The sequence below is a fragment of the Prunus avium genome, chromosome 8 (assembly GCF_965620075.1).
Source record: "Prunus avium chromosome 8, drPruAviu1.hap1.1, whole genome shotgun sequence".
NCBI lineage: Eukaryota > Viridiplantae > Streptophyta > Magnoliopsida > Rosales > Rosaceae > Prunus > Prunus avium.
In genome coordinates, this window is record NC_142291.1 from 28,877,087 (window position 1) to 28,938,034 (window position 60,948).

At 37.7% G+C, this 60,948-nt stretch overlaps 5 protein-coding genes, 2 long non-coding RNA genes and 2 pseudogenes across 9 annotated transcripts; 4 read left to right on the forward strand and 5 right to left on the reverse strand.

Annotated features, from left to right (window-relative positions):
- The first annotated feature begins 514 nt into the window (after nt 1-514).
- On the forward strand, nt 515-904 carry LOC148292480 (uncharacterized). The gene has a single exon (XM_088245838.1). It carries the CDS (start codon nt 515-517, stop codon nt 902-904), a length of 390 nt encoding a protein of 129 aa, XP_088101964.1.
- A 6,999-nt stretch (nt 905-7,903) lies between these two features.
- On the forward strand, nt 7,904-12,034 carry LOC110756315 (cytochrome c biogenesis protein family). The gene is made up of 8 exons (XM_088245504.1): nt 7,904-8,431; nt 8,805-9,024; nt 9,117-9,228; nt 9,703-9,975; nt 10,242-10,507; nt 10,777-10,933; nt 11,027-11,110; nt 11,452-12,034. Exons 1-8 carry the CDS (start codon nt 7,990-7,992, stop codon nt 11,605-11,607), a joined length of 1,710 nt encoding a protein of 569 aa, XP_088101630.1. The 5' UTR covers nt 7,904-7,989; the 3' UTR covers nt 11,608-12,034.
- A 285-nt stretch (nt 12,035-12,319) lies between these two features.
- Nucleotides 12,320-15,120, reverse strand: LOC110756332 (4-hydroxy-3-methylbut-2-enyl diphosphate reductase, chloroplastic). The gene is made up of 10 exons (XM_021957748.2): nt 14,730-15,120; nt 14,423-14,619; nt 14,158-14,337; nt 13,935-14,066; nt 13,777-13,851; nt 13,571-13,676; nt 13,386-13,480; nt 12,901-13,086; nt 12,684-12,770; nt 12,320-12,548 (listed from the first exon to the last, which is right to left on the reverse strand). The coding sequence occupies exons 1-10, from the start codon at nt 14,989-14,991 to the stop codon at nt 12,483-12,485; spliced, it is 1,386 nt and encodes a 461-aa protein (XP_021813440.1). The 5' UTR covers nt 14,992-15,120; the 3' UTR covers nt 12,320-12,482.
- A 1,741-nt stretch (nt 15,121-16,861) lies between these two features.
- On the reverse strand, nt 16,862-18,124 carry LOC110756333 (4-hydroxy-3-methylbut-2-enyl diphosphate reductase, chloroplastic-like; annotated as a pseudogene). Its single transcript, XR_015826582.1, has 4 exons — nt 17,752-18,124; nt 17,482-17,673; nt 17,222-17,392; nt 16,862-17,145 (listed from the first exon to the last, which is right to left on the reverse strand). The product of XR_015826582.1 is annotated as a 4-hydroxy-3-methylbut-2-enyl diphosphate reductase, chloroplastic-like (transcript).
- An 8,547-nt stretch (nt 18,125-26,671) lies between these two features.
- On the forward strand, nt 26,672-27,776 carry LOC148292481 (uncharacterized). Its single transcript, XM_088245234.1, has 2 exons — nt 26,672-27,378; nt 27,489-27,776. Exons 1-2 carry the CDS (start codon nt 26,775-26,777, stop codon nt 27,521-27,523), a joined length of 639 nt encoding a protein of 212 aa, XP_088101360.1. The 5' UTR covers nt 26,672-26,774; the 3' UTR covers nt 27,524-27,776.
- Nucleotides 27,777-31,555: 3,779 nt separating this feature from the next.
- Nucleotides 31,556-33,873, reverse strand: LOC148292482 (uncharacterized; annotated as a pseudogene).
- Nucleotides 33,874-33,999: 126 nt separating this feature from the next.
- Nucleotides 34,000-35,952, reverse strand: LOC110745664 (uncharacterized). Its single transcript, XR_015826198.1, has 2 exons — nt 35,816-35,952; nt 34,000-35,660 (listed from the first exon to the last, which is right to left on the reverse strand). It is a non-coding gene; the product is annotated as an uncharacterized LOC110745664 (long non-coding RNA).
- On the forward strand, nt 34,091-36,615 carry LOC148292483 (uncharacterized). The gene is made up of 2 exons (XR_015826197.1): nt 34,091-34,950; nt 35,569-36,615. It is a non-coding gene; the product is annotated as an uncharacterized LOC148292483 (long non-coding RNA).
- A 13,858-nt stretch (nt 36,616-50,473) lies between these two features.
- On the reverse strand, nt 50,474-58,740 carry LOC110756328 (uncharacterized). Of its 2 annotated transcripts, XR_015826388.1 has the most exons (10): nt 58,565-58,740; nt 58,261-58,404; nt 57,524-58,042; nt 57,060-57,415; nt 56,364-56,912; nt 54,841-56,044; nt 54,168-54,521; nt 53,742-53,979; nt 51,481-53,582; nt 50,474-51,372 (listed from the first exon to the last, which is right to left on the reverse strand). XR_015826388.1 is itself a non-coding variant. In XM_088245933.1 (9 exons), exons 2-9 carry the CDS (start codon nt 58,345-58,347, stop codon nt 51,619-51,621), a joined length of 5,271 nt encoding a protein of 1,756 aa, XP_088102059.1. In that variant the 5' UTR covers nt 58,348-58,404; nt 58,565-58,740; the 3' UTR covers nt 51,413-51,618. The 2 variants fall into 2 exon arrangements, 1 of the variants encoding a protein (XP_088102059.1); XM_088245933.1 differs by lacking the exon at nt 50,474-51,372 and having other exon boundaries at nt 51,413-53,582.
- Between the last annotated feature and the right edge of the window lie 2,208 nt (nt 58,741-60,948).

Below are 60,948 nucleotides of genomic sequence, written 5' to 3' on the forward strand. Positions count from 1 at the left end.
TAATCAGGTGATTTACTTCCTTATTTTTATATAGTTCACAATCCTTGTATAATTAGGATATATTCTCCTAATTAATTATTGTATCTATTTCCTTGTAAAGCACCCTTGTAAACTCCTATATATGCCTCCTTATAGAGAAGAATACAATTAAACTAAAGTATTCAAACCTTATTCATATTTTAGCACGGTATCAAAGCAATTGGTCCTAGGTTGTCTCTAAGCCCTCAAATCATACCCTCAAATTCAAACACAAACCCTAAATCCAATTCCTTAAATCAAAATCCCTCAAATCCAAATCTTAAACTCTCAAATCAAATCCTCTTATCAAACTCCCTAAACACATACCTTTATCTTACCCTCAAATCATTCCACTGCAATGGGAGACATATCGCTTCTGCTCACTGGAGGATCTTCCACTTCCACTCCTCAAATCGTTACTATTTAGAGTGACAACTCCCCGCTCCTTGCCGGCGTCACCCTGACTGAGACCAATTATGTCTTATGGTCTCAAGTCATGGAGATCATGCACATTGTTGTGCGTGAAAATTTAGGTTACCTAACCAGTGACACTCCAAAGCCTTCTGAGCTCTCCCCCACTTACAACAAACGGTGTACCGAGAACTTTCAAGTCAAAGGGTGGTTAATCGACTCCATGTCCCCCGACTTGATAAGTCGTTTCATCCGGTTAAGTACCGCCAAAGAAATCTGGGCTGCCCTCAAGAAGACCTACTATGATGGTGGCGATGAAACTTATCCTTTTGATCTCAACAAACGGGTGTTCACTATCAAACAAAATAGTGCACCTGTTCATAAATACTACAGCCAGTTGCAGGGCATCTTTCAGGAAATTGACCATCGGAGTCCCATCAACATGCATTGCGTCGCCGACGTGACTAAGCGCTAGACAGAACTTGAACGTCTGAGCGTTCACCTTTTTCTTGCCGATCTTGACCCTAAGTTTGATCAGGTCCGAGGGAAAATCCTACGCAAGGATCCTAAATTATACATTGATCAAACCTTTGCCTATGTTCGTCGCGAAGCTCAACAAAGAATGACCATGATTGGTGCTCAGGAAGCTTCTGTCATGGTGACTCAACGTCAAAAGAGGCCCCAAGCTTCTACAGGTGGCTCTTCTCAAAATAAGGCCTCAGGATCTCGTCTGAAGAAGAAGTGCACCCACAGTGAAGGAGACAAACATACCCGTGATGGCTGTTATGAGTTGATTGGGTACCCTGATTGGTGGAACCATTCCAAAGCTCCACACAAAAATAGGAGCAAATCACTCAATACATCTTCAGACACAAATCCTGTAAGTCTTACTGTTTCGGCTACACCGGCTCTAGTATTTGCCTCTATAGCACAACAAGTACTAAAGGTTATGTTTTAAATACTACATCCAAGATAAACACATGGATCATTGACTCAGGAATAACTGACCATATGACATTTGATCCTGGCCAAATTACCTCTCATACACCGTCTTCTCAGTCGGTGGTGTATAATGCTAATGGTACCCATTCCACCGTGATTGGGGAGGGTTCTCTCTCTCTAACTCCCTCAATTTGGATTTTGTGTTGATTGTTCCATCATTGCACCATAATCTATTGTTTGTTGCCCAAATTACTACGGCTTTGGATTGTATTGTAACCTTTGGCTAACTCATTGTGTTTTTCAGGACATTTTCAGCAACAAGACGGGCAAACTCAACTACCTGGACTTGACTCCTGACAGTGAAGCCAGAGTTGGTCAAGCTTTCAAGATTGGGGGAGCTAATGTTGAGAAGCAAACTGACGAAGTATGGTTATGATATAGACGTCTTAGACATGCTTCGTTTGGTTATTTACAGAAGTTATTTCCATCTTTATTCACCAGTTTATATATTTCAAGTTTTAAGTGTGACATTTGTGAACTGGCCAAGAGCCATCATGTTCCTTTCCCCTTAAGTTCAAATAAAAGTTTGGTTCTGTTTTCCCTTATTCATTCTTATGTTTAGGGACCTGCTAAAATTTCAACTCCGACAAAAGCTAGATGGTTTGTCACCTTCATAGATGATTGTACACGCATGACTTGGGTTTCCCTTCTCAAAACCAAAGGGGAAGTCAGTTTAAAGTTTCAACAATTCCATAAAATGGTGGAGACTCAGTTTCATGCTCAAATCCAGGTTTCTCCATTTTGACAATGACGGAGAATTTCTCAACCATGATCTTAACAAGTTCTTACACGGTCATGGCATTATACATCAATGCTCGTGCCCATACAATCCCCAACAAAAAGGGGTGGTTGAGCGAAAGAACAGACATTTATTGGAAGTAGTTCGTGTCTCCAGTATCTTGAATTTCCAAACACCATTTCAAATACTTCACCACCATATCCAAATACCTCCCACCCAAAACCTTGAACCACGGATTTTCGGTTGTGTCATATTTGTACACTTATATGATCACCAATGAAGCAAATTGGATCCCCGAGCATAAAAATATGTTTTCATTGGCTATGCATCTCAAAAGGTATATACGTCCATGGATGTAGTGTTACGGGAACATGACCTGTATTTTTCAACAGCACAGGAGAAGAATCTCAAACCAAACACCTCGGAATTTATGGATTCTTTTCACAATGGACGCATCTTAGAGTTTAAGCGAGCAGTCACCTTTCTCACATGATCGGTTGCCTCCCCTCATTCGTACACCAGATGTGCCTCTGCCTCAAAATGACCGGTTGCCCCCACCCTGATTTGCACATCCTACGCCTCTACTTCAAAACCAGTGCCAAACGACTGGTCACCTCCACGTTGCAAAACTCAGGATGAGGAAGTTGACTTTTTTTCTGTGCACGCTCCGGACCCGTCTTCAACTATAGTACCACATCAATCGCCTGCCGAGGAAGTCATTCAGGTAACATCTCCCCCTGAAATTGATAACACTAATGTAATATACCATGGTGATGTGATTTCAGAAAGCCTTAAGGATGTAGATAATCCTATATACCAACTTCCAAATAAGAAGAACTGTGGTAAACCTCTAGTACAGTACGAAGCAGATCCTAAAACCAAGGGAAAATACTCAATCAACATTTATATATCTCTAAGCAGATTATCAGAGTCACATGTACACTTTGTGAAGCAGTTGGCCGATATATGTGTCCCAAATAACGTGAATGAAGTACTAGAAGACTCAAAATGGAAAGAAGCCATGAATGAAGAAATGAGAGCTCTCATGAAGAATGCCACATGAGAGCCCATGCATTTACCTCACGGAAAGAAGTCGGTGGAATGCAGGTGAATCTATATTGTGAAACTCAAAGCAGATGGATCTATCGAAAGATATAAAGCCAAATTGGTGGCAAAAGGGTATACACAAAGGTATGGGGTGGACTACCAAAAGACCTTTGCCCCAATAGCCAAAATCAACATTATCATAGTCCTACTATCTCTAGCAGCAAATTTAGATTGGCAACTACATCAGTTCGATGTTAAAAATTCCTTCTTACATGGAGACTTGGAAGAATAGGTATATATGGATTTACCATCAGGATGTAACTTAGCTCATGACAAGAAAAATCAAGTTTGCAAGCTCAGAAAGTCATTAAATGGGTTAAAATAGTCTCCCAGGGCGTGATTTCGAAGATTTTCTAAGTCCACGGAGAATTTTGGATACATTCAGAGTAATTCAAATCATACCCTGTTCTTGAATCATGATAGAAAAAAAAAATCATTATATTAATCGTTTATGTGGATGACATAGTCGTAACTAAAAACGACACATGAGAGCAACAGAAGCTACAAAAGTATTTGTCTCAGGAATTTGAGATGAAAATTTAGGTGCTCTGAAATACTTCCTCGGAATTGAAGTAGCTAGGTCAAAAACTAGTAGTTTTCTGTCTCAAAGGAAGTATGTGAAAATCTACTCACTGAAACAGGAGTGCTAGGATGTAAGCCGGCTGACACACCCATCAAGATGAATCACAAGTTATGTGAAGATATGGACCAAGAGTCAACCAATAAAGAATGTAGTATGCGGTGAGTGTGGTTAGTCAAATCATACTGTGAATGTGGTTAGTCAGTTTATGCATTCACCCAGTGTTTCTCATAAGAATGCAATTGATCTAATCTTAACATCTCATAAGAATGTAATTGATCTAATCTTAACATACTTAAAGTCAACCCCTGGGAAGGGATTAAAGTTCTCAAAGAATGGAAATCTCGAAGTTGTTGGATATACTGATGCTAATTGGGTAGGTTCCATTACAGATAGATGCTCTACATCAGGTTACTTTACATTCGTTGGAGGTAATCTAGTCACTTGGTGAAGTAAAAAACAAAATGTGGTTGCTTGGTCTAGTGCAAAAGCAAAGTATCGAGGTATGGCTCAAGGAGTTTGTGAATTATTGTGGATTAGAGGGCTCTTGATAAAATTAGGTTTTAAACCACAGAAGCTCATGCAATTACATTGTGATAACAAGTCAGCGATTGATATTGCTCATAATCTAGTTCAGCTTGATCGAACAAAACATGTTGAAGTGGATCGACATTTCATCAAAGAAAAAATTGAGGAATAAAATCATCTGCCTATCCTTTGTAAAATCAGAAAATCAGTTAGCGGATGTCTTGATGAAAGCTATCTGTGGAAGAGTATTTTATGACTCAACTGCCAAATGGGGCATTGGTGACGTGTATGCACCAACTTGAGGAGAAGTATTGACATGAGTTAACCTAACAAATAAAGGAGATTTATTTCCTAAGTTAATTAGGTGATTTATTTCCTTATTTTCATATAGTTGACAATCCTTTTATAATTAGGAGATATTCTCCTGATTAATTACTATATCTATTTCCTTGTGAATCACCCTTGTAAACTCCTATATATACCTCCTTATAGAGAAAAATACAATTAACCTAAAGTATTCAAACCATATTCATATTTTAGCAATTTTTTCCTTCCTATGTTAAGGAATGCTATACAATGTGCGTGTCAAGTCTTCTTACATGGGAATTGACTCTATAAATAATGCCTTTAAAAAAATGTCACTATACAATATGTGTGTGCAGAAGCTAGGTTTTTTTTTTTTTTTTTTTTCAAGAAAAGCAGAAGCTAGTCCTTTTATTATGTAAGAAGCGAAAATAATTATTTATCGAAAAAAGAAGTGACAACAGCTAATAAGGAAATATTTTTGTTCACCACTTTAACCTAAGGCGTTCACCCTTTTCAACACTTGACACGTGTGTATGAGCCTAATCATAGTTAACTATTTGTTTTGTATTTGTGGAATTATGATTATACTCATGGACACGTGTCAAGTGTTGAGAAGGGTGGTGATGATACACCTTGCATTAAAGTGGAAGCAATTTTACTCACCACTTTAACCCAATGTGTATCCTCACTATCTATTTTTAAATTTAACACATGTCACTTAACTCGTTCTTTTAAAATATTTAAAACAAACAAATAAAGTAAATGATAATAAAATAACATTAAAAAAAAAACTCTCCCTCCTTCTCTTGCCCCTTCCCAACCCACACCATGAGTTTAAAAGAAGCAAAAAGGTTTATGAGTGTTTTTTTCCTTTAAAAAAGAGTTTCTGTTAAAAACAGGTACTAAATGGTTGCTGTCTTTTAGTTTCTCTGATCATCAGGAAAAGGGATGGTATACCAAACTAGACTTCTGTTTTTGAAACAAAAACTATAAACTGTTTTTGTTTTGTTAAAACCTGAAAATGTTACCGAAGGGGTCTTAAGAACATGAATCTCCTGCAACACCTGAACATCCTACCTCTCTCTCTCTCTCTCTCTCTCTCTCTCTCATTGCCAGCACCACCAGAATAGTCGAGGGACGTCACACGAGTCGGGATATCTCAGGAATCAGAAGCAGTCCTAGCCTTTGAAAATTGAGGTGAGTTTAACACTCTTATTATCCTATAGAAAATCCTAATTAATTCATTTCAATAATGCTGTTCTCTCTCAAATGGGGTTAAGAAGTCAATTGCTTGGCCATGGTTCTTCTCTGATAATTTGTTGCACTTTTCTTTTCTCCTTTTCCTATAAATTAATTTGGTGTAGTTTCATTTATATGTCTCTCTTGCTATTTTACAAAGTTTAATTCGTTCTACTTTAATCATTGCATGTTTATGGCTGCCTTGAACACACTTCATTTTCTATGTATAAGATTGGTATTATAAGCTTTTTAATTTTGTTGATTTAAAATGTTTTAGGATTATTTTGAAGCTCTCATGGATGGAGGTGATGATACTTGTGGTTTTGAATGCAATATCTGCCTGGCCTTAGCTCAAGACCCGGTCATAACACCCTGTGGCCACCTATACTGCTGGTCTTGTTTGATGAAATGGATTTTCAAGTCACATTCCAATAATGAGTGCCCAGTTTGCAGAGCTGAAATAGAGCTCAGCCAATTGATCTTCTCCAATGCAAAACTGAAATCGCCTTCAGATTCAAGATCTGGGTTTGAATGCAACATTTGCTCTCAGCTAGCTCAAGACCCAATTGTCACTCTTTGTGGCCACCTTTACTGCTGGACTTGTTTGAACAAATGGCTTCACAAATGGAACTCAAATTCCACATGTTGGGTTTGCAAGGATGTTATAGAGGAGAACAAGGTGGTGCCTCTTTATGGAAAAGGGACCAAATCACACAATGTTTCGGGTCCCGGATCTTGGTCGGTACCCGCGGGTATTGCCTGCACTGCTTTGAGTCTCAGAGTGAGCCGTTTTGTTCAGCTTGTGTTTGCTTACATTGGAGCTTTGTTTTGGTTTGGTAGACGAACCATGGAGATTTTCATGACAAGGGTTTTGCCAGTTATTGGAATTCTTGTGATTTTACATCCCTCTTTGCCAAGGGAGAGAAAAAATGACTTGGTGGAGAAGGTTTTGGTTTTCAGTTTGTGCTCTTGGGTCACTCTGGTCATTTGGGATGTCCTAAAAGGGAACATTAAACGACATCAAAAACTGGTACATTAAACCCTAGCTTGGAATTGGGATTTGCATTCGTACATCATGTGTCTGCCTCTTGATACTATATCAAGAAAAATAATTATCTCAAAAGAATTTAGTGTTTGATATATGAAAAATACTAGACTTATCACATTTTTATACCACATTGTGTACAACTTCTTTAATATTGGTGGTCTCCACCTCTATTAAAAAGGTGATACACAATATGGTATAAAAATGTAGCAAGCCTAGTATTACCGAAGATTTGAAGGATATATCTGTTATCTCAAGTATGTTCTTAGATCATTATGTGATGGAGTTGATTATTCGGTTGTGTAGTGAGCTGTATGAGATCTTATTGTATGGAAGGAGGATATTCCTCTTTTGTTGGAGCCTTATCTCCAAGATGACTTGGATACATGTCTTTGCTTAGTTGTTAAATGAAATTACGTAAAGATGTGTTTTTCTAATGGTGTTAAATGGAATTACGTAAAGACACAGTTGATCCATATTCACCATTGAATTTTGAATATTTCAATGTGATAATCGCGCATCCACATGGTGTTTCCAATTTAGTTATGTTATAACTAGCACGTGTATGTATAAATTAATACTCTACATTAGGTTCATGATATACAACCGAGACGTCCACCTATATCATAGTACTTATGTAATAGTGTGACCCTCATACCCAAAAATCTTTATTATAATAATATAATTTGTGTTTTGAATGCAATAATGTACGTAGTAGTACGCATAAGAAGTGCTCCATGCTCCTATTTTATTTTTCATTTTTGGCAAAGTAGGCACAGTTTTCTTTTTCTTTAAAAAAAAAAAAATCGTTATTAAATAAATCAATTGAGTATAGGGGATTATGACCAAAAAAAATTGAGTATAGGGGATTTGGAATAATGTTACAATAAAATAATAAAAATATCTCCTTTCCGGATAAACTAACAAAACTACGGGTCGTTACACCTCACAGTCCCTCAACTGACACAGTTGCTTTGGAGCTGATAACACTCCAGCTCTCACAAGTCTCCAACAATGGAGGCTCTAAATCTAAACCCCACCACAACCCCCAAATCATGTCTACCCAAAACCTATTTCCTCAAAGCCCCTCTCCTCCCCTGCACCTTCAAACCCACATTTTCTCCCCACAATTGTCCAATTCACAGACGTTCATTCAAGAAGACACCTTTCTCACTCACCACCGCTTGTAAGCTGAAGACCCCTCAAGATAACAAGAAGAACAACACCAAAAGCAACAAAATTGCCAAGCAGATTATACTCTCTGAAGGAGGGCCGCCGCCGTTGGCGGAGGAGAGTGGCGGCGCCGGCGGAAGCGAGGAAGCTCCGGCGAAATTAGGAAATGGGAGTGGAGTAATGGGTTTGGTGAAGAGGCTGCCCAGAAGGGTTTTGTCAGTTTTGTCTTATCTGCCTTTGGCTATTGGAGAAATGTTCGCCATTGCTGGTCTTATGGCTCTGGGTATGTTTTGAGTTTTGGGTTTGCTATCTTTATTTACATAAGCATTTAATTATTTTTTGTTATTGTTTTGTTAATCTGGATTACTTGCTGATGCTTAATGCTTGTTAGTAGTTGCTTTTAATTTGTTTAAGTAAATGACAGTTGAGAGTTTCTTCAAGGTAGCTTGTTTCCTAGGCTCATTACTTTATATTTTCTTAACAAATATAGCTTTAAGCAATGCTTTTTTTCTTAATGCACCTAATGATACTCATGTTCCAGAAAATAATTTATCATGTTTTCATGACATTATGTCTTGTTGATGAGTTATTATAAAGATAGATTTTTTTTATCTTCGGACAAAATTGTAAGTAGGCGTTCTGGCAATGCAATGCAGGAACTTTCATTGACCAAGGCGAGGCCCCGGATTTCTATTTCGATAAGTACCCTGAAAGTAATCCGGTGTTGGGAATTTTCACTTGGAGATGGGTTCTCACCCTTGGATTTGACCACATGTTCACATCCCCCATTTTCCTTGCACTATTGGCTCTCCTCGGTGCATCACTAATGGCCTGCACTTACACTACACAAATACCCCTTGTCAAGGTCGCAAGAAGGTTTGATTTCTTTTTTAGTTTACTTCATAACCCCTAAATGAAAATGAGTTGGGCACCACCCTATTAACCAATGATTTAATTGGTAAAAACAGATGGAACTTTTTGCAATCTTCTGAGGCCATCAATAAGCAGGAATTTTCAGAGTCTTTGCCCAGAGCATCAATTCAAGATTTGGGTGTTGTTCTTATGGGAGCTGGATATGAGGTTATATACTTTCATATTCTTCATCTATTTCTTCCTTTTTCTTTTCTCTTTCTTTCTTTCTCTTTTTTTAAGTTCCTTTTATTTTTCTTTTTATTCTTATGAATTTTTAACATCTTTAACTTTCTAGTTTCTACGATTAGGTTACACAAACTAGGAAATATTATAATCTGAAAACAATGTGACAGACAAGGTTACAGGCAATACAGTCCTGTATGAATGAAGTAACATGTCTTGAAGATGTTCTTTTTAACTTTACTGGTAGCTGGACAAATTGACTCTTTTCTGTCTATTCTAAGCAAAATGGATTATAAGTGTATCCCTATGTGTTTTGTGTTTCTCATTTACTGATAATAGTTTAATCTAAATTGGCATTAGATATCAGCTTGCATATGTTAATACTCCCTTCTGAATTTTAGTTCCTTATATTTATTATTTATTGCTACCTGTTCATTATGGATGGCTTCATCCTTTCAGGTATTCTTGAAGGGGCCTTCTTTATATGCTTTCAGGGGGTTGGCTGGTCGGTTTGCCCCTATTGGAGTACATTTAGCAATGCTGCTAATAATGGTAGGTGGAACTCTTAGCGCAACTGGGAGCTTCAAAGGAACAGTCACAGTTCCACAGGGTTTAAATTTTGTTATAGGAGATGTGATGGGCCCAATCGGGTTTCTCTCTAAGCCAACTGAGGCTTTCAATACAGAGGTTCATGTCAACAGATTCTACATGACCTACTACGACAGTGGCGAGGTGAATGTTTATGTTTACGTCTATGTTTGTTAGTGGAAATATATATAAAGAGTGGAAACCTTTGGCTACAAATGTATTTTCTGTTTTGGAAATTGATCAAGAGGCTTCCTGAAGATGTGCTCCATTTTATTTCCTTTGTGCCATCTTAACTCTGGCATGTTCTTATGATGATCTTTATAATGACATAATCACCTCCCAGCTGTGCTTTCTCGGTACTGCTAAATGCTTAGGTGGTTTATCTTCTCACGCCCTTGTTTATGTCACAGGTATCACAATTTTACACTGATCTTTCACTACTGGACCTTGAGGGTAAGGAGGTGCTAAGGAAAACAATCAGTGTAAATAACCCTTTAAGGTATGGAGGGATCACCATATACCAGACAGATTGGAGTATTTCAGCGCTACAAGTACTTAAGGATAATGAAGGACCTTTTAATTTGGCGGTGGCACCTCTTAAGATCAATGGAGACAAGAAGCTTTATGGAACCTTCTTACCCGTTGGAGATGTTAATTCTCCTGATGTTAAGGGAATGTATGTGATTGTCTTACAGCTATATTTTCTTGTACCAAAGTAGATAGCTTAACTCCGAATTGTTTTCTTATTGGTGTTTTGAAAAATTACCCAAGGCTGAATTGGGATGGAGAGCCTTTAAAACTCTTTTTACAGATTGATTTATTTCCCCTGCCCCTTCATTCTTATAGAAAGGAGGGGGAGTGAGGGGAGAAGGAATAGTGCCCCTTCATTCCGGCAGATTATTGTTTCTGGCTGTTGCTTATCTACACTCTTTTCTGTAATTTCAGATCAATGCTTGCCCGTGATCTACAATCAATTGTCCTGTATGATCTAGAAGGGAAATTTGCTGGAATTCGACGACCAAGTTCCAAGCTTCCAATTGAAATTGATGGCACCAAAGTTGTTATTGTAGATGCAATTGGGAGTAGCGGTCTTGACTTAAAGGTGACAATTAGACATTTTTAAATACGAAAAGGAATATGCAAATTTCTTCACCTGCATCCATTCAGCGTTGAAACTAAACCTTGTTCTTATCAGACTGACCCGGGAGTGCCGGTGGTATATGCTGGATTTGGTGCTCTAATGCTCACTACTTGCATCAGTTTTCTGTCTCATTCACAGGTCAGTGTTGTGTGTTTATAAACCAGAAAACATGTAGCCCTCTTTTCATGACGATTCAAATGCTTTATATTTGTCTTCATCAAGCAGGTTACATGTAATTTGGTGTCATCAAGTGTGCACTATCTCTATTATAGTGGAAATTTTTTATTGTAGGATCTTATAGAATCTTATGGACTTTACATTGTGGTCGATACCTACTATGATTAATGAAGACCTATCATAGTTGGTTTGGGTGCCTATATGTTACGTTGATATTGCTTATTGTTACCATTATTGGAAGTGTTCCCCCAGATTATTCTTATATGCTATGTTCTTTGTTTTCTCCTCTGCTCAAACAAAAGATATGGGCCATACAAGATGGAACAGCAGTGATCGTAGGAGGAAAAACTAACCGAGCAAAGGGTGAATTTCCAGAGGAGATGAACTGCTTACTTGATCGGGTTCCAGAATTAGTTAACTCGTCTCTTTCCAGGCAATCAGATAGCATTGTTGGCTAGTTTCTGGGGCATCTCGATGGAATGGAAGAGCAGGATTAGATGCTGCTCTTCTGGCTACTTTAGTAAAAAGCCAGATATTGCTCCCATCTAAAATGATTTTCCAGTTCAAACGAAAAGCGAGAGAATTCATTACTCATTTATGTAGCACAATTTGACAGATCGGTGGAGCAGTTCATATACTTTCTTCGTCCAAAAATTATTTTTCGAGGCACAATTCAACACATAGAGTGACCAGTTGAATTTACTTTTGAATGTATACATACCAGCACTATACATGATTCGTATTGTGGTTTCCAGGCAAAGTCCAAGCTTTAAAATTGTACGTATCTATATTTGTATAGTTGCTTCTCCTACAAGTATTGAACTTAGTATACATATTGTAACAGTTCAGCATTTATTGGATTTGAAAAGGGTACCATTCTTTACACAGACTTGGCTTTCATCCTTTCATTTTGTTTTTCAGCTCTTTCATCCTTTCGTTAGTGAAACCAAGTGTTGCAAATATATTGCTTTTGTTTGTCAAGATGATTGTACAATTTCCTTTCACAGAATTCGCTTTTTAGTTGCAAATTAGCCTAATTTCGAAGAGGAGATTAGTTAGTTCACTTTTTTTTCCTTTTCTTGAACATATTATTGGTAGGGACTTAATATGTTCCACACGATCTTCTCAGCAATGACAAATAGTTGCTCTGCATATCAGGAAGACGTTCCAGAAATAAAACATTGACCTCTATATCATATAAGATACAGCAATTACATTTCTAGGGTCCTGGAGCCTTACAACATAAAGATACAGTAAGGACTTTCATCTTGATTATACAATTATAAAGCTGTGATGAACCGGGCTACTGTGTAGTGATGATGCCAAACTTAGATTACACTAGTTGAAGGGCTTCTTCACGCTTGAGGTCGAAAACCCTGATAAGAGTGTCTTCAACGACCTGGGAAAAACCCAAATGGAATTTGATCAACTATCAAGCTAAGACGTGAAAACTTAGGCAGATAATATGAATGCACATAGCTTGCAACAAAAGCTGTTCAATGGTTCAAATAACATTCACAGAGATGAGAATTACCTTATCTGGAGTAGAGGCACCAGATGTCACACCAATAGTGATAGGACCTCGAGGAAGCCAGTTCTCTTTCTCAACCAACTCGCCGTGCTATAAAAAATACATGATAGACAGTTATGGTAGGTATAAAAGCCATACCGAAATAAAAACAATAACTGAATGTAAAATAATCTTGTAAAGCACAACAATCTAAATTGGAATTCTGTCTTTACAGACTCACATTGAGTTTATAAGCTATTCTGTTTCCAGGGCCTATTCTCTTCTCGCTGTCAACCCAATATGAGGGAATTCCACGCTCTTCTGCAATCTCTTGTAGGTGAGAGGTGTTACTCGAGTTCCACCCACCAATGACTAACAAAAGATCTAGCTTTTCCTCAACAAGCTTGTACATTGCATCTTGTCGCTCCTGTTAAAGGAACAGACAGATCACCTTTAAGTCTCACTAAATATTCAAAAAAATGTATACATGACTATACCGGTCAGCAAGTGTAATAACATGCTCATTGGCGAACTAGCTTCACAAGGGTGTGCACATGGCTGCTGCTATGGAGTATTAGAATAAGCATTTCTTTTTCTTTTTTGGTTATTTTTATAAGCACAATCTTACAAGAGGATGAAAGGCAAGATATGGTACACAATGCTCTACAACATACCAACTTTCTAGATGTCTAGCAAGAAAAACCATGAACTGAGGAAACAACTTACTTGAGTCGCATCACATATTGTGTTGAAGCTGACAAAGTGGTCATTGATATTTTCCACTCCGTGCTTACGCATCATGGTCTTCTCAACTAATTTTCCTGTTAGATTGATCGATGCAGTCAATAATCTACACCTACTAATCTATTTGCCAAACGATAGACCAACATAGCATAACAGAAAAAACTAACCAATATCTTCTGTCTCCCCCTTAAGCATCGTAGTCTGATTCGCAATGCCAACTTTTACTAGGTCTCTGTCCGGATCAAACCCCGGGGAAATTGCCTTTTTAAATTTCTGCATTCAAAGCAAATCAAAAACACTTTAACACTGCATGATGTACAAAATATGAACAGAGCCATTTGAATTCATACAAGCAACAAAAAGAAAAATTCACCTCTAGAAACGCCTCTCTAGTTGAGCTAGACCCATTAAGTTCACCACCAAGAATATAGTCACACACATATGTTGCCTGAAATAATATTGAAACCAATAGCATCACTAGCTGAAAACTTGAAGAATGCCAACAAATGACAAAGTACAAAACTTGTATACCTCATCCATGTTTTTCACTATAATGTACTTCCCAGCAAAAGAAGCAGTGGCTACAGTTTCCTCATGAGCATATTTACCATGAATTATTGATGTGTAGTCTCCTTTCTTGTGCTTCTCCACAGTATTCCAAACCTTCACACCATAAGACCCACACTACGTATTAGACCCAATTTTTATTTTTTTCAATTTCTGGGAAAACTTCAAATAAAATAAAACGCCAAACCTTGGAAACCCATGGGCAAGTAGTGTCAACAATTTGAACATCTCTGTTACTCAAGTTGAGCATCTCATCCACTCCAGCTCCAAAAGCAGGCAAAATGACCACATCACCCTTGTTCACCACCTCAAATTGCTTCTGCCCTTCCTCTATTGGGATGTTCTCCACCTTCATCTCTTCCAATCGCTGCCCAGATTCATCTTAACTTAATTAACTAAATTAGCTACTGTAAACAAACTGAATATGAAAAAAATAAAAATAAAAAGAGGACCTTATTGACCGTTGGATTGTGGATGATCTCGTTTGTAATCCAAATCTTTTCATCAGGAAACTGCTTTCTGGCCTCGTAAGCAATCTGGACGGCTCTCTCAACGCCCCAACAGAAGCCGTACGCCTCGGCGAGCTTCACCGTCACATTTCCCCACGTGTACTCGAACTCGTTCTCCTTCAACGTCTTTATAATATCACCTGAAAAATAAAAAATTCAAAAACTCAATTAATTCAGACAAAAAAAAACGTAATTAATTAATTAATTACAGGTTCTGAGGAGATATAGCTAAAAGCTAACTATAGCTTACTGGTGTACTCGCGATTCATGAGCTCGAGGGTCGCTTCTTTGTGGCCGAAGCCTCTGCGATTGTAGTTCTTGCTTCGAGTGAGGTTCTTCCGGAAGACCTTTGCGTCGAAATCGGACTCGACCGCAGCCGAAGAGGAGGAGTCACCGGAGCATCGGACGGAGATGAGTTTCCGGCGACTCGGAGAGACCTTTCCGGCGAGGCTTTCGGAGAAGAAGAGATCGGTGCGATATGGAAGGCGGCAGAGGTGGAGAGTGATCGCCATAGCACAGAGAGAGAGAGAGAGAGAGAGAGAGAGAGAGAGAGAGAGAGAGAAGGAAAGGCGCGTGGAGAGAGAGAGAGACTGGTGGGATTGGCACTCGTGGTGTTCGTTTTATCTACAGACCAACAATGTGCTTGTGCTCCATGAATATTTCGTGTTTTTATATAATTATTTGTTTATTATGTGTTTTTTTCTATTTTGGAAGCTTGTCGTTTTATGGAGAGGATCGGATTTAAGGGTCGTCGTTTCGATTCTGAACGGCATTCGCGTACATGTCAAATTACTGAAAAGGCCAGGTGATAGGAACCTTGCTTTTGGAATGCACTATCAATTAATGGCTCTTACCATTTAAACGAAATGGGACAGAAAAAAATTTGTGGATTTGGAAATTTATCTAACAATTCGTTCGCTCCTAGACAAAAAGGAAAGATGTAGAAGTATTTGGTTAGGTCTTTTATGGAAGAAACGATATAATTTATTATTTTTAAAAAGGAAGACAATTACAATTTTCAAAAAGGTCATGTAAAAGTTGCACAATTACAATTTTCAGAGGAATTAAGTAATTTTTTTGGAGTAATTGTAGGTGTATTGAGGTAGACCACGTGGTGTATCATGAGCTCGGGTCGCTTTTTTAGAGGTAATTGTAGTGGAAAATATCATCCATGTCGTTAACTCAACACATGTCAATGGATATAACCAAGATCTTAAATATCGTTGATTTCAGAAATATCGATAGTTCAAAAACCTGGAAATAATCTATTATTCATAATATTTAACAACATTAATATTTTACATTTTATATATTGCATTCATTTGAAATTCTGGCTTCAATTCATCTTCGATGCTAGTTTCAGGCATTCTTGATGACGCTTGATGTCGAACACCCTAATAAGAATGTCTTCAATGACCTGGCCAAAACCCAAATGGAAAATATGAAAGATGAAGCTAATTAAGACGATAAACAATTTAGGTATATGGAAACTACCTCATCTGGAGTAGAGGCACCAATAGTAAAAGGACCTTGAGGCAGAAATTTCTATTTTCCTTAACCATCTTGTACATTGCATCTTGTCGCTCTTGTAAAAGGAAGAGAGACAAATCACACCTTTCAGTCTCAAAAAATGTATGGCTTTGCACGGTGTAACGATGTCCTTATTTAAGAAAGATAAGAGAGAAATATAATCTAATGATCGTAAGGGTTTACTTTTGGGTTTTCTTCTAAGGATGTAAAAGGTATCTTAAATTATTTAGCAATTTGATTAATTATTCCTATTTTCGTTTCGGTCAATCCAACAAACTATACTTTGTTTTTTTGTTCGTTTTTCACATTTTAAATGACATCATGGATGCCCCTTTGAAAATGACTACATATTGTTTTGATTGTTGACTTGTATTGTGAGTAGGTCCAACCAAGGATGCGCGCACTTTTTTTTAAATAAAAACATTATTAACATAGAAAACTTCCTTAACTATACTGGTAATCAAAGAGTAATAAAGCAGCAGATATGGGTTAGGTTAGTTGGTCAGATATAGGTATAGCATGATTATATCATTAATCACATATCAAAATAGAACGTAATATTGTTTCATGATCCTAATATAATTTTGAATAAAAATAAATGTTATGATTATAATATATATAAAAAATACACTCATGGTCATGGATGCACTTCTAATTTATTAACTATATATACCAAGATTTATTTAAAAATATATAATTTTAAATTGTTCCTCGGAATTTTGTTTTCTTTACAAAATTTGAATTAGCAAGCAATTTTAATTGTTTTTTCAATTAATTATATGATACTTCAAGAAAGTTTGTAACCGTATAAGACTCATAAAATTGTATTAAGTTTACAAAAGATTTGGACAATGCAAATGACAAGTCTGTCATATGTTGTCGAATTCTCCTTTAATGGTGGGTTGAGTTGAGTTACTTCCAAATAGTATTCTATTATTTTCTTTATACAATCGATATCGGGACGAGGAGGAGGATTCGAACACAAATGCAAAACACTTGTATACATCGTCCACATTTTGCACCACAACGTGCTTCCTAGCAAAAGAAGCAATGGCTACAGTTTCCTCATGACCATATACACCATGAATGATTGAAGTGTAGTGTCCTTTCTTGTGCTTCTCCACAGTGTTTCAGACCTTCACACAAACAGACACATATTTTAATTTTTCTTCAAAAATGGAATGAAATATAATAAATAAATAAATAACCAACCTTGGTAACCCAGGGGCAAGTAGTGTCAACAATTTGAACATCTTTGTTAGTCAAGGTCATCCACTCCTGCTCCAAAAGCAGGCAAAATGACCACATCGCCCTTGCGCACCATCTCAAATTGCCTCAGCCGCCCTTCCTCTCTCGGAATTCTCTCTACCTTTCCTCCAATCGCTGCCCATATTCAAATTAATAATTTAATTAACTAAATAACTAATCAATTACCTAATAAATGAAATAATAATAATAATAATAAAGAGGACCTTATTGACCGTTGGATTATGGATGATCTCGTTGGTGATCCAAATCTTTTCATTAGGAAACTGCTTTCTTGCCTCGTAAGCAATCTAGACGGCTTTCTCGACAACAGAACCCGTGCGCCTCTGCGAGTTTCACCGTCACATTTCCCCATGTGTATTCCAACTCGTTCGCTTTCAATGTCTTTAAAATATCACCTGAAAAAATCAAAAAATAAAAATTAATTAAATTAATCCATTAATTAAGTGATTAGTTCCCAATTCTAAGGAGCTTACCAGTATAATCGCGGTTCATGAGCTTGAGGGTCACTTCTTTGTGGCCGAAGCCTCTGTGATTGTAGTTCTTGCTTCGAGTGAGGTTCTTGCGAAACACCTTGGCGTCGAATTTGGGCTCGATGGCCGCCATAGAGGAGGAGTCGTCGAAGCATGGGATGGACAGAAGTTTCCGGTGATGTAGAGAGGCGTTTCCGGCAATGCTATTGGAGAAGAAGAGATCGGGTCAGGTTTGCGGTGGCAGAGGTGGAGAATGATTGCTAGTGCAGAGCAAGAGAGTGGGAGAGGCGCGTATGTTATGGCTGAGCGCGTGAAGAGGTACTGGTGCGGAATTAGCTGTGGTTTTTAATTGACATGACGACATTCATTAATTGACTTGGCATGACACATAAATTGCACATAAGGTGGTCAACTAAAGTGGTCAAGGTTGTGTGTCTAAATAACATTACTCTTATTTTTATCCATAAATAGTAAGTTGTCCTTTTATTTGTTTAGTATTTTCTGGGAAGTTTGGCCTAAAATGTAGAGAATCAAATTTCTAGAAAGGTTGGCACCTTGTTTTATGAAAGTCTTTCTCGTTTAGGAGAGAGTTCAGCGCTTTAACCCTATCAAACTTCCGATAGGCCAAAATTGCTTACCAAACTTTTAGGTGGGTTTTGTTGGCTATGGAACTTTTACCGGCACACTTCTTTGTTTTTTTCCTTTCCAAGTTGAATAAGGTCTATTTTGGTTTTAAAATATTTTCTCCCTTTTTTTTTTGCCCAAAATACTCTTATGTTTTTCTTATAAAGTGTTATTCTAAATTATTTTAATGTACGGCGAGAGAGATCAAACTGGCCCAATTCACGAGAAATTATAAAATAGTACCGTACTACCACCTCAACTTATGATACTTCCATTATGTCATTTAAGAATAATAATTTTAATTTTTTTTACAGCTGGATTTGGAATCTAATTATTATCTTTTGAATAAAACTAAGAAAATTTATAAATAAAAATTAAAAAAAAGAGCCACCACCCACGCCCACCCGTCGTCCACCTCGTGCTGCCTTCCTGGCCGATGCCCACTCTCTCTCTCTCTCTCTCTCTCTCTCTCTCTCTCTCTCTCTCTCTCTCTCTCTCTATGTGGTCCTTCTCACGCACTTCAACCGCTTAATCATTGTTCAATCCTCTTACCCTTTCAGTGGCTACCCCAAGACTAGCTTCTTTTTTTTTTTTCCTTTTTCTCACTAATTTGTTAACTTCTAATTTTCAAATTGCCATCAGATGTGAAGAAAGTTGGCGGGTTCAAGAGATCTTGCAGTTTTAGAGAGAGAGAGAGAGAGAGAGAGAGAGAGAGAGAGAGAGGAGGAGGAGGAGGAGGAAGAAGAAGAAGATAGGGGAGGCAGTGCAGTGGCGTTGTAGGAAGATTGGGTTGGGGTGGGAGGTGGATTCTGTCGTCTTCTATGTTCTTTTCTTTTCTTTTAGTTTTTTTTTCTTTTTAAGTTTATTCTAAATGGTATACATTATTTTAAATCCAGCTGTAAAAAAAGTTCAAATGTTTTATAAAACCATGACACATGACATATTTTTAATAGAAGTATCATAAGCTGAGGTGGTAGTATAGTACTATTCTATAATTTCTCCCAATCTATATCTGCTAAAATACTCATTTGTTTAAAAACTTTATTTTTTAGGTATGTTCCACATTTTTGTTTAGGCACATATTTTGGGTTGATTATGTGCGACTTCTTCTAATGATGCAAGATAATTTCATCTATAAAGGAGAATACACCAAAACAGAAAGCAATCGAGATAACCACAGTACCTAATGGAAGGTGGCTAAATAAATATAAATATACTTTAATCCAAGTACCTAATTAATCGAATGCAGCTAATGGAAAGCGAAGATCTCAATTACAAAAACGAATATAAATAAGTATATAATATACCTCAATCATAGTGCCTAATCGAATATAAATAATACCATCTAACTAAAAACACCACATCATTGTACCTAATTATTAGTTAGAAATATACCAAAGACACGAAACCACCACATATCTCTCACAAACACCATGACATAACCAACCAAAAACACGAAACCAAATGAGAATACCATGGAATTCTCAAATCCATATGCCATACAACACTCAGATCATACTGGACTTATCCTAGCTTCCAAACCACTTGATGGGAACATGATTGTTATGGGAGCTAGGATAAGTCCAGTATGATCTGAGTGGTGCATGGCATATGGATCTGAGAATTTCATGGTATTCTCATCTCGTCGATGCTCTGATACCAACTTGAATTGAGAATTTGTATATTGTATTGATATAAATATTGGTACACAAGGTAAGATTTTATACAGAACCTATGTGCTATTCTAAGTAAACAAATCCTAAAATAAAGCTAATTACATTTACATCCTATAATTACTCCATCCCAAAAGTTGACAATTTCAAAAGCTACAATCACTCTCAATCAGATCGTGTAATTGCTTTTCCTTTAACAGAGACTACACCTAAAACTAATGGCTTGGCCTTGGAAAGAATCACCACCTCGATTCTAACCTAAAACATCACCATATCAAACCGACAAATATAAGCAAACCCAACACCAAACCCAGCAATATTTCATAGATCAAAATCACAAGTTATAGGTCCCTCAAAACGAAGGAGAGAGAGAGAGAGAGAGAGAGAGAAGCAGGATTTGCGAATAAATAAATGCAAACTATTTATGAATTTTAAATGAGATCAGTTAACATCAATTTCATCATAAGCTTGAAAGTTAGGATAAGTGGATGCCTAAAAAAACCCGTGTAATGATTACAAGAGTAACATAGGAAGACTATAATTAATTATTTCTTAAATAAATAAATAAACAACCTTAAAATATTAAAATTTGTTATATGCTGACGTGGAGGAAGGAGAGGGCTGTTTTTGCTGCTTATAATTATATATTCGTATATTAATTTTGTGTGTGAATCATTGGCTGATTTCTTGTAATCGTGAATAGAGTTAGAATCCTCTCTTCTATCTGCCTTCTTTTGTAACGAAAAACAAAGTGAAAAGCAGAAAAGAAATCCCAAGGAAAAAAGGAGAAAAATATTTTCGAAACTTGACTTGCAAGAAATTAGACTCTTTTGACTAAAACAAGGAGAAGAAGTTGATTTCCGACTTTTCCCTACTCCACACGGATTTAAAACCCTCTATAAATACTAGTTTAATGTCACTACTATCGGATCTATCTTGGACTTAAAACTTCTCTCTTTTGAGTTTTGACATCACAATGCATGCATATCACTACATCAATGAGGACTTCAAATATGGCGTCCAGCCCCTTGAGCTAGACTACCAGCCTGATCATTGTGATCATGATGATAAATCTTCGTTTTCATCACAAAGGTTATTAATCCATATCGACTTCGCATTATTCGTGCGCAACAAATACTACGTGATCGATGTCTCGAAAGGCGGAAATACCAAAAGTACTCCTGTATACCAATGTGAAGATGTAGAATCTGTGAAAGAAGCAACACGCAAACTTAACGTGAGTTGTGTAGAAACTATGCACAGCAACGTCAAATTTGTTCTTTATCACACGCTTCGTTCTGCATTTAGAATAGAAGAGGGTTCGCAAGATGCAATAGTGGAAGAGATTATAGACGCCGTGAGCAACATAATTGGCAATTCAGGTTCAAAAAAGGGTTCCAATACAATGCTTGGCTTGAAGGTTATTATGAGAAGAGACCGTATCTTGTGGCGATGTGAGAGGTGCACAAAGGAGTTTTTGATCAGGAAGATGATGAAGACGGTTAAGGTGGTGGCTGATGATAATGGAAAAGAGTGTGATGGTGATGAGGGGGAGGGTCGAGAAAGAAAAAGAAGATGTGTAGTGGGAGAAAGTGAGCTTTGCCCTATTTGTATGGAAGAGTTTGTTGTTGGATCAGAAGATGTTACTTGCATGCCTTGCTCACACGTGTTTCATGAAACATGCATAGGAGTATGGCTAGATGGGGATAAACCTAATTGCCCTGTTTGTCGCTTTGAGATGCCTGTTGTTGATTAATGATCACGATGAAAAATTGTGGTTTTATTAATTTTCTGTAATGAGTTGTTTTAATGAATTAAATTTTCTATTTATTTCATGTTTCTATTTAGTATATGATTACGTAGTCCTTAATGACCGGCTTAAGAGATAGATTCAGTAGTGTAGCTAATAGGTTCCTTAAAGAACTAAAGAAAGAAGAAGATACATAAACTTAACAATTTCAGAAATTGAGAACCTCATGAGTCATGACTAAAGTAGATAATTGCCAGTGTTATATATATATATATATATATATATGTCATGCTCTCGATTTTGCCAGATAATTAATCAATTTTTTCGGCTCCATTTCCTCCAAATTAACTATAGTGGATGTGCTCTCCATTCAGTACCCAAGTTTGAATCTCCTGCACGTAGTTTACTATAAATGTTTGTATAATCCTTTGCATAAAACCCTAGCCCTTTATTCCTGTGTGAGTCCCAAAGGAAGGGTATGTTGTGCTTTGTCACCTTCGATAAACTGAAATTCAGAAATACACACTCCACAACACAAACCACAGTTGAACAAATAATATAAATAAGGAATAAAATAGTGCACAAGAGATTTGACGAGGTTCAGCAAACTCTTGCCTACGTCCCCGGAGAGATAATTTCTTCAGTATGAGAATAACACCAGTACAAGATACATTTGAGTTAAATCAACATAACCCAAGACCCAGCTACCCTTGTACTCACTCACAGTATTTCCCAAGAATCTCTCTCTCACCCACAAAGATCACTCTCTGTTCTTCCTCCCACACCCGTGTATCAACCTTGCATCTTCTACCAAAACAATGGCCCAGCTTCTGCCCTTTTAATAACCACTAAAAGTAATGGAGCTGGATGCATGTGCTATCTCCACTAGCTGCGTGAGAACCAAGGAGGCAAGTTGCCCTCGAGCCTCACAATATCCTTTGAACATGCCTACAACACTTATTAGTCAACAACTGACCAAGAAACATGCTGCACTATCTTTTATGGGTTTAATACTATAATATTTTTCACCAACTTTTAACAGGGTAGGAGGAAGAAGCGTCATGCCCCTCCTTCCCCTCCTCTTTGATTCCATAGTACGGCAACATCCAGTTGTTTCTTGGAGTGGACCCGTTTGCTTTGTTTGAACACAGTCGGAGTTGTATCCCCACTCCAACTGAATGAATGAATGAATAAAATCAAATCAAAACAATTGCTCTGCTCTATCTCATCAGAGAGAGAGAGACGAGGGAGGGAGGAGAGAGGGAGAGACACACAAAGTGTAGAGTGTTTGGTGCTCATACTCTTACAAAATGACGTCGTGTTTGGACCTCAACTCTCTAGAGACAGAGACAAAAACATAGGCAGAGAGAGAGAGAGATAGAATGGCGCTTCCCATGGAAATTGGCGTAGCGATCGCGGTGTTTTTTATGGCGGTGGCGATGGAATCGAACGGTCGAGAGCTGAGGTCGTCGGATCATGGTCTCCTGAAGTTCTTTAGGAATAGTTTATCATCGTAAATTCCCTCAACCCGTCGGATCATGGTCTCCTAAAGTTTTTTAGGAATAGTTTATCATCGTATTGTTGAAGAAAAATGTGAACCTCCCAACATAATTTCACCACCACTAATTAACTAATGAGGTTTTATTATTTTAGGTTCGACCCATTCAAGACGCAAGTCTCTTAATTACAATCCCTTGCTTCAAGGGAAAACCCTTTGATTTCATCATAAAGAAACAGAACGTGTGTGTTTAGTTTTGTGGCTGGCCCTAAGTCGAAACCTCAAGGTGCCTACGTATCCCTTGCGAGAATCAAGCCACTCATAGTTCAAAGAACTGCAATGAATAAATGACTCATTACCAACAACAACAAAAAAAACAAGGAATTTGAATGAATTTGATTGAAAAAAGCGTTTGAGTGAATTTAGCTTAATAAACCAGGGATTCGATTTTGATGTGTGTTTGGGGTGAATTTGGTTAAAAATGAACCAGGGATTCAATTTGGATTTGAGATTTAGGCAGTTGCATCTAGATTGAGTCTCTAGATAGCCTACGTACCTTTTCGAAGGGATCAAACCAACGTAGCTCGGAATTGATTTGAAAATTAATGGGTAAGTGTGGCCCACTAATTAAGAATTTGTGTCTTTGAGACAGTTTGGAGATTTTGAGATTTTCATAGGTAAATAACCCATGAGAAAAATTGGAAATTAATGGGTAAGTGTGGTCCACTAATTGAGAATTTGTGTTTGAGAGATTTGAATTTAATCTCATTGAAATTTGCATGGGTAGATGACCCATGGGAAAAATTGGAAATTAATTGGTGGTTTTGTACCATTTTTCTTATTGTCAATATCCGAGAAAAATAATGAGTAATTTTAATTATCCCATTGATTTTTCATAAAATTGACATTTGCACTTGGAAAAGTGTTTTGGCGAATTTGGTTAGAATAAACCAAGGATTCAAATTTAGTTGCGGTTGCGTCTATTGGTATGGTAGACTGCCTACGTACCCTTGACGGGATCAAACTGGCGTAGTTCCAACATGATTTGTGTGGAGATAGATATTTGATTTGTGGGAATTTGGTTGATGTAACCAGTGATTCAAATTTGGTTGCAGTTGCGTCTATTAGGATGCTAGACTGCCTACGTACCCTTGATGGGATCAAACCGGCGTAGTTCAAAATGATTGGAAATTAATGCGTAAGTGTGGCACACTAATTGAGAATTTGTGTTTGAGATATTTGAATTTAATCTCATTGAAAAATTGGATAGTTTTGTACCATTTCCCTTTTTGTCAATGTCTAAGAAAAAATAATAATGAGCAATTTTGATTAACCCACTAATTTTCGACAATTGACATTTGCATCTGGAATTTGGTGTGGTTTTGTACCACTTGGGTCCTCACTTGGCGATTTGGGAATTAATGAGATCCTTTTTATTTAAGCCCATTAATCCATAATTTGTGAATTTGAGACTTTGTACCAATTATTCACTAATTGGAATTTTTTAATGACCAAGCCCGTTGTATTTGAGACCGTCGAATCTTGGAATGTCAACTTGAGACTTGAGATGTGAGACGAGCCCCGTGAGTACGAGACCATTATGTCATGGGCCATCGAATCTTGTAATTTCGTGTTGGGCCTATTGCTGTCAACGATTTGGTAATGAGCTTGAACCTTCGCAAGTCTTTAGCTTTCTTGATCACGTTTTCTAAGCTCGAGGCAACAACCCACATGGTCTTTCCACTTGCAAACTGAGGTCTTTTGTGACCTTTGGCTTTTGTTTGCTTTTTATTTATTTATTTATTTATCTTGAGTCTCATTTTTGTGCAGGTGGCGTTGGAACAAAAGGGAATAAAACCACTTTCTTCTTATTTTCACGAGGAGGGTTCACCTCCACAGGCTTTTATTCTTTTATTCTTTTGGTTACATTCAGCAAAACATAGTAAATCGAAGGCCTTGCTTTGCTCCAGCTGGACGCCTCACAGATCGGTGCCATTAACAAGTGTCTTTTAATTTGATTAAGACACCCAAAGATAAGAATCCTTGTCCAAGTAGAGCCTGAATTAAGCTCCTTGTTGATTTGGAACTCCTGAATCATCCAGTAAAGTAAACTTCTTGTCCATATAGGATTAGGCTATATGTGTTTTTCTTATAAAAAAAAACACATGAGCACCAGCAAACAGCAACAAAACGAAAGACTTAATATTATTCTTCGTTTGCTTCTCCAGACCAGCACATAGCTTTGGTCAAGCCACCTGTTGCACCATAAAAAAAAAGAAACAAATTGTTTCTTCTCCTCTGAGATTTCACGTGGTAACCCACATGCTATTGTAAGACAATAACTTGTCTTACGTAAATGTGGTCTTCTAATCCTATAAGGATTTGGCAATTCACACTGATCTAGGAGTGCAAACTTAAACATTATCTGCGGTTCTTTTTCTAGAGAGTGTTTTAATAAGAAAAGAACTTAGAGAATTCCTAATTCTATATGGATTGAAACACACTATCCTAATGCAATCTGGATTGCTTAAGTATTTCTTAATGGGCAGGAAACTTAAGTAAATGCATATAAATAGAGGTCCCTTCTCTATCAGTCGATACACATACTCATACAGAAATCTCACCCCATAAGAGAAAGAGCTTAAGGACTGCATAGAAGAAGAAGATCTCTATCCTACCTACTGAAGCCATGTCTGATCAAGGTTAGTATTATTGAATAAAGGCTTGAAATAACTTACATGTGGTATCAGAGCACTAGGTCTTGTTCTATAATCTAATCTTTCGAATTTTATAAAATCTGCATCACGTTTAAAGCTTCATAAAGCATGTATTTAAAACTAATTGCATATCTATCAAGTTTTGATTAAGAGCATCAAGTTTTCTGCTCGATCATGCTTATAAGACTTTTGATCAAAGACTGAAATTACAGCTGCAACAGTTGAACGAGCCACAGCAGTTTAATTGTTACAACAGCAGTTTCAATCAATAGATTGATCAAGAATTGCATCACAATTCGTAGCCTTCTGTGTTGATTTCATCCACAGATGGAAAAGGCACAGATTGATGACAATTGTGATGGAACAACATGGAAAAGGACTGTGTAAACTGCAAGAAATTTCTTGATCCACAGATAAGAAGTTTCTTGCACAAGGTGTTTATTCAGACCTAATAATTTCCAGTGTTTTGGAACATGTTCAGTTTATAACCTACAGGTATAAATTGATAATGTTTAAGTAAAGATTTATTGGGGACAATTCATTTATTTTATTATTATGTTTCAGTTAATTTCTCAAGCTATCAGTCCATTGTAACCCTAACTGGATCGAATTACCAAAAGTGGAAGCAAGACCTGGAAATCTCTTTGGGATTTATGGATTATGATTTTGTCCTCAAAGAGAACCCACCTCAAGCCCCAGCCACAGATGCCTCTACAACAGTCAAAACCAAGTTTGCTAGATGGGAAAAGGCAAACAAATTGACCATGTTAATTATGCAGAGAGCTATGGCTCCATCTGTAAAAGGAAGCATCCCTAAATCTGAGCATGCTAAGGAGTATTATGAATCTATTGCACAAAGGTTCAAGGAATCAGAGAAAGTTGTTAAGAGTACCTTGCTGAGTCAACTGACAGACATGAAATATGATGGAAAAGGCTGTGTTAGAGCTCACATTATGAATCTGATCGACATAGGGACTAAGTTGCAGGAATTGAAAATGAATGTGGATGAGGATATGATGGTGCACTTTGCTTTGAATTCACTGCCTAAGGAGTTTAAGTCTCTCAAAGATACATATATAGCTCAAAAGGAAAATTGGACACTGAATGACCTTATAACCATAAGTGTTCAGCAGGAAATCAATATCATAAAAGAAAGAGGTGCTAGGATGGTGAATCTGGTTCAAACCAAACAAAATCTGGAATTTAAGAACAAAGGAGCTGCTGCTGGAAGAGAAAAGGAAAAGGAGAATAACAGTTTAAAGGCCTTGAAACCAGTGGGACTAAAGTGCTTTTTCTGCAAGAAAAATGGACATATGAAGAAGGATTGCAGGAAATACAAGAAATGGTTGGATAAGCAACAGGCTAAAGGTAAGAAAGATCAAGTTCTAGTTTGTTTTGAATCTAATCTAGTTAATATCCCAGATAATTCATGGTGGTTAGACAGTGGTGCAAGCATTCATGTGACTAATTCTTTGCAGGGGTTAACAAGGAGGAGGCTGCCAAGCAAGGATGAAGTGAAGGTGTTCGTAGGCAATGGAGTCAGAGTCAAAGTAGACTTCATTGGAGTAGTTAGGCTTGAATTAGATTTTGGTTTTATTTTGGAATTAGAAGATGTGGTTTACATTCCTACTATAAGGAAAAACCTGATCTCAGTTACTAGGCTTGTAAAATCAAAGTTCACTTTGAACTTTGATGATTTTGGTTGTTCTATTTTCAGAAATAAAGAGTTAGTTGGAAAAGCAAGTATTGTTGATAACCTGTTTCGATTGAATTGCAAAACGGCAGAAATGGAAATCAATGTCATCCAATCCAATCCGATCAAAACAGAAAACTTTAAAACATGGCATAAAAGGCTTGGACATGTATCAAAGGAAAGAATGAAAACCTTATGCAAAGAATTAGTTCTACCACCATTGAATTTTGATATAGATGAAGTCTGCATTGAATGTGTAAAAGGGAAATTAACTAACTTGAGAAAGAAAGGAGCTGTGGGAAGTCAAAGTGTTCTAGAATTAATCCATACAGACATATGTGGTCCATTTCCAACTTCAACTCATGAAGGGTTTAACTATTTCATCACCTTTACAGATGATTACTCAAGGTATGGACATGTTTTTCTGATCAAAGAAAAATCCAGCTCTTTGGACATGTTCAAAATCTACAAGGCTGAAGTAGAAAACCAACTAGACCTAAAAATCAAAGTTGTAAGGTCTGATAGAGGAGGGGAGTTTTATGGGAGATTTGATGAAAGTGGAAGAAACCTTGGACCATTTGCCAAATTTCTGCAACAAGAAGGGATAATTGCTCAATACACAAATCCAGGAACACCACAGCAAAATGGCATCGCAGAGAGAAGAAACAGAACATTGAAGGATATGATTAGGAGTATGATGTGTTGCACAAATCTACCTATGTTCTTGTGGGGAGAAGCACTGAAAACAGCCAATTACATACTTAATCGGGTTCCAACCAAAAGTGTGAACAAAATTCCCTATGAAATCTGGAACAAAAGGAAACCAAGCCTAAACCATTTAAAGGTATGGGGATGCAAAGCCGAAGCCAAGCTTTATAACCCTATGGAAAAGAAATTGGACTCAAGAACTACAAGTGGTTATTTCATTGGATATCCGGATAAAACAAAGGGATACAGGTTCTATTGTCCCAAAAACACAACCAGGTTTGTGGAAACACAGAGAGCAGTGTTCATAGAATCTGAAGATGAAAGAATTGAAGATAAAAGTTTTGAGTTTGATGAAGTGATAACAGAAGTTGAGAATTCTGTTGAAACAAACACACAAAGTGAAATTGTGATCCTACCAAGTTTAAACCTGAGTGACAACCAAACTGATGCAGAAGAACAGACAACAGCAGATCAAGTTCAAGAACAGCAAATCATGCAACCAGAAACTGAGAATGCAGAAGTAGAAAATAATGCACAGTTAAACTTGGAACTGAGAAGATCACAGAGACCAAGGAAAAGAGCCTTACATGATGACTATCATGTCTATCTCCAAGAATCTGAAAACGATGTGAATGGTATAGAAGATCCCATTAATTTCAAGCAAGCTATGATGAGTGAGAAATGTGAAAATTGGTGGGCTGCTATGAAGTCAGAATTAAGCTCTATGGAAAAGAATAAAGTTTGGGAATTAGTGCCTTTACCAAAGGGATGCAAACCAATAGGTTGCAAGTGGGTTTTCAAAACCAAAAGAGACTCAAAGGGACAGATTGACAGATTTAAGGCAAGACTAGTTGCCAAAGGATTCACACAACAAGAAGGAATTGACTACAATGAGACCTACTCCCCAGTCTCAACCAAAGACTCATTTCGAGTCATAATGGCACTTGTAGCTCATTTTGATTTACAGTTACACCAGATGGATGTAAAGACTGCATTCTTGAATGGAAACCTAGAGGAGGAAATCTACATGCAACAACCAGAAGGTTTTATTCAAGAGAAGGGAGAAAATCTGGTTTGCAGGCTATGTAAATCGATTTATGGCCTCAAACAAGCATCAAGACAGTGGTATATAAGGTTCAATGAAGTTGTTAAGCAATATGGTTTCACAGAAAATATCTTGGATGAATGCATTTACATGAAGAGGAGTAAGAGTCATTTCATAATTCTAGTTCTCTATGTTGATGACATATTGTTAGCTTGCACTAATATGTCAATGTTGCATGACTGCAAAGCATTCCTTGCTAAGCATTTTGACATGACTGATCTGGGAGAAGCCTCTTATGTATTGGGAATTGAGATAAGTAGAGACAGAAGCAAGGGTCTGCTAGGTCTCTCACAGAAAGCTTACATAGAAAAGATATTAAATAGGTTTAATATGCAAGATTGTGCAGGCACATATGTGCCTATTTCGAAGGGAGACAAGTTCAGTAGAGACCAAGCACCTAAAACTGATCAAGAAAAGTTGGAGATGGCTGACAAGCCTTATGCCTCTCTGGTAGGGAGTCTAATGTATGCGCAGGTCTGCACAAGACCAGATATAGCATTTCCTATAAGTGTATTGGGAAGATTCCAATCAAATCCTGGACAAGCTCACTGGATTGCAGGTAAGAGAGTTATGCGATATCTGCAGAGGACAAAGAGTTATAAGTTGGTTTTTAAAAGAAGTGACAGATTGGAATTGGAAGGTTTTGCAGATGCAGACTTTGCAGGATGCAAAGATGATCTAAAATCAACATCAGGTTTTGTTTTTCGTTTTGCAGGAGCTGCAATATCATGGAGAAGCATCAAACAACCTCTCACAGTTGCTTCAACTATGTTGGCTGAATTTCTAGCCTGTTATGAAGCAACCTCTCAAGCTATGTGGTTAAAGAACTTTATCTCTAGTCTAAATGTGGTTGAGTCAATTGACAGACCTATACAACTTTGGAATGACAACAGTGCAACAGTCCTTTTTGCAAAAGGGAACAAAAGGACCAAAGCTTCAAGAATCCTAGAAGTTAAGTTCTTTACTGTCAAGGAGAAAATAAGAGATGGATACACTACATTAGATCATATCAGCACAAACGACATGATAGCTGATCCACTCACAAAAGGATTGCCTAATGGTGTGTTCCATAAACATGTGATTAGTATGGGACTAACAACTGAATTGAGTGGCTAAAACAGTGGGAGCATCAGTGGGAGTTTGGTTCTTTTTGGTTCAGCACTTGTTAATTAGTTTTGTTTCTGTTTCAGTTTGCTTAACTAGTAGAGTTACAATGGATGATTTCAGACTTGAGGTTAATAAAGTTTTATATTCAGTTTAATTACTGGAATTGTTTTATAATTGCTTGAACACATATTTATGACAGCAATACTAGCATAAAGAGAAGCTGTACAGGTTTTTGTGTTCATGACAGTTGTGTCTTTGTTTGTTCAAAGACAAGACCTTGGTAGTCATTTGCAGGGACAATAGAGTAGTCATGATATAATTAAGCACTTCCAGGTTTTTCATGATTACTCTGAAGTTTTAATCTTGATCGAAGCTTCATGTAGTGTTGGAAAATTTTAAGTGTGATTATAAAGGTTTCGATAACTGTATGTTCAATATGCCTCGATAATTCCTTATAATTTTCCAAAACTGACAGTTGCTTGGTGGGAATTTTGTTTAGTTGAAACTCCACAAGGCCTTAAAGTGATCAGTGAAATTTGCTTTGTGATTATTGACCAAGTGGGAGACTGTAAGACAATAACTTGTCTTACGTAAATGTGGTCTTCTAATCCTATAAGGATTTGGCAATTCACACTGATCTAGGAGTGCAAACTTAAACATTATCTGCGGTTCTTTTTCTAGAGAGTGTTTTAATAAGAAAAGAACTTAGAGAATTCCTAATTCTATATGGATTGAAACACACTATCCTAATGCAATCTGGATTGCTTAAGTATTTCTTAATGGGCAGGAAACTTAAGTAAATGCATATAAATAGAGGTCCCTTCTCTATCAGTCGATACACATACTCATACAGAAATCTCACCCCATAAGAGAAAGAGCTTAAGGACTGCATAGAAGAAGAAGATCTCTATCCTACCTACTGAAGCCATGTCTGATCAAGGTTAGTATTATTGAATAAAGGCTTGAAATAACTTACAGCTATGTCTTCCTTTTCTTCTATTATATATATATATATATACTTTGTTTCCATGTAGCTGACGTCTCTCTTTGAATATGCAGGTTGAGAAAGTGCTTTGCTGTAGGCCACGTTGAAAGCTTCAGGAGCAGTTTGTCTTCTTGCTTCATAAAGACAAATTTGGGTTGAGTATTTGCTTTGTCTTCTTCCATATTGAGAGCTTTTTCTTTACTCATTTTTCCAATCAAAGCTGACCACTAATTTTGATTCAAGAGGGGGAGGGGCTGTGCGACACAGCCCTTTTTTTTATTTCATTACCCTTCTTGTTTTTTTTTACGTTGCCCCTTATTTTGTCTCTTTGCACAAGAAACAGAACCAGCCACCATATTTCTTTTACTTCTTTACTCCCTTTTTTAATCAACGCAAATCAAAAGGATGGCTGTGCGAACAGCCCCCTTTTATTTTTTTCAACTCCTATTTGTTTTGTTTCTTTGCAAACAAAACACAACAAAAAACCCACCATTTTTCTTTTGTTCCATTATCTCTTCCTCTGTTGGCTCTCTGCATTTGGAAGTATTTAACCGGAGTTGCCTGTCGGAAATATGATGATTGAAATCATCATGGAAGACAATCTTCCCTACTGGTGGTGGCCTGAAAACCTCGATGGAATTATTTGAACGGAGCCAAGCCTTGGAGAGATTCTTAACTTTGTTTATGATGATTAAAATCATCATAGCCAAGAATCTCTGTGGATTGATCAAACAAACTGGGTGCAGATCGTATCCTCGGAAATACTTGAGAAAAGTTGTCCCTTTGAGAGATTCCTGGCCCTTTTTATGATGATAGAAATCGTCATAGCCAGGAACCCTTGAGTTGAATGAAACCTGCAGTCTTGAGCAAAAAACCAGAAAATTGTGCCATGAAACTAATTTCTTTTACCTTGAAATGGCTATTCACTTTCTGAAGTGTGCTTGCTAATTTTTCCTTCCTGCGGCTGTTCTCATCTCTGCCTTCTGTCCTCCTTTTTTTTTTTATGAGTTTGAGTTGAAGTGAATAGCCACTTCTCAGCTGGGATGCTTATATTTCAGTGTTTGATACTTGGCAAACACTTATATTTTTTTGATAAACTTGCAGGGAAGAATATTTCAGTCCCATTCAAATACAAATTTACGGCTGGCATTTTATTTTAAATGGGTTGCCACCCCCTTTTTTTTTTTTTAAATTCAAGTCTAACATATGTAAAAATTATCGTTTCAACACGTATATCCTGAGGAATATACAATGATGTATAGCCTAAGTCTTGACGCTACTACAGACTTCAAAGAAAATTAAAGAAAAGAAAGAATCGTTTTTCAAGTCCTGGTGCTCATTGGGCCTCATCGACAACTTCAAAAAAGAGATTCTTTTCTTAAAAAATTAGAAAAGAATGACTATTTTCTTCAGTATGAAGAATGTGCTGCATTAAATCACTAGAAAAATTACAGTGAATGGAAAAACCTTTTGCTTTGGATTGTCTAAATTGTCTGTGAGGATTATAAAGTTCTAAACAAAGATATCCTAAATAATCGCGCTCTTTTTCCCACTGATTAAAGTCGGATAGTGACTAAAGCGGTAGAGAATAATTAACTTTACTAAACACTCTAAACACAACACAACAAAATGATACCGGCTCGTTGTAGAATTAAGTATCCAAGCTGTGTCTAGCAATACTATCAGGACATGTTTGGTATGCCTTGTGCTTCACTGGATCGGACTGTGGCAGAACCCAGCGCCCAGCGCTCCCCCCAAATTTCTTATTTGGGTGAAGAACCCCACAGCACCTCAGAAACAACAGTAGTTGCCTCTGCATCAGAAACAGAGGCCTCTCTCACTCTCTTCAGTATTTCCAATTTAAAAGCTCTTTTCTCACTCTGCTCCAATCCTTCCCCAACTTCCACTTGCACTGCAAAACTTGCCACACACCTTGAAAATGGAAATTTCTCCACACTCAACCAGAGGGGTTCTGATGATTTTGACTAGTCCAGTGAGGACTTGAATCGAACAAGATGAACCCATTTGAATTAAAGCTCTAACAATCGGACCCATCAGCACCAATCCCACAAAAACATCCTTATTGAATTTAACCAGACCAAGAACAGCAAAAGCAGCTTGGTCTCGAACCCAATTCGAAAACTTCGAGTCTCAAACCATAAATTCAAGAAAAGAAAATACCTTTGCTCTCAAAATTAACTGCTCATAATGTTTATCAAACCCTTGGCCCAACCTGTTAACCCTATAAATGCCTAAATATATAAAGAATCAAAAATGAAAGCCCAAAATGCTACACTATATTTATAATTTTCAATTTTTTTTATAAAAAAGTTATTTATATTTATTAATATATATTAATATTTATTTTTAGATTAAAATTTCTAATTAAAATTAAGTATTAAAATAATTATTTTTTAATTTGACACATCACCAAATATAAGTTTTTATTATTTTTACAATTTATAAGTTCCATATAGCACCAAAGGTAGGTAAGTCTCAATTCAACTTAGACCAATCCGAACTAATCCAAGACAGTTTCAGAATTTAATCTAATTCATGAGAGTCTGCCGTACCAAACGACTCCTCAGAGGATATGTCGGTATTATTGCCTTTGTCGTCTAGCGGCTCCGGGTCTGCGTCACTGCTAAAAGCTGGCGTTCTCTTAGCGTCTTGCTGTCTTTGTTGGAGTCTTGTCAATTCTTCCCTAAGCTGTCTTGGCTCCTTTTGCTGGTCTGTCTGCATCTGTGTAGCTAGCATCATGTTCTTCAAAAAATCTTGAAACACCTTGGCTACTGTCTGTTCAATCTCTTTCTTTGCTAGAGTCTTCTTTTTCTTTGTCTTCATCGATCTTGATGATGACGGGTTGCTTCTTGGAGAAGTCTGAGCTATCTGAAAGGAAATTAGATCTTCTAACTGCTGACTGGTTGACTGCTGGCTAGGGGGTGAACAGTAGTTCCGATCCAGAAGTTGGGCAGTCTGATCTAGTGAGAGGGTAACGTTTTCGCCCTTGTCCGTCTTTGAACTAATCTGTACCTGTTCTAGGCTTTTGGGCAAAGCCTCAGCCATCAACGGATTTGATGAGCCTTTACCGTCTACCGTTTGGGACGGGCTAGGTGAAACAGTTTTGGCCGTTTCACTGACCCTATTGTAACTTACTGGAAAGTTACCACCCATCTGACCACTTTGAAGGGGAAGTGGAATGAACCTCGCCTGAGTCTGTGCAATCTGTAATTGAAGCTGAGTTTGACTGTCTGACAGTCGTCTATTTTGTTCTTCTAAGAAAAGAATCTTATTTTTGTGGTCTGACAGCTGTTGCTCAAGAAAGGCATTTTGTGTCTCAAGGTTTCTTCTCTCTAAAGCTTCTCTCTGATCTCTCTCTCTCTCAAATTGTTTGGTCTTCTCACAAAGATATTCTAAATCTAGATTGGTAGTTAAACTATTAAATTGTTTTTCTAATTTAGAAATTCTGTCAGAATAAGATTTTTCTAGTGTCTCAAATTTTTCTATTAATTGACCTTGTTTTTTCTCTATCTTATAACCAAGATTAATTAACAAATCTATAACAGCGTTTAACTGTTTATTAGTTTGAGTATTTTCTTCAGTATGAAGAATGTGCTGCATTAAATCGCTAGGAAAATTACAGTGAATGGAAAAACCTTTTGCTTTGTTTTCTCTAAATTGTGTGTGAGGATTAGAAAGTTCTAAACCAAGATATTCTAAATAATGGCGCTCTTTTTCCATAGCTATGTTGTCTTTACTAGAGGTCTAGAATCTTATATTGCTCTGATACCAGAAATAAGGGCTCCCTGGGGGCCTAAAAGGTCTTTATCTTAGCGTATTTCTACCTAAGATTTCTAATAATATACCAACTTAGATCTAAATTTCCTTCTAACACTTGTCTACAAATTATATATTGAAAAACCGCAATTCTAATAAATTCTCTACGATTTTTTCTTAAAGGATATGCAAAGAAACATTTACCACTGAGTTTGCGCTGGTCTTCCTCAAGTGCTGGAGGTTGTGGCGATTGCTGCAAACTGACTCTTAGAAGTCTGTATATATGGCCTAATAAGTCTTGAGGCTACTACGGACTTCAAAGAAAATTAAAGAAAAGAAAGATTCGTTTTTCAAGTCCGGGTGCTAAAGAAAAGAAAGTAGTTCTATTAATTAGCTGGAAACCTGTATTGTATAAAGTTCTTGGATTTACCGCTCTTAAATCATTCTGGGCAAAAGCTTGATAGTCTTGGTCTGGATCTATTAATTCATCTAATTGAAGTTCTGTTTGTTGAGGCCTACTAAAAAGTCCGTTAACAAAACTTTTAGAGTTATTTGGGCTGGAAGCTCCTCCTCTTTCTCTGATGTTTCCATCAGCGTCTATCCAACGTCAAATTTGTTCTATGAACCTGTGAAAAAAGCAACACGCAAACTTAACGTGAGTTGCGTAGAAACTATGCACAGCAACGTCAAATTTGTTCTTTATTTCTGAATTTAGAATAGAAGAGGGTTCGCAAGATGCAATAGTGGAAGAGATTATAGACGCCGTGAGCAACATAATTGGCAACTCAGGTTCAAAAAAGGGTTCCAATAGAATGCTAGGCTTGAGGGTTGTTATGAGAAGAGACCGTATCTTGTGGCGATGCGAGAGGTGCACAAAGGAGGTTTTTTTATCAGGAAGATGATGAAGAGGGTTAAGGTGGTGGCTGATGATAATGGAAAAGAATGCGATGGTGATGAGGGGGAGGGTCGAGAAAGAAAAATAAGATGTGTAGTGCAAGAAAGTGAGGTTTGCACTATTTGTATGGAAGAGTTTGTTGTGGGATCAGAAGATGTTACTAGCATGCTTTACTCACACGTGTTTCATGAAACATGCATAGGAGTATGGCTAGATCTAATTGCCCTGTTTGTCGCTTTGAGATGCCTGTTGTTGAATGGACCACGATGAAAAATTGTGGTTTTATTAATTTTCTGTAATGAGTTGTTTTAATGAATTAAATTTTCTTTTTATTTCATGTTTCTATTTAGTATATGATTACGTAGTCCTTGATGACCGGCTTAAGAGATAGATTCAGTAGTGTAGCTAATAGGTTCCTTAAGAAACTAAAGAAGAAGAAGATACATAAACTTAACAATTTCAGAAATTGAGAACCTCATGAGTCATGACTAAAGTAGATAATTGCCAATGTTATACATATATATCATGCTCTCGATTTTTCCAGATAATTAATCAATTTTTCTGCTCCATTTCCTCTAAATTAGATATAGCGGATGTGCTCTCCATTTAGCACCCGAGTTCGAATCTCCCTTCACGTTGTTTGCTTTAGATCGTTTGTATAATCCTTTGCATAAAACCCTAGCCCTTTATTCCTATGCGAGTCCCAAAGGAAGGGTAGGAGGAAGAAGCCTCACACCCCTCCTTCCCCTCTTCTTTGATTCCATAGTACGACAACATCCAGTTGTTTCTTGGAGTGGACCCGTTTGCTTTGTTTGAACGCAGTCGGAGTCGGATCCCTACTCCAACTGAATGAATGAATCAAATCAAATCAAAACGATTGCTCTGCTCTATCTCATCAGAGAGAGAGACGAGGGAGGGAGGAGAGAGGGAGAGACACACAGAGTGTAGAGTGTTTGGTGCTCATACTCTTATAAAACGATGCCGTGTTTGGACCTCAATTCTCTAGAGACTGAGACGAAGACAGAGGCAGAGAGAGAGATAGAATGGCGCTTCCCATGGAAATCGGCATAGCGATCGCTGTGTTTTTTATGACGGTGGCGATGGAATCGGATGGTCGAGAGAGCTGAGGCCGTCGGATCACGGTCTCCTGCAGCGCGCGCGAAGTCAGGGATGGAAGTGAAGTCATTCTTCGTCGGGGCACGTGGCGGCGGGGGTAGAGATCACGTGAGGAACGTGTTGTTGCTGGCCAGCTTAGTTTGTGGGATTACAGGTGTCGCTCTGTTTGTGGCGTCTGCCTTTGTGTATATCTGTTTTTGTCTTTTTCCCATTCTTTCTAGGATTCGCTCTGTTTTGGACTTTTGGTTTTCCCGTTCAAACAAGAAAAGAAAAGCAACAATTTCCCAGTCCTAGACTTGAAAGAATTCAAACTCCGTTTAACAAAAGGAAAACATTGTTTCGAGAAGAAGTCGGTTTCCACATTTTACATGGATTTAAAACCTATATATATATAATCATCCCACTACTCTTGGTTCTCCATGCTTCAATACATATTTGTAAATGGAAATCTATCACGAGAGCGATCAAGGATTCGTCTGTGATATCAAGCCCCTAATCACCACAGAATTAGTAGACCACCACCCTGATCATGATCATGATCATCAAAATGAGAAATCTTCATCTCCACATGATAGGGCTAAACTTGAAATCAACTTCACCCTCTTCGTATACAACAAGTACTACGTCAACCTCTCCGATGAAGACGAAACCCAAAGCATCGCTATCTGCGAGCATGAAGAGCCTGCTATAACAGCAACACATACAATTGATGATGTGCGCTCGTTAGACACTGAACTCGACGTCGTCATGCTTTTTCTCTCCGAGCAACTGTACCAACTGAAAATCGAGGACGACGAGTGGCACGATTCAGTCGTGGAAGATATTATAAAGCGTGGTCGTGAAATTGGCCAGTCATATTCAAAAAAGGGGCCCAAAATACTGCGTTTGAGGGTTGACATGAGTATAACCCATATCTTGGAGCTGTGTGATATATGTTCGGATAAAACAGTGATCGAGAGGGACGCATTGCTCAAGAAGATGCTAAAGAGGACAAGAGTGGTGGCTAATGATGAACAACATGACGAGAATGAGGAGGAGGAGGAGGAGGAGGGAGGTCGAGAAAGAAAACGACCCCGGGTTGTGCGTGAAAATGAGCTTTGTCCTATTTGCATGGAAGAGTTTATTGCAGGATGGGATGAGGTAACTTGCATGCCTTGATCACATCCGTTTCATGAGAAATGCATAGGAGGATGGCTTAGAGAGAATCAACACAATTGCCCTGTTTGCCGCTTCAAGTTACCTATTGAACATGGATCACAAGGAAAAGTTGTGGTTGATGAATGTCCTAATTGGTTGATTTCTTCTGATCATGAGAATGAGAATGAATAATTTTCTGGACAATTTTAAGTATCTTGTAAATAAGTTTTGATGTCATTTCAACTTGTTTCTATATGCGATGCATAATATTTATTCTTTTGATTATGAGCATATTCCTAAGAGAAGAGTTTCACATAGGCTCCAAGTAATGACCTGATTATGTACATAATCCTTTTCTATTGAAGGAATACTCAAATAATCTAATTTTATGGACACAAACATCCACTGTGAATTTTACTTTAACGACCCAAACCGTCTAATTTTCAAGTCTATTCACAGTTCATTCAAGGATCATCCTTCCAAATAATTAGAAGTATATAGGAGCGTGCCTTACTCATGCGTTTCATTGAAATTGCATACGAGCATGGCTGAAGCGTCACATTAATTGAGAGATGCCTATTGCACATATGGATCTCACAAGAAAATAACATTGTAGAGTTTAACTTCAATTTTCGGCTAGCTACTTTGTATTGCATGTTTGTTTACATATCATTGGTTAATTTCTTCTAATCATGAGAAATGAATGAATTTGGATTTTTATTTGCATCCTATATGAATAAGTTTTGCAAGAGATGTCATATATATTTTTACCTTCACCATCACAACAATTAGTTGATTTTCATTCCCATTTATAACTAAAACAAAGAAAAAAATTCAAAGCATTATGTGCAAATAACTAGTGTTTAAATAATGAGCATGCAAATAGATTTTGCGCATCGAATAAAGATTTGCTCTCTCTGGTCTCTTAACTCTCCAATCCAACATGCTTCCTTCCCGTGATCAAACCTATATATATGCCTTGGGCAAGTGTTCGATTTGTTCAATACAAAGAGGTGCGACTCAAATCGTAGCAAGATTTTTCATTTACCAATTGGCTTAGCCGAAGTATTTGTTTGTCTACGAGAATTAATGGTAATCCTTTTTCCCCATTTTCTTCTTGTCATTTGATCCATTTCAGAAATTTCGAGTTTATTTATCCTTCCAAATACAGGCTCCATTGTCGCAGGAACAAATTGATAAGGAGTTTGCCACTCAACTTTCTCTGTTAGATTCACAAAGAAAGGGCAAAGATATTGTAAACGGTGAGGCTGGCTAATATCCCTTTATACCCTAAAACAAAATATCCCTCTACTGATAACAATGATTTTTAGTTAATTGCTTTCTTAGTAGTACTTCAAAAAATTAATATTTGCCAAATGTATTACTTTTTAATTAGAGGGTGAATATTCTGAGGATGATTTTGACATGCTGCTAGCTATGGCTATATCTATTGAAGAAAGAAGTAACTCCTCAAAACCATCCAGGTAAACCTCATCTCATTTCAAAGTCAATAAAATTGACTTTGTATATGTATACAGAAATTCTCCTATGCGGACATCCGGACATTATTACCATGCGGACCCAATGTATTTTCTATTACCCCTCCCTCATTTCCTCCCTGTTTACGATGGTGTCCGCACGATATTAAGGTGTGGATGTCTTGATGAGAGAATAAGAAAAGGATTATATGTACATAAGAATAAGAAGAAGGTGAAGGAGGTTATTCTGAAAAGTTAACTGTCAAATAAAAATAACCAAATAAACATTTAGTTTCGTAGACATGTTCAGGTTAGGTTACATTATACATATCAGACTGACATCATTTTCTTCATCTTATTCCAGCTCCACTGGTTCTACTCATCAAAATCAAATAGTTTCTGATACAGGAGTAAGTGGAATTACCCCTTTTTATTTAAAATAACATCACGGCAGAAATGAGGTTTTTATTTTATTTTCTTTAACAAGAGATATTAGGGGAGTGCAGGGATAACTGATTTTAAGCACTTGCTCGTCTCCCTTCTCTTTTATATATATCCCTACTTCTGAATTTGCAGACTGATTATGTTGCCTTTTTCCAATTGTTATCTAGGTTGATGAGTCTGATGATGTAGTTCCTGCTGTGGCTGAGGGTTCTGAGGGGAGTTCTTCTAACAGATCAGTTGGAAGAAATGCTGGGAAGAATGTAGATAGATCCACCTGACTCCTAAGGACATTCGTGAGGAGCCCTAGAGATGTCGGGATATATCATATATATATAATAATAATAATATAATAATATGTTATATGACGAAAACTATTGCTATTGGGAATAATTTTTGGGATGCGACCATGAAATTTGTGATGTGAATTTGGTTGTTTGCTGGGTTCAAATATAATTAAGGACGAAATAAATTTTTTATCCACATGATTTGAATCCTATATTAGTTTTTTAGACTCCAATAATAACAGTCCCCTTGGTCATTACATATTATTATATCTGTTATAAAACAGGAAATTATGACAATAATTATCAAAGAGATATAGTGGTAGGAACTGTGAGTAAAGAGATATGGTGGGCATCTATAATAATCATATTGATTTACAACAATATCAGGGATCTTGAGATTTTGGGTGTAATGAATTAGCTAGTGAAAATATTAAACACCAATGAGGTGTATTGGCTTTGGCTTTTGGTGTTCTCTAAAGTGGTCTTGGTTCAAGCTCTCTTGGTGTTAGTCTTATTTTTAACTTTAGCCACACAAAAAATAAAGGGGAAAAAGTTAAATATATTTTATTTAAAAAAAAAAAACCAAACTAGAAAGCCTTATTTTCTAATGTATTATATATCCTAATAGTTACGTCAACATGACTGTTATAACCAAAGAAAACTATAGAAATCAAAATTTTAATCCTCGCAAGAAAAACTTTTTAAACCTATTCTCAATACGGACTTGGTTCATTTGGCCCAATAGAATGGACAAAACTTTGTGTGAACATAAGACCATTACGCAGTTCATTTGGCCCAACAACTCCACTTTTGCATATGTACACATGAATGGACAACGCGCTCTTTACTCTTTAGGATATAGTATTAATAAATAAGCACATGTACATATTATGGTATAAGTAATAACACCACGTGACATATGTTATAATCGGATGAAAAAATTTCTCGAATTCAATATCATATAATTGATGAAATAAAAACCATCATAAATATTTTTTTTAGTTTATATATGTGCTCCCCCTCAAGTTTTCCACATTTGCTTTTTCACATTTTATCCTTTTTATTTTCGATAGAAAAAAATAATAATAAAGTTGGACTCCCATGACAATAAGGAAAACATTTCCTTTTTCAATTGGGAAAACCGAGTCGGTGTGGAAACCTATATATATATTAGCGTCATTCTTGCGTCTTACTATTCACCACAACTAGCTTTTCTATTTTTGAGCGACACGCAATGGAAGCCGCCTATTACGAGTTGCATATGGAGGAGTTGCGTGACACACAATTAGACCACCCTGATCTTCATGAGCAATCTTCACCCAGCGTTCGAATTGAGATTGATTTCAAATACTCCATAAACCACAAGGTTTTCGACGGCGATCTATCTGAAGACGGAACCTTAACCGGCCTAAACCTTATACACCAATATGAACCTCAAGTGACAATAGCAAAAGCCACAATAGAAGATGTGTGCGGTTTAGAAACCCGAAACGACGTCAAGCGTTTTCTTTCAGAGAATTTGTCCTTGCTTGGAGTCGACGAGGACCCGCAGGATCAATTGGTGGAAATGATTATAGAATTCAGTTGCAAAATTCGCGACTTGGATTCGAACAAGGGGGCTAAAGTACTGCGATTGAGTGCTCATATAAAAAAAGAGCATAACTGGATTCGCTCTGAGAGGGTTCCAAAAGAAAGAGAACTTGAGATGGAAGCGTTGATCAAGAAAACCCTAAAGAGGGTTAGAGTGGTGGCTGCTGATGAAGATGAAGATGAAGATGAGGGGGAGGAGGAGGAGGAGGAGGGTGGAAAAGGAAAAAGAAGACGTGTAGTGCAAGAAAGTGAGGTTTGCCCTATTTGTATGGAAGAGTTTGTTGTGGGATCAGAAGATGTTGCTTCCATGCCTTGCTCACATGTGTTTCATGGCAACTGCATAGGACGATGGCTGAAAGGGAGTCACCATAGTTGCCCTATTTGCCGTGAGATGCCTTGGATCACAAGGCAATATTAGGGTCTTAAGCTACTCAAATTAGTTGTTTTAATTTGCTATTTGTAATGGTTAAGCAAAGCTTACATATGTTTCATATCAATTTTATTATTAAAAAAAAAAAAAAATTGATCGATTTTCAGAAGAAAGTAAGATGTGGAGATTAACCCCCATCCCTCAGACACCCCTTCCAGGGATATCACGTGAGGTACCTCTGCCGAATCCCACCTCCTCCCATCCACCAGATCAACTCCCCCTGCAATTCCCCTGTAATACAAAGTGAGGAGTAAAAACCACAACCGATGTGTGCCGTGCCGGTCATTGGGATCTAAGCTACCCTAGCTGTTCTAATTTTCTTTACTTGTATGTTGTACTTGTTGCTTTCTTCTAAATTGAGAATGAAACTTACTGGGCATGGTTTTGCATTTTTCATTAACCTAACTAATAATAATTGCTGACTTAACCTACTACTCTCAAAGAAATTCTTTACTTGGGTTAAGGAAATGAGGAAAAGAGAAAATCAGAGTATTTCAAATTTGTTAAACCCTAAACAAAATCATTAACAAATCAGTGTTGGAAATCATTAAAATTTTCTCAACTTTTGTGGTTACTGTAAATAATAAGTGGGTGAAATAAAATAAAAAAAAATTGAAAAAAGAAGCAGGGTGAAAGTTTAAGGTTCATCCTTCTCCCTTCTACTAAATACATTTACAAAAGCTTACTTGGTAGACCATTACTCAAATATAAGCTGTTTGATTCATATTTAAAACTCAGACAAATCCCAAAAGGAAGTTTATTTGGCTTCTAACTGATGGGTTTGGACTCGAGAAGCAGAGTATCAGCAGCTTCCGGAGAACCTGAATTGGACATCATTGCATGTGCTATTTTCCTCAGCTTTACCACCACCGTCTTCTGCGTCGTGCTCATTTCCAGGTTTGACAACAGTCTCAAATGCTTTCCCAAAATGTTTGGTCTTGCAGTGCTCCAAAAATAGCTTATCCAAGATGTCCTGCATTCTCGTTATCCTCAATTGAAACCTCCTGGAAAGTTCTTTAATTGTAGAAACTTTGTTGCCAAGTACCAGCAAAAATTTCAGACAATTGGTAAAATATAGATTCTCAATCATACACTATGATTGTAATAAGTTGCTATGCATTATTGTCTCATTTGTTAGGTCTTTGGAGTTAATGTTGTTGGCTAACATGGTCTTAGAACCTTCTTTGTAAGTGGTCTTGAGTTCGATCCTCGTTTCCCACTTTTTTGTTGGTTTGCAGGGTGCACGCACAGTGGGGGTGCACATATATTTTTGCCTATCTCTCGCCGTTTATCTGCCTCTCCACGTGCATAATGTGCCGGCACGTGAGATTTGTTGTGCGGAAGCGTCAACCAAGTGCGAGTGAAAATAAACACAACTAGCAGGAGATAAAAATAATGAACACAAAACAACACCAACAAGAACACCAAGATTTATACTGGTTCGGCAATGCCTACATCCAGTTTGGAGACGACGGAGTATTCCACTATAATCAATGAGAGAATACAATAGTGTTTAACACTCAGAAACCCAAGCCCCAAATATACCCAAGCTCACACACTCAAGAATATAAAGAGAATACAAATTGAGTACAATTTAGAGAAAGGGAAAAATAACCAACGACAGCAACAATTTGTTTTGCTGCCCAACTCTTATTTTTCCTCTCTCAAATTTTCTCTCTGCAAACTTCTGTCTCGCATGCTCTGGGCTGCTGCTGCTTCTCCTTTTAAAGCCAAAGGAAGTGGCTTCTCAAAGAAGCCAACGGCCAAAGGCCTCCCATCAAGTCAAAAGTTAGCAATAAATGCTAGCCTTTTGTCTCCCACATGCAGCTTCCCATTCCACTTTGTCTGCCAATGCCAAATAATATATTCTACTTTTGGCCGAAAGCAACTTTGCTTTTGAGACAATAGTCAACAATCTCCACCTTGGCTCAAACTATCAAAGTAGAACTCCCAATAGTCGTCTCCCAATCCCCCACGGGGCAATCAACAAATTTTACAAATGCCAATCAAGTCTAAGCAGTGCTTAAACTTGAGCAACGAAACTGGCTTTGTCAACATATCTGCAGGATTGTTGGTGGTTCCAATCTTCTCAAGAAGAATATCTCCCTCTTCAATAATCTCACGAACAAAATGGAACCTCACGTCAATGTGTTTCGTACGTGCATGATGAACTTGATTCTTTGCTAAATAAATAGCACTCTGACTGTCGCAATAAACATCCACATGGTCCTGTTGAACCCCCAAGTCATCAAGCAACCCTTGAAGCCAGATGGCTTCCTTTATAGCTTCTGTTACCGCCATGTATTCTGCTTCAGTAGTCGACAAGGCAACTGTAGATTGCAGAATCGACCTCCAACTCACTGGGCCTTCAGCAATAGTGAATACAAAACCTGTAGTGGACCTACGCTTGTCCAAATCACCTGCGTAATCAGAATCTACATATCCAACAACACATTGACCATTAACTTTATCCTGCTGAAACAATAAACCAACATCCACAGTACCCAGAATATACCGTAGAATCCATTTCACAGCCTGCCAATGTCCTTTTCCTGGATTATGCATATATCTACTGACAATACTAACAGCTTGTGAAATATCAGGCCTAGTACACACCATAGCATACATCAAACTACCAACAGCACTTGCATATGGAATTTGAGCCATGTAATGACTCTCCTCATCAGTATTAGGAGACATAGAAGCACTAAGTTTGAAATGAGGGGCAAGAGGCGTACTAACCGGTTTTGAATTTTCATTCATCCCGAAACGTTGTAGTACCTTCTTCAAATACTGCTTCTGACACAGACTAATCTTGCCCTTCGCTCTATCTCTTTCAATTTCCATACCCAGTATCTTCCGAGCTTCTCCCAAGTCCTTCATCTCAAATTCATTACTCAGTTGAGTCTTCAACCTTTCAATCTCTACTTTGCTTTTACATGCTATCAGCATATCATCAACATATAAAAGCAGATAAATGAAGGTTCCATCTTGTAGCTTGCGAAAGTATACACAATGGTCATAATGACTTCTTGTGTACTTATGCCCGATCATAAACCTATCAAATCGCTTGTACCATTGTCTTGGAGATTGCTTCAAGCCATACAATGATTTCTGCAATTTGCAAACCCAATTTTTCTTGCCAGCAACCTTAAAACCTTCCGACTGAGACATATAAATTTCTTCCTCCAAATCACCATGTAAGAACGCCGTCTTGACATCAAGTTGAGCTAACTCGAGGTCAAACTGCACAACCAAAGCCAACAAAATACGAATAGAAGAATGTTTTACTACAGGAGAAAATACCTCATTGTAGTCAATGCCTTCCTTCTGAGCATAGCCTTTAGCTACCAATCTGGCTTTGAATCTTACATTGTCTTTTCCCAAAGATTCCATCTTCTTGGCATACACCCATTTACAACCAATTGCTTTCTTCCCCTTTGGTAACTGAACCAGCTTCCAAGTCTCATTTTTATGAAGAGATTTCATCTCCTCATCCATAGATTTCTTCCACTCCACGCTTTCTGGACTTCTGACAGCTTCTTTGTAGGCGGATGGAATATCATCTTCAATAATGGGAAGTGCATATGCCACAATATCAGTAAACCGAGCAGGCTTCCGAATTTCCCTTCTCTGTCTTCTGATTGCAATAAAATCATGTTGCTGTGAAGGCTCTTGGGTAGGTGCCTCCTCTTCATCATCCTTGTCCTCATCATCAGAATCAACTGTAGGACTAGTGTCTGTAACATCAGACCTTACTGGAACAACTGGAGTCTTCAGTAACTCCACCTACTTTGAACTACTCATGGTTTTGGTTGCTTCAATTTCACCTTCATGCTTGTTCTGATTAACCATAGCAGCCTCATCAAAAGTCACATCTCTGCTTACAAAAAATTTCTTTTCATCTTGACACCAGAGTCGGTATCCCTTCACGCCAGTGCTAAAGCCCATAAATAGAGCTTTCTTTGCTCTTGGATCCAACTTGCTTTCCCTGACATGATAGTAAGCAGGACAACCAAATATGTGTAAATACTTGTAATCAGTACAAGGTTTTCCAGACCATACCTCCATGGGCGTTTTGCCCTCGTTCGCAGCAGCAGGCAACCGATTAATAAGGTGGCTTGCATAAGTAATCGCCTCAGCCCAAAACGCCTTTCCTAAACCAGCATTAGACAACATACACCGGACTTTCTCAAGCAAAGTACGGTTCATGCGCTCCGCCACCCCATTCTGTTGCGGTGTCTCCCTAACCGTGAAGTGCCTCACAATACCCTCATCTTGACAAACTTTCAAGAAAGGATCAGACTTATATTCACCTCCATTGTCTGATCTGAGAGTCTTGATCTTTCGACCGCTTTGCGTTTCAATCATCTTTTTCCACTTCAGGAATATCTTCAAGACTTCATCTTTACGCTTCATGGTGTACACCCATATTCTTCTAGAGAAGTCATCAACAAAGGAGACAAAATAATGGCTACCTCCCCAAGATGCATTCTTGGAAGGTCCCCAAACATCAGTGTGAACATAATCCAGAATGCCTTTAGTGTGGTGAATAGCAGTGCCAAATTTTACTCTAGTTTGCTTACCCAACACACAATGCTCACAGAATTCCAATTTGCATGCCTTTGCACCTTTCAATAAGCCTTGCTTCACCAATCCTTGCAACGCTTTTTCACCAGCATGCCCAAGACGCATATGCCATAACCTCGTGGTGTCTGTGCCATCTGCGTCAGCAGCTTCGGTGACAGCTGCTCCACCAATAACAGTACTCCCCTGCAAGAAATACAAGTTATTTCGTCTTGTACCTTTCATCACCACCAGTGCCTGTTGTTAATAATATGTTAACTCGCAATTGTACGGGGCAATTAGTAGTATAGCAAGACAAGTACGAGGTCGTACCCACGAAGACTGAGAAGTTCAAATTAGTTATGTACTTTAGATTACCAAATTCAAGAAGTTAGGAAGTTAAATCTAAAACAGAATTTAAAGCAAGAGTGAGTTTGAAAACAAATGCAGCAAGATTAAAATGAACTTTGAAGTGAGAATGCTTGTGATTATAGAAAGAAATGAACAAACTGAAATTGCAACGGAAAGCAAGTAAACAAAAGTAACAAAGGGTGGTTTTGAAAGTTAAAACACAGGTTTGGAGACTAGGGCATTCGATTCACCATAACAATTCAATTCTGGGTTATAAAGATTCAAGTAACAAGTCTAATTCAGATTCAAAGATTGATTCTAGCTAAAGTATGATTAGGCCATGGTGTTTGGTCCTAACCTTGTGTTCCTAATTCCCTAATTTGATCATTTGTTGTCTAACCTAAAATTAAGCATTAGGAACCCATTAAGCATAGAAGAACATTTTAAACAACCAAGTATGTATCTAATCCCTGTTGTCGAATGTCCATACATACTCTTCCTATTCATAGTTCAATTCGAATTAAAGCATGGTGTATACTCTTAATTCAAACCAAGATAGTTAACAAACAAGTTCTAATGGTGATCAATCATTCAAACAAGCATGTTAACTTATAAGCATAATGAATAAGAACATGAATCATGAATCAAACTTGAAACTCCAAACTTATAAACCCAGAATATTCATGTTAGGTTACATCGAAGCCCTAGTTATGGATTTAGCTACTCATAATGGAAAAGAGACTTGAACAGAAATGAGAAAACATAATGAATGCAATAAGAGTAGAAAAACCCTTTTTCTGAAGTTCTTGTGGTGTCCAAGGCTTCTCCAAGTGCTTCTCCACTTCTAATGCTTCTCCAAGAGCTTCCCCACTTCTAGAAAGATGTATGAAGGATATGGAGGTGATTTGGGATGAGTTTGAGTGAGTGGTGATGGCTAAGGAAGATGAAATTCGTAGGGAAATGGAAGAGAAGAAAGCTGGAGTTGTTTTGGTGATTGTTGGAGTGTTTGGGATTGTGAGAGTGTTTGAGGATGGTTGGAGTGAATTGTGGGGGTTGTGAATCTCAGGATTTGTTGTGTCTTGAATGTGGAATGGATGTGGTATTTATAGGGAGAGGGGAGTGATAAATCTGAATTCAATATGGCTAATGCATACAACACTTGCATTATAAAAGATGAATTGGTTGATGCACTTCACTAATGCATACAACACTTGCATTATAAAATCTGAATTGGTTGATGCACTTCAGCAATAAATCCCACCAGCAGCCCTAGCTCATCTTCATGTCACCATGACTAAGCTTCCAACCAGCTACAATAGCTCATGCCTAGCTCACCATGACCAAGCTTCCAACTAGCTCATCCTGAGGTCAGCATGACCAGCAACTTCAAGGGCTTACAACTTGGGCTAGGCTGAATCAAATGAAGACTTTAAGATGTCCATTGTAAAGTTCAGAATGTGTATGATCCAACCACACAAGTATTGGCCCAATCCAAGCTCGGAGGAGGAAGTTAAGGCCAAAACAAATTGCTAACTCATTTTGCGCGCTGATAAAATCCATCCTGAGCATGGCTCTGTGTTTGCTAGGTAACAGACTCCATATTTATCCAATGGGGCTGAATTTTGGATATGTTATAGTACACACCCATTGGAACAACTTTCATGAAGAATGCTGCCTCATCCGAGCTGTGTAGGTTGCTGAAACAAAGCTTGAAATATGACCTACGGAACTGGACTGGCAGGGGGCTGTAGCCAAAATGAGTTTGTCTTTTAAGCTCTTCATCCATTCATCCAAATTAGGCCTTAACATGCTTGAATTGCATGAATTATGCTCTCTTGCTCTATTGGCCTACAAAACACACAAATAGAGGCAAATAACTCAGAATTATAGGAAACTAAGCAAAAGAAGTAAGTAAATTGGGCATGTATATGTATGAAATTATGAGCTTTAACAGTGCCCCGTGCACAGCTTTAAGAACTCCACCCTCCATGGTGATTTTGAGACCCTTGGATTCCAAAGCGCCCAATGAGATGAGATTCTTCTTCATATCCGGTACATACCGAACATCACTCAATTCTCTGACTGTTCCATCATGCATCTTCAAACAGATGTTGCCTATCCCTTGTGTTTTGCAAGCATTATTATTGCCCATCAAAACAACTCCACCATCTAGCTCCTCGAAGCTAGAAAAGCATTCCCGAATGGGACACATATGATAGGTGCAACCTGAATCCAAAATCCACTCCTCGGAGTGAACATCAGCAGATGAACTAGCCAAAGCAAACTCGAAATCATCATCTCCAGATTTTGCAACATTTGCTTCAGAACTCGCTTTCTCCTTCTCTTTGTTCTTCAATTTGGGGCAGTCTTTCTTCCAATGACCCTTTTGGCGACAAAAAGCACATTCGTCTTTAGCAGGAAACTTCCCTCGTGACTTTGAACGAGATTTTCCCCGCTTCCCAGATTTTCTTTCCTATGTTCGACCCCTTGCAACAAGTGCCTCGGTTTGTGGATTTTGAGTCTTCAATTCCTTCTTACGACACTCATGATTCACCAACGCCGCAGACACCTCCTCAAGTTTCACCTCGGATTTTCCATACAACAAAGTAGTTGTCAAATGATCATAATCATCAGGCAATGAATTTAACAAACATAGTGCCTTATCCTCGTCAGGAATTTTCACATCAAGGTTTGCTAAATCAGCAAGTATTTTATTATAATCATTGAGGTGTTCGTGCATAGAAATACCTGAACAATATTGAAATCGGAAGAGTCGCTTCTTCAAGAAGAGCCGAAAACTGGAGCTCTGATACCACTTGTTGTGCGGAAGCGTCAACCAAGTGCGAGTGAAAATAAACACAACTAGCAGGAGATAAAAATAATGAACACAAAACAACACCAACAAGAACACCAAGATTTATACTGGTTCGGCAATGCCTACATCCAGTTTGGAGACGACGGAGTATTCCACTATAATCAATGAGAGAATACAATAGTGTTTAACACTCAGAAACCCAAGCCCCAAATATACCCAAGCTCACACACTCAAGAATATAAAGAGAATACAAATTGAGTACAATTTAGAGAAAGGGAAAAATAACCAACGACAGCAACAATTTGTTTTGCTGCCCAACTCTTATTTTTCCTCTCTCAAATTTTCTCTCTGCAAACTTCTGTCTCGCATGCTCTGGGCTGCGGCTGCTTCTCCTTTTAAAGCCAAAGGAAGTGGCTTCTCAAAGAAGCCAACGGCCAAAGGCCTCCCATCAAGTCAAAAGTTAGCAATAAATGCTAGCCTTTTGTCTCCCACATGCAGCTTCCCATTCCACTTTGTCTGCCAATGCCAAATAATATATTCTACTTTTGACCGAAAGCAACTTTGCTTTTGAGACAATAGTCAACAAGATTGTTGGCCTATTCCTTCACAGCTTAAGCTTTTGGACAAAGGTAGTCTAACACTGATGTCTAATCTGGAGTAAGTAAAGCTATTCTAAAGCTAATCTGTTAGAAACAGAAAAATAATGTAGTGTATGTTACAGATAAGACCCACCTCCCATCAAATGCAGCACGAATTTAAGTTCATCGATTGATCAAGCATGCCCAGCAATTGTCTATATAATATTTTTTTCTTCTCGACCAACGGAGTTCAGAAAGTGTAGACCATACATCAGTCATAAGTTTCTCCACATCCAACTGAAACTAATGTCAAGAAACAAGAAAAATTCAATAAGGTTGCTCATATTAGGTACTGAAACATAATTTTTATAAATAGAAAACTAAAACAGACGGTAATAACTAATTTTAAACCTTCAAATACTTTTCTAACCAAAACGAAACCCTCAAATATTTCCAAGAAGCAATGAGAATCCTTTGGGAGGTTACTTCTGTCGCAATGTGAGTGCCTTCCATGGACCCAGTTTGACCTTGTGAAGCTTCAACCATCTATTATTCTGGAAACAAAAGTCTCAATATATCAACCATGCCCAGGTTGCCATTTATGTCGACAAAAATGGCATCTGAACAGACGAACTGTGAACAATCAATCCCAGAAGTTGCAATTACCAAAGCACTGCCAGTCTTCTTAAATGCTTTAGCTAGCACATTGACATTTTCTTTGAGTGGAAGCACATTGACATTTATAACAAGAGACTTCTGTACAGAAATAATTCTTCTAAGGGCAGCATAGATCTCCCTTGGTAGTAGATTCTCAGTGACATATTCCCATTTCATCAGATCTAAGAGTATATCAAAACATATCCCAAAATTCAAATAAAGCAAACACAATGTCATAACCAATCTTTGCATTAGTAGAGAATAATACTTCTTTGAATATGTGGTAAAATTTCCAATCCACTCAATCATGGTCGCCTCATCAAAGAGACACTCCCGAACAACATCAGTCAAAAACTGAAGGATGCCTTCAAAAGACATTCGCACATCAAAAACTTTACAGGAAGTTAATTTGGTATCTTTCTCATGGTATATCAGCCATTCAATAAAGCAAGATCTTTCAGTGATCACATAACCTTGACAAAGAGATACCCAAATCAGAAGGCGATCAACAAGATACAAGAAGCAACTAGGTGATATGTAGTAACGTGCACTCCTAGTTTCGTTATAAGTTTTGAACAACGCATCACAGAACGTTGACAAAAGAGACTCCACTCTTAGTTCTTGAATGTTGCCACATAGATTCTCAATGAACGCCTTCCATAGTGGATTATACTCAATATTTTTCACAAGCGTCGCACACAGTTCATCATTCAGCTTACCAGAGGCAAGAATTATTGAAGCAAGGTATCCAATTTTCCCTGAAGACAGCTCTTTGGATGAGCTCATGTTTTCAACTATCACTTGTTTCAGTAAATTCTTACAAGCATCAGACCGTCGAAGAGATATCATATTCTCTCTTGATGATTTCCTCCAATCTAAAGGAAATATGTAGGAAACAAAATTATCACCCGACAACTTCACAAATTTCTGCAGTGTGTCATGATCTCTCAGGCTCCGCTTCAGAAATTTAGAGTTAAGAAGATATGTCACAACCTCATATATCTGGATAAGAGACTTGCTTCTGAAGAATTTTGAATGAGATTTAGTGCTTAGGAACCTGTAAAGAGCTTCAAGTTTGCCCAAAACCTTAATGCCAAGATATAGCATTTCAGAACTCCAATAATTCTGAGCAGCTGAAACATACTTGTGAACGTCAATTGAGACTAACTCCCCATTACTTCGAAAAAATCTTTTCTCCACACCTCTAATCCAATCCACATCAGAGATGACTGAAAGATAAATCGGATTCAGATCTTCATGAAACAGCCTCCATACTCCTAAGTAATTTAGAATGAAGTCTTCATAATTTCTGTATTCATCGGCATCAATCGATTCGAAGTTCCCTAGATATTCAATCAAGTAAACACTTTTATCCTTCCAAGAATTCCAAAAGTAAAGCAGTGAATCAGCAGAAACCTGTGTCTTATATTTTTTGCCTTCTGACTGCTGTTTACGATTATCCATCAATTTGTCTTCCCACAAAAACTTAGAGGTGCTTGAAGAAAGAAGACCATTCAAAGTTTTCTGAGCTGAAAACATTTCATATCTGATAGTTTCCATCCTGGATCTCTCATCTTTCACAACAGAATAGTGAAATGCACAAATCTCTAGAAAATCCAATTCAGTTTTAGCAGTCCCATTTCCTCGTTTACCATACTCTGCCGTTGCATGTTGTTTCCAATCTTTGATGTATTCCAGACCTCTGTCAAATAGTTTTCCTTTGGAACACATAGAAATACACTCAGAGAAATAGTTCCGCCTCGCATACGCATCTGCTGCAAGCGCATAGCATCCAGCTAGAGAAAAGCATTCCCCAGCTCTTTCCAGTTCATTGCATTTATCCAAATAAATATAGCCTGCACCACCAAAAAGTTTAAGTGATAAAAGCAACAATTTTAAGATTTTAAGTGCAACAAAGGATACCCTGAAAGCTGTCACTAGTCACACAACACAATAGCCTTTTCACTGTAACATGAATTCTGGCAAGACAAAGACAATAGATTTTAAGATCATACCAGCTCGTTTATACTCTCCCAAATCGTAAAAGCCTCTGGCAGCAGAAACAGACAGGCCGATAGCTTCAAATATTAAAGCAGCCCTCCTAAGCATGGAATTAGCCATTTCAGGATTTGAAGTGCGCATATGGTGAGCCTTAGCTCTAAGTTCAGCAGCTTCAGAACGCCTATTCCAGAATGTATCACCAGCTTTTTCAAAGCACATTCTGGCCATTTTGTAGTTATTATCTTGATATAGCTGCAAGAAAACAAAATAAAAAGGATACATTAATATTATTGAAACTAATGGTTATGATGATGATCATGACAATAGTTATTATGATCGTAAGAAAAGTTACTTTATAATCATAATGATCATGATATTATTCTAACAATGATAAGAATATCAATTAACAGTGCTATTACTCTTGTCATGATTAAGCAAACCTTAATTCCACGTGCTTTCCACTCTTGTGGACTGCTTGCAACTTGCATATAATGGGCTAGGGAATCATCAAGTTGTCTAACTTGTACAAGACATTTCTTTTTCCAAAAGTCAAACATGGGATTGGAGAGCTCTTCAACATTCTCATAAATCCACAACCTCTGTCTCGTACGAGAGACTGCAACATATAACTGCTTTAATTCGTGGCATAACATGCTGTGTTTTGCATCATCAAATCTTGGAAAACGCTCAGGTAAGGCAGAATTGAGCGAATCTTGTTCCTTCATGAAATCATATATCACCCTCCATTGATTTTTCAGGGGTGATGATCCAAAAAATTTGTACAAGAGTACATCCTGCAAAAAGAGCAAATGCTAAGAATGTACCGAACATTGATTTCAAATATGACAATTTCAACTGGAATAAAAATATTAAATTTGCAGCAAATTTCTTATAGAATATTCAAATATCAACCACTGTCTTATATGAAGATATAGCTGGTGGTAGATGTAGCAAGACAAAAAATTTGAATGAAAAAAACAAAAACAGAAGAACCTTTACCTGGCAGAAGTAACTGAGGATCAAACACATCAAAATATATTAAATGAAAATTTTCAGTGATAATAACTTATGTAAGATTATTAAACAAATCAAAGAAACAAACACTGTAGTGACCTGAAACTCCAGGCCCTTGCAGTCCATTATAGTAAGAACAAGTGCTTGCTTCTGTATGGAGTTGGAGACTTCCTTCCGTACACTAGCGTCACGTACAACAATAACCTGCTCCGCCCCGAAACCAATTGTGTTCCCAGTAACAAGTACACTATTTCCAAAAATTGTTTCGAATACATTTTCATTTTCTCCAGAATAAATTAAAATTGGAGCTTCCCCATATACTGGAATTGTTTCTGGTTTCAACTTATCAATCGAGTGGGGAAAAAAATGATAAAGTAGTTCAACAATGCTCTGCAATAGCTTCAGTATACCATCATGGCTTCGGAAGTTTTCTGTCAAATGAAAAATTTCTGAGATTTTCTCATTGTCCATTTGTTCTTTATGCTTCTTTCTTCTTGAATCCAATACAAACTTGTTGTAGAAAAGATGTCGTATATCTTGGAATCTAAAATGAATCCCCCTTGCAATGGTTTGCGCTGTATCACCAGAAAAAACAAAGCCCTCTTCAACATTACTGCAGATATATTTGAACAGTGCAATTTGGCTCATGGCAAGATCCTGAACCTCATCAATGTACACAAAATCAATCTCATCACCCTCATATTTTTCACGTTTAAACCGGCGGTGAATATCATTTACAAAATCAGCAATATCGAATTCACCATTCCTTCTCTTCATTTTTTCATAAACTTGAAATATATCATATATTATATCTCTCTTCTCTTTGTCTAGGTCGGAAGCCTTTCCCTCTGACATTTGCACATAATCCTGCCGGCTGAGTTTTCCATCACATGCTTCCATAGCATCCAGACCGCCTTTTATTTGAGAAATAATCTCAGTAAAGACTCTTGAAGCATCAAGCTTCTTTGTTAACTGGATATTAAAACGAGGCCAATATGATGAACTAAATCTCTCATAATTGACCTCCTTCGTGCTTAGAAAGTTCTGCAGCAAAACTGATCTTGAACTTTGCAGTCTGTTGTGAGGAAGTTCAGTGATGTCAAGGAATCTTTCAAAGTAAGAATTACCCAAACTTCCATCAAGCATCATCAAGAATTTACGAAATGTTAAGCAAAGAGGATAGCATTTGGGGGGAATATTAAGAAAAGAATCAGGGATACCCTTGAATTGTGCTTCCTCATCATCAAAATCATCCATATCAATCAAACTACATTGACCTGAATGGCTTCCACCACAAGCGAAACTGTGAACATAAAAAAGTTGATGAAGTTGACATTTACAATTGAAACGAATATATATATATATATCAAATTCATTCTTAATCATATGTACCAGAACTTGAACCAATAAATTAACAATTAGATCTATACACATAAATTTACGATTTCAAGAACATGTCCCCAGGTACTATGCAAGCATTCAAACAACTAGCAAGTTAATCAAGAACATAAATATGGTACATTCTGACAAAAGGGTCACAGTAAATAGATTTCTGAAGAAAACAAACTATTTTTAAAGAAATAAAAAGGTAGCAAACATCATTATTCGAATAATCCGCTCACCTTTCCAGTTGTGAAATATGTTGCTTGACAGAAAAACAGAGTTTAGGACTGACAGTCACAAAAAGCTGGCGCAAAGCAGTCACATTAGTAGACGAAGAAGAAGAAATCTGCTCAGCCTCATTATTCGGACTAACATGTCTGAATGTATTGCTCCCAACACCGTAGAATCCCTCTTCTGCTGCCCTACGGTGCTTCTGTTCTTTCTGATATAACTTCATGGTCAATACTGTCGTCTTCCCAGTGCCTGACCGTCCTAGAATAAATGTACTTCTATTGTAAAGGATGGTCTCCATTTCTTGGTCAGTAACTTCAAACTGGAGATCCAATTCTCTACCCTCATGGTCGGAAAGCAAGACATTCATTACCCCAGAAGATGACAAGGAATAGAATTTCATCAGCAACAAACTGTCGCGGACCTTGCAACTCTCAACATAACTTGTATTTCCAGAAGAGTGACCAACAAAATCATTTGGGATTTCCGTGATGCTAACATCTTTGAATCGGGGAACATCCAAAGAGGGTGGCCAGCTTGCTGGAACTTCCACATCACTGGTCACAATACAAACCAGTAAAAGTCAGCACTCTTTTATTTAAAAAAACTGATCAAACATTTGTTACATGAGTCCAAGGAAGCATAGTGTAAAGCTCTGGCAACATCAATTCATAAAAATATATAGTAGAGGCAAAACAGCATACCCCTCAAGACATCTCTCCCTGCAGAGATTGATAAAACCATCTGTATATCTTTTAAATATACAGTCTAATCGGTCCACCAATTTTTCAATACCCTGTAGATCAGCCAATATGTCCCAGATTTTTAACACTTGAACGTATCTTGAATTTTTCACTATGTCTGTTGTGCTGAGAATGTATAGCCCTTCAACCTTAAATTTCCTTAAAATCATGGAAGAGCTTCTACAAACTATCTCTACATTTTGTCTCCTGGGTCTCCAGCCACTCGAAATCCTAAGTAGAAGACTCAGTACTGACATCTTCAATTGGAATGACTTCAGTTCTTTGAACGATTTCAAAAAGTTACCACTGAATACCACCTAAGAAAATTTGGGAAAAAATATTGACAAGTGTCACAGCTCAAAATTTTTAGTGAAATAGAGGAGGGAAAGAAAAAACTATCAAGCTGATAAACCAAAAATTTGTACCTTCCATGTTGCACTTCCAGACATGTGCATCGCCTTCCATATTCGTATGTAAGGAGCTATGTTTAATAAGAAAACCATAAAGAGTGATTTATGAATGCTATGGTTGACTTCAAACTCTTTTGACGCTTTGACTTTAAAATGAAGAGCAGTTCTATCATCCTCGTTCTTATTTTTGGAGACCTCAGTGACTACTAGAAAGGCCCAAGAGCTCCCTAACTTCTGTAAATCAGAAACAGTTTCGGGTCTAGTATCTGCTAAAACAAAAACATCTCCAGGCAGAATTTTGTACGGTCCTTTGCTGCCATCGGTGGACAGGTTTCTCCAGCAATCAACCTTGATATCATATAGCTTTGTTCCATATGGATTCAACTCTTCAACAGAAATTACCTTACTATATGGCGCTCTGTCCATAGTTTCCATACTGGAACGCAGTTGTGTCCGACTGTCGTCCAACAAAGGATATGAATAAGACCCGAAATGATCCTGAACCGACTGAAATGATTCAGGAATCTTTTCCACCTAAAGATTACAAATCAAATAATTGGTTTCAGACTTCATTTTTAAGGACATGCATGCATAATACGAAGCATAAAAATCTCATCAAATTTTAAGAAACAAGACAAAGAGAACAGGTTACAATAAGGATAGGTCAAAGGTTCGATTTGCTTCCATTGCAACGAAAAAAAAACAAAGAGAAAGATGACAATGGAAGATAAACATAGGAACTAATTAAATACCTTGTGCTGGTAAAGATTTTCATTAAGAATGTCTTGGAGAGACCAAGAAAACAGAATGTCCGTCAAGCTCTCAGAGCCTTCCATCATGTCCTCACACTTTGTTCTCTTCTTAACTGATATGGTGAAGTTGAAAGACAATTATATCTGCATGCATTAATCTAAGAAGATTAAGAAGGCAATTCCATTTTCACTAATCAAAATGGTAATTAAACAGAGACCTTAACCAAATTTTTTTCTTTTTAAAGGACTTCTTTTTAAACTTGTTCCGAAAGAGTACTGATAAAAATCAAAGAAATGTTCTTACATGGATCGACGCTATGGAGCTTCTTTTTTTAATCTTTTGTTCTTTACCTGTAACACTACTTCTTGCTCCAGTTTTTGTTCAACTTGAGTGTTGAAGTACGTCAAGAAGTGGGAAAGGCAAATATACGTGGAGAAGGTGAAGGGGTTGGGTTTTGGTACGAGATTACTTAGCCATGTCATGCGCTGCTGTCCCAAATATTTCTGCTTTATGCTCTTTGCTTTGCTTTCTGCTTTATATGCTTTCTGCTATTTACTAATCCATAATTGGACAAGGAGGAATTGAATTGATGAGAAATTAGAATTTGGATTCCCATTAAAGCTGTGTACTAAACTCTCACCAACGGAGTAGGAATGGTACTAATTCCCTATATTGTTTACTAAATTCCCTTGAATTAGAATTGATATTAATTTGATTATTAAAATGCCCTTGTTCTAAATATATTTATATGGAAAATTTTGTTGGGTTAAAGTGGATGAGAAATTTGGAATTTTAAAAAATTATGTGGGGATATAATGGGTAAAAAAGATGAATTCATGATGGGTTAGAATATCACCTCCCATCCAAGAGTCTAATTCGTCTAAAATCAGGAGTTCAATTCACGATTTTGTGTGGGCCCCATTTACATTTTCATTCCTTTATGTAAAGTAAATGCATTAGTAATCCGTAATCGGAATTAAAATAAAAAATTAGATTCTTTGTACGGATTAGTATGCTTTCTGCTTTAAATGCTTTATGTTTTATGCTTTATACTTTATACGTGGAGAAGTAGAAGTGGAAGAAGCATATGATACTTTCCAAATTTCAACCACATAGCAATTATTTGTTCACTAGCTATAACCTTTTTATCACATCAACATTTACTTTTTCAATATATATGTTATGCTTGTACTAGCGTAGTGGTAAGGAGCATAGCAATTAAAGAAATGTTCTTACATGGATCGACACTATGGAGTTTTTTTTTCTTTTGTTCTTTACACGTGACACTACTTCTTGCTCAAGTTTTTGTTCAACTTGAGTGTTGAAGCACATTTTCATTCCTCCAAAATCAGGAGTTCAATTCCTGATTTCATATGGCCTCTACTTAAATTTTCATTTGGGTAAATAACTCAAATGGTCCTCAAATTTGTACTTGATTTACCTTTTGGTCCCTCAATTAAATTATTCGTTCAAATGGTCCATTAACTATATATTAATTGCTCCATTGGTCCTACCGTTACATTCTGTCAATGTTGCAGTTAAATATGAAGGCAAATTGGTCATTTCGTACGTTAAAAATAAATAAATACTAAAAAATGAAATAAAAACTCTCTCTCTCTCTCTCTCTCTCTCTCTCTCTCTCTCTCTCTCTCTGTCCATTCCCCTATGGGCACCACCCTCAAGCTCCAACCCCCAAACCCATCTCACAACCACTCTCCACCCAAACCCATCCAACAACCACCCTCCACCCCAGGCCCCATGAACCCAGAACCCCAGCTCCTCCCCACCTTCCACCCGCTACAGAAAAAGAAAAGAAAAGAAATCTTCCACGGTCCCCCTCCTAACGAACCCAGAACCCCAACTCAACAACCACCCAGACCCTCTCCCCCTCCCCCTTGATTTCCCTTTGTTGTTGAGAGACAACCATCCACCACTCTCCTCCCCACCTCATCACCCACCAACCCCACCTCCCAAAATCACAGCCACTATCAATTTCTCACCCTCCAAGCGCACTCTCCTCTCCTCCCACCTCACCTCCTCATCTCCCAAACCATCCAAACTACCCAAACTCTTTCCCCACACCCACAACCCTATACCCACCGCACCTAATCTCTCCCTCCACCAAAAGTTCCTCCAGAAGCTTTCGACGTTCCAGAACCTTCTCCTTCTTCCAACCCACCTGCCAAGTTCACGCCTTTGGAGCAGCAAGTGGTGGACCTCAAGAAGAGGTACCCAGATGTCCTTTTGATGGTGGAAATCGGTTACAAGTACCGTTTCTTCGGCCAAGACGCCGAAATTGCTGCAAGGGTTTTGGGGAATTATGCCCATATGGAGAGGTCTATGGGGAATGGGGGAGAAGAAATCGAAGGGAGGGGGTTTGGGTCTCATGATTTTTTTTTGCTAATTTTGTATTTGTTGGGGTCTTTTTCCATCGGAAGGCTCGTCCAAGCTTGTTGATTCTCGGACCGCCATAGAGTGGTAGATCAAGCCTTCGTTGCCCCTTTTTTTAAGTTAGCGAGGACTGGGCCCAAAGCATCCATAGGGAAAAGCAAGTCTCAGGGGAGTACTCTGTTCTTCTTCCAGTGGCTGCGTGTTTGGTGCTGATGTTTCAGACAGCTTGACGAATAGTTGAAGATGACTTGCTGATGTTTCCGGCAGCTTGAAGAAGAGTTGAAGATGACTTACTG

Coding starts and splice junctions, on each gene's coding strand:
- LOC148292481 (XM_088245234.1), top strand. CDS start 26,775: ATGTTAATTATGCAGAGAGCTATGGCTCCATCTGTAAAAGGAAGCATC. Junction 27,379..27,488: donor GGATAAGCAACAGGCTAAAG/GTAAGAAAGATC, acceptor AATTCTTTGCAG/GGGTTAACAAGGAGGAGGCT.
- LOC110756332 (XM_021957748.2), bottom strand. CDS start 14,991: ATGGCGATCACTCTCCACCTCTGCCGCCTTCCATATCGCACCGATCTC. Junction 14,620..14,729: donor CATGAATCGCGAGTACACCA/GTAAGCTATAGT, acceptor TTTATTTTTCAG/GTGATATTATAAAGACGTTG. Junction 13,677..13,776: donor CTAGAGAGGCGTTTCTAGAG/GTGAATTTTTCT, acceptor CTTTGAATGCAG/AAATTTAAAAAGGCAATTTC.
- LOC110756315 (XM_088245504.1), top strand. CDS start 7,990: ATGGAGGCTCTAAATCTAAACCCCACCACAACCCCCAAATCATGTCTA. Junction 9,025..9,116: donor CTTGTCAAGGTCGCAAGAAG/GTTTGATTTCTT, acceptor TGGTAAAAACAG/ATGGAACTTTTTGCAATCTT. Junction 9,229..9,702: donor TTATGGGAGCTGGATATGAG/GTTATATACTTT, acceptor TCATCCTTTCAG/GTATTCTTGAAGGGGCCTTC.
- LOC110756328 (XM_088245933.1), bottom strand. CDS start 58,347: ATGATGGAAGGCTCTGAGAGCTTGACGGACATTCTGTTTTCTTGGTCT. Junction 57,416..57,523: donor CTGGAAGTGCAACATGGAAG/GTACAAATTTTT, acceptor AAATTTTCTTAG/GTGGTATTCAGTGGTAACTT. Junction 54,522..54,840: donor GCAAGGGCCTGGAGTTTCAG/GTCACTACAGTG, acceptor CTCTTTTTGCAG/GATGTACTCTTGTACAAATT.
- LOC148292480 (XM_088245838.1), top strand. CDS start 515: ATGGAGATCATGCACATTGTTGTGCGTGAAAATTTAGGTTACCTAACC.